Source organism: Bidens hawaiensis, unplaced genomic scaffold (genome assembly GCF_021521415.1).
Source record: "Bidens hawaiensis isolate Kalapana, Puna unplaced genomic scaffold, B.hawaiensis_p1.1 tig00025169_1, whole genome shotgun sequence".
NCBI classification, from domain to species: domain Eukaryota; kingdom Viridiplantae; phylum Streptophyta; class Magnoliopsida; order Asterales; family Asteraceae; genus Bidens; species Bidens hawaiensis.
Genome location: NW_027493997.1, coordinates 216121 through 288209, shown reverse-complemented (window position 1 = coordinate 288209; position 72089 = coordinate 216121). Strand labels below are relative to the sequence as shown.

The 72089-nt window shown below is 38.4% G+C and overlaps 2 protein-coding genes, 1 long non-coding RNA gene and 2 pseudogenes across 4 annotated transcripts; 2 read left to right on the top strand and 3 right to left on the bottom strand.

The window, feature by feature from the left end:
• Positions 1-32083: 32083 nt before the first annotated feature.
• LOC143570875 (serine/threonine-protein kinase BSK7-like) lies at positions 32084-35623 on the top strand (annotated as a pseudogene). The gene is made up of 9 exons (XR_013142008.1): positions 32084-32394; positions 33204-33421; positions 33785-33920; positions 34023-34156; positions 34232-34337; positions 34510-34595; positions 34719-34872; positions 34936-35244; positions 35331-35623. The product of XR_013142008.1 is annotated as a serine/threonine-protein kinase BSK7-like (transcript).
• A 1816-nt stretch (positions 35624-37439) lies between these two features.
• On the top strand, positions 37440-44598 carry LOC143570889 (anamorsin homolog). Its single transcript, XM_077056414.1, has 6 exons — positions 37440-37582; positions 37658-37779; positions 38432-38591; positions 38659-38798; positions 38941-39015; positions 44533-44598. The coding sequence occupies exons 1-6, from the start codon at positions 37447-37449 to the stop codon at positions 44569-44571; spliced, it is 672 nt and encodes a 223-aa protein (XP_076912529.1). The 5' UTR covers positions 37440-37446; the 3' UTR covers positions 44572-44598.
• Positions 40247-41687, bottom strand: LOC143570874 (uncharacterized). Its single transcript, XR_013142007.1, has 3 exons — positions 41576-41687; positions 40948-41016; positions 40247-40429 (listed from the first exon to the last, which is right to left on the bottom strand). It is a non-coding gene; the product is annotated as an uncharacterized LOC143570874 (long non-coding RNA).
• Positions 44599-44760: 162 nt separating the features above from the next.
• On the bottom strand, positions 44761-58936 carry LOC143570888 (ASI1-immunoprecipitated protein 3 pseudogene; annotated as a pseudogene).
• Positions 58937-65121: 6185 nt separating this feature from the next.
• LOC143570873 (uncharacterized) lies at positions 65122-66609 on the bottom strand. The gene is made up of 2 exons (XM_077056407.1): positions 66274-66609; positions 65122-65674 (listed from the first exon to the last, which is right to left on the bottom strand). Exons 1-2 carry the CDS (start codon positions 66531-66533, stop codon positions 65164-65166), a joined length of 771 nt encoding a protein of 256 aa, XP_076912522.1. The 5' UTR covers positions 66534-66609; the 3' UTR covers positions 65122-65163.
• Positions 66610-72089: the final 5480 nt, after the last annotated feature.

Below are 72089 nucleotides of genomic sequence, written 5' to 3'. Positions count from 1 at the left end.
CTGGATGGGTGCCTGCGCGATGCGCGCAGTGAACTTTGAGTGTTTCACCAAGATGGCTGGTCTGTAGGGTGTGGTTACGTCCACTTGCCCTCTGACTGGTGGGCTGTACGGCATGTGCAGATCCAGATCGGCTCTGGCTCCAGGCGCCATGTTCACAGGCGCGCGGAGTTGTGAGCCTCCTGCATGAGTATCCCGCGTCTTCCTCATGCTATGCACTTCTTCATCACTGAACTCAGTGTGTGCAGTGTGAATAGAATGTCCTTCTTCCGGCGCGCGCGGCCTTTTTGTAGTCTGTTTATCAAACGCTTGCCTTTGTGTTTGGTCGGCTAGCTTCTTCTGTTTGACCATTTCCTCGTACTTTTCCATCAGACGCCGCTGCTCGTTTATGAGCCATTCATTCGGATCATTTGTTTCTTCTTCTGGACCCATTGGTCCTTTCAGTTTCGCGCCGGCCATATTTTGTAACGTGAGATCGTCTGGAGGAGTTTCAGTCTGGCCGTGAGGGGTTGTGACGAAGGGACGGTTGCTGGTGGTACGCGTAGAATCACGCGGAACCCTCAGAACTTGCTGTCCGTCGTTAACACCCTCACGTTCAATATCCTCCAGAGCTTGATCAACGTTACGAACGCCAGAAACCATGGTGATTGATTTTTTTTATGTAGATCTGATGAGATCTGATTGCCGATGTAACAGTGGATGGCGCCAATGAAGAAACGTGGATCTACTCACTGGTAGCAGATCTACTTTCCTCGGGTGTGATTATACTATTTCACCGATGGTTCTTCTGGATCTGTGTTCTTCCACCTACAAAATGAACAGCGCCGTTACTTACCCCTCAGAAAGGGACAGAGGGGTCCTCTTTGGGGTAACCCTCCGGCGTGAGAATCAGTATATTGTGGAGAAGATGATAACGTGGTCGTGGGTTCGAGTCCCACGGATGGCGCCAATGAAGAAACGTGGATCTACTCACTGGTAGCAGATCTACTTTCCTCGGGTGTGATTATACTATTTCACCGATGGTTCTTCTGGATCTGTGTTCTTCCACCTACAAAATGAACAGCGCCGTTACTTACCCCTCAGAAAGGGACAGAGGGGTCCTCTTTGGGGTAACCCTCCGGCGTGAGAATCAGTATATTGTGGAGAAGATGATAATGTGTGTAAGGGAATCTCAAGAGTATTGCTTAATAGCTGAATACTCTTGATTGTGTGATTGTGTGTTTGTATGTAACTGACTGTGAGTGAATGTAATTCAATATGATTGAATGTGATATCACTGCCTGTAACTGTCAATGATTGAGTATGAATCCCCCATCAAAGTGGAGTTGATGCTGTATTTATAGTGCTAGGGTTTCCACTGGTTGGGCTCAACCTCGTTGGCCTCCTCCAATCGCACTGCGCCACGTGTCCTCTGGGACACCTGGCGCTTTCTCGTTGGTTGTAATCACGTGGTAGCACATGTGTCATGCTGAGTTGTCGACCTTTCATTTGGCAGCTGTCAATATCAGCATATTCTTACTCCTTAAAAAGATGCCTTCTGGAAGGTTGTCTGACGTGCACAATCAAGGTTACCCTAATCCTGATTTGGATAAGGACGAGGTTGATTATGTGCACGTGTGATATGCGCCCATCCTGAGGATGCGCGAGGTCTTCTCTTTATTCTCACGCGCAGATATTTCATGCGCAGGTGTGATATGCACGAGCATGTGATATGCGCCGCGCGCTGGTGCGCCGCGCGCATATGTGACGCGCGAGCATATGTGTGCCTGGGCAGATGTGATATGCAAGAGCATGTGATATGCGCCGCGCGTTGATGCGCCACGCGCATATGTGATGCGCGAGCATATGATGCCTGAGCATGTTTTGTATGCGCCATGCGCATAGGTTTTGGCTTTGTGCCTTCATAATGTCTTTATCTTGTGGGTTGACCCGCCTTGCTCGGTGTTGAGGCGGGTACATACCTCTTCACGACCCAAACCAAATCTTTATCAAGAAACACCTTAAGCAAAAGTATGTATCACATAATACTCACCCAACTAACAATCACTGCAGCCTTCAATTATTCGACACAATAACCTGACCAAAGTTACCTTTCAGCAAATACTCACCTACATCTAAGTATAAAGCTTAACGGTTTGAATTAGAACTTCAAATCAACAACAGAAACAAATCATTGTAGTAGGTGAGTTGTATTCGAACAGTAAGCCTTCAAATCCCTCGACAGCCTAAAAAATGTAGCTCAAAACACATGAATGCGAGGCTGGAAAGTCAGGATTAAATATTTAGTGGACTCGTAGAAAGATATGGTCATGTGGACGGATAATAAGATTAATTAAAGCTTCCTAATTATTTATTGTTAAAATTTTCTATGCTTGCCTTTTTGAAAAGCTTTTGTATATATTTATGCATTTAATTGGCTAGCAAATTCTAGATGTTCCAAGAGACTACCTATTCAAAGCAGGTTAATTACGATTGTTATTGGTTGCTTTCGACCAAATCTCTTTCTTGTTTGTATTTTTCAGAATTCAATTTCAAAATTTTCCTTTTTAATTGCTATGCTTAATCACAGGGTTAATATATATATATACTTAGTTTTAAAGCCCGTGTTATACACAGGATAATTCAAATTATAAGTAAAACAAATAATTACATGGAGTATATGAAAAAAAATGTATTACATCTATACTTGTATCTATAAAATGTGTACATAAATTGATTTTATTTGTATCACAAAATGGTTTTTTTAAAATGAACTTAATAAAAAAATGTCCGTGCAAAATCGTATCCGAGAATGCTTCTTTCTATTGAAAAATTCATTCTCGATGTCATATATGTATAATTGAAAGATGAAAGAATTTTGGTTATGAACCAATTTCGAAAATAAGACTTCTCATACGATACTAGTTCTAACCACTCAGCCTAAATACAAAAGAGGCGTTACCTTTATTGATATATTTATCAATTTACCACCCATCAAAAGAAAGTAGGATATTAAATTGTAACGATGAATGTTCTTCAAGAACTAAGTTTTTCTGAGCTACACCATAAAAATGATTTTGATAAGTTTCAGAGGACTTCTCGACTTTGTCATAATAACAACATAAAAACAACATGTTAACCCATTCAATTTTGTGAATATTTTGTTTAATTTGAGCATAGTTTTGCATGACATGCTTCCCATACAACGTTCTGATCACAATTGAAGGAAAAATTAATGTTGACATAAATATTTGAAATTTGATAAAAGTTAGAAGCATTGATAGGCATGAGGGTGGCATCTCGAAAGTGTTCGCAATCTTTTCTTAAGTTTTAATAGTTGAGGGAAAAATAGTCAATTTACCAAATCCCGAACCTTTTGATTATTTCAAAAAATGCCCTTAAAAATAAACTTGAAACCCGAATAATGTTTAAAATTCTAACTTTCATACTTTTGACATTTTAAAGTCAACACTTTGAACTCATAACAAATTTGACGATAAATCTATTTTGAATTCTCAAACTTTTAAAAATACTCAAAATTTTCATTTTTGACCTGTAACAAAATTTGACCTAAATGTAGTTAACTTGTACCAAACAATCTATTTACCAACTTTTGACCCATAAAAAATCAAATTTAACATCCACAAAAAACCCAAAATAATTTTCATTTGAGAAACATGATTTGTTGTTGATTTTTGAAATTCACCAATTATTTTGAAATATATAGTAAAATAATATGTTAATATTTATATTTATAAAAATATATAGATATTATATAAATATAGTGTAAAAGAAAAATGAATAACTATTGATTTATTACATATATTAGGTTATATTAGTTTTGAAGAGAAAAAAATTGTGAGAATTAACCAAAACATGATAAGTGTCTCCATTTATTTTACTTTATTAGAATAGGTAGATATATATATATATATATATATATATATATATATATATATATATATATATATATATATAGAAAATGGTTTAAATAAAAATAAGTTGTTTCCTAATAATAGTAACAACCATTAGTAAATTGACATGTGGAATTGCTTTTAATTTTCATTAAAGGGTAGTTACGTAATTTTATATTTTCACTTAATTGAATTAAAAAAACCATAAAACAGTTAAGTTCCTATAATTATGGGAGTTGAACATGACTTTCATTTTCTAAAAACAATATGTAAATCAAATCAGAAAAGGCATCTTCAACGTAACCATTTTTTGTTATTAACATGATTTTTATAAACTCCCATATAGTGTTTCAAATTTTCTTGTTTGTTAACAATATTTCATTCATTAATATTTTGTGTTTAATTTCATGTTATAGTTTCTCAGTTTGTTGCATTTGCTTCATAATACCACTATAGTTTTTTTTATTATTTGAATATAGTTTGATTTAATTTAATTATTTGCAGATGGTTTTGAAGATATTCAACGAACTTTTGAATTAGGAAACAATGTTTTCAAATAAATGAAAAAGCCTAAAAAATAGGCATAATGATCTCTTATGAAATTGACGGTTGCATGATATAATAAACAAAATGGACAAAATTGCCCCTAAAACACTACCATAGAAGACAAAAATAAGACACTATGTGGTTTGTTTTATAACTTTTAATGTCAACCTTTGGATGACTTAATCTAATGGTCTATAATTCTTCTTAGCATTCCTACAAAATTATGTATTTTTATAATAACCCATCCCTATATATATATATATATATATATATATATATATAATTCTCTATGTTGATAAACTTCATGCTAGTATAAAAATATGTCAAATTTAGTTTACTCACATAATTAACTGTTAAACTACGTACAATGATGGTTAGTAACATACAATGGCGGATTAAGAAATTTTTTTCAGGTGGTGCACTACTTTTAGATGCTTCAATTTCATGGAATTTGATACAATATTTCGGGTTGGTTTGATAGTTCGGGTAAATAAAAATATGATAAGATAATAAAAAAGACACCATCATTCAAAATTAAAAAACACATAATATAAATACAATGGTGTTTACGAAATAAAAAAATGCTTATAGTTGTTCCATACGAGTCTTTCATCTTTTGCAATCGTTACATAATATAAATACAATCGTTCGGCCGGATGCCCGGACTACCAGAGGGAGGTGTGGCGCCTGAGTAATCATGGTTGTGACATCCACAAAATTTTGGTACAAATTTGACAAGTTTATAAAGTTAAAGGACTAAAATATGCATGAGATAAGTAATGGGAAATGTATGGTAAAGAAAAGAAAGCATTTTTATGGTAAGGAAATAAGTAAGGAAAACTCCATCCCACATGGAAAGTGGGAAAGAAATGAAATCACTTTATAAGGAAGGAGTTTTCCATGATAATGTTCTTGTATGGCTAACCACTTTCACTAGTCATAGCGAAGGGTACGAAGCACCCGACAAGCACGGGCACGGGCACGGGTGAAGGGCGATGGGCGCAATGTGGCGCTTTGATGGCGCAGTTCGCACGCTCGCATCGCCGCGAGCCGCATAAGGGCTGCTTTAGTATTTTTGAACTATGATCAACATATGACAAGCTACCAAAGACCAGGGACTAAAAATGAAAGATTTAGAATTTTGCATCTTCGCATATCGCGAAGAATCTGGTCTTGCATCTTCGCGTATCGCGAAGTTGCAAGTCATCGACATCGACACGTGGTGACATGTGGCAGCCGAGGCGACACGTGGCAAGCCTACATGGTGACTCAGCGAGCCTAGTGCATCTCCACGTATCGCGAAGATGCTTCGCGTATCGCGAAGTTGCAGAAAATTTCCTATAAATAGATCGGCCATGGGGTGTTCCTCATCCACCCTCACACCTCAACTCACACACACTTAATCTCGATTTTCGTGCCAAAATCCCGTCATTTTCGATACGCTCGTTGTCTAGAAGTAGGTGCAAGTAGGAGTGCTGCCCACGTGAAGTTTAAGCAATTCGTAGATAAGCCATACAAGGTAGGGGTTCTGCCCGATAATTTTATTATATATGGCTAAGACCCTAGTCAAGGGTATAGTCTATACCTTGATCAGATAATAAGTGAAATGTAGCTTTCATAAGATAGGTTACAAATAAAATATTATTCTTTATTATAAAAGATATATCTTATGGATGAAGAAATAGAATATATATATATATATATATATATACGTTTCTTCGTGATAAAGAAACGTAGTATATAAATGTTTTATAAAATGAAATGATTATCAAGGTGAAGGCTATGCAAATAGACTTAAGGTCTATAGCTAGGTTATAGATCTAGTTATTTATAGAATGTTATTCTCATACTATAGGTCCGAGATAAAGATCAGACATCTGTTGATAAGAAATCTTGAAATCAACAAAAGGTGAATACGTCCAAACCTTTTTATAGTGTGAAATGTTTTATGACGTGAATATGTCTATGTACTGTATATTTTGAAAAGATATTTACTCTTTAAAACTATGGACTGTTATCCATATGTAAAAGAGTTATGGAAATGCTTGCATGAGGGTTGGTTCAAATCCTCTAAAACGTTTTGATACAATGTAGTACTAAATACTCAGGCTAAATACACATGTGTCTGGATCCTTACATATATGTACTGTAGTGGGTACACTATAGACATACTGACCATGAGGCAAGTGACTGTCTCTATGGCAAGTGAAGTCCGATTATGTGGTTTGTGTGTATGTTTAGTTCCGATGAGATGGGATTGAGACCCACTGAGTTGTTGAACACTATTGGTGTTGTGTCATTACGAATTGTGAAAGTGTTTTATTGAGTCAGCGTATTCAGCAGCATATAGCTGACGTATTTTGAAACTGTTTTCAGGTAACCAGGAGTAAGGAATAATGATGGATATGCCAGTGGAGATTAAAGAACACTAGGCATAGTTTACAGCTGGTGGCTCAGCTAATTTTGTATTGAGGCATATATATATTAAACTTGTTTTAAAACAAGTAATTTTTGTAAAACAAACAAGGGTATTTTAATTCCCTATGTTATGAAAGTAAATATTTTTAAATTGACATTTTCCGCTGCAAACTTTGATAAATTGACAAAAGTGGTACCAACTGTAAGTCACACGCCTAGGCCCGAAGGCGGGGTGTGACAGGTTGGTGTCAGAGCCATCGGTTTTAGCGAATTAAGTATTTGATAAAAGTACTTAACCATCTAATTCAAATTACTCATTTCTAATTTATAAGGTGGTTCACTCTATTATTTTCTATATACCAATACACTATTATTTCAAAACTCGGGTGGTTCTTAGGAACCACCCATTTTGTAGTCGGATCCGCCCATGGGAGCATACGTGCTGTTTGAATGGTTCTTAGGAAAGATGCTATAACTTTTATGAAACCTTCTTTATGAGATAAGATTGTTAAAAACGAAACAGGAATAGGATGTATAAAATTCTGTGGAAACATGTAGGACTTGTATCGGTAATTATACGGTACCAACCGAGTGTTGATTAACTGGTTGCTTCTCACTTCACATTCTTTTTTATTTTTGATTTATGATTTATGTGGAGGACGAATGTAAGGCCCCGTTACCGGTAGCCCTACTTTCGTGTTGGATTTACTTATAAACACAGTTTTAACTATCAGAGTTAATTAAAACATTTACGCGGAATATAAAACTTTCATAAAACATTACATAATTCATAGCTAGTCTCAAACATTCTTGTCTTTCAACATTAAAGCATCATAAGTCTTCAGATGCCAGACTCTTGTTCAATGCCACGTGTCTCCTCAAGCGAGCTGCCTCATCCTACTCACCTGCGTGCATACTAAAAGTCAGCTACGCTGAGTGAGTTCTAGTTAATCATACACTATACAATACACATAAACTCATATTCTTTCATTCATACTTTCATACTTTCTTACTTTCTTACTTTCATATCTTACGTTATAAAGAGCATTACGCCCTACATTCCTCGAGTATTATTAGGGCTCGGTACCCTCCTTCCTCGAGTATTATTAGGGCTCGGTACCCTCCTTCCTCGAGTATTATTAGGGCTCGGTACCCTCTTTCCACGAGTATTATTAAGGCTCGGTTTCCCTCTTTCCACGAGTATTATTAGGGCTCGGTTTCCCTCTTTCCTCGAATATTAGTAGGGTTCGGTTCCCTTGTTCTCGAATATTAGTAGGGTTCGATTCCCTCTTCGTTACCATACAACCATACATCATACCTCGAGTATTATTAGGGCTCGGTACCCTTTTCGTAACCATACAACCATGCAACCGTCAATTCCTTCTTTTATTAACTTTATCACGTTCATACACATAAGCATACATATCATACTTACCTTACACATAGCGTTACAACCTGACAGTACGTGCAATATCCGAAGATCGTTCACGTACCATCAAGCAATCATTCATACATATCATATCATTCACATAAGGCATACACTTATCTCTTAGGATAAGCGTATTAACAAACATATTGAGTATGCACACAGCCCCGAAAACATAACACATAAATGGGGCTAGAAACTCACCTGAACACGGTTACGTTCACCGTTAATCGTAATCCCTTTCTTCAGTTGTGCACGGCTGACTGTATAACAAGTATACGTATCAATTAACTATCACTTCTCATAATGTATTTCTATCTTTATATGACCCACAACGAACGGGGGTCCGGGGGCAGCGCCCCTGGCAGCGGGGTCTAGGGGCGGCAGCCCCTAGCAGGGTCCAAGGGGCAGAGCCCCTGGCTGGGGTCGAGCTGCCAGGTCAGCTTGGAAAAATTTTATTTCCATTAACTGTCTTAACACATTTTTCATTAGATTTTTAATTTATTTTCTAATCGAACTTGACATTAGGCGAAGTTAACCCTCGGGCGAACTTAGCTCTAGGCGAAGTTAACCTTAGGCGAACTTAGCTTTAGGCGAAGTTACCAGCTAGGCGAACTTAGCTTTACAGCGAAGTTGCCATCAGGCGAACTTGGCTTCAGGCGAAGTTGTCATCAGGCGAACTTGGCCTCAGGCGAAGTTACCAGTTAGGTGAACTTAACTTTACAGCGAAGTTGCCATCAGGCGAACTTAGCTTGCAGGCGAAGTTCATCAGGCGAACTTAGCTTGCAGGCGAAGTTCATCGCTTTGAAGGCGAAGTTGCCCAGTTGCAGGCGAAGTTGTCCAGATCAGCCGCTGTTCGGTTTCTGACCAGCATTTCGAGCGATTTTAACACCCTTGCTATGGTTCAACATCACCCACTACGCTTCCCGACCATTTACGGTCGCTTATACACTAAAAAGCTTGGATCTTTAAACTTCAAAGATCAATAATCATACCTTTTTGAGCTTATTAGGATCTCGTTTAACTTGTTAACACACTAATCGCTCTCTCTCTCTCTTGGATCTGCCCGGTTCTTCCCTTGGTCCGGCTGGCGAAGTGTGGTGTGTGTTTTTCTTTTTGGAGTATTAGAAAATGAAAGGAATGAAAGATATCTTGGGTTTAGGGGATATTTATATCCCTTAGATCCCATTCTCATTTAACCCATCTCAATTAATCTAAGTCCATGATCCGCTCTTTACCCGATATTAATTAATAACGCGAAATCACTAAACATAGCTTTCTTTATTCATCATTAAAATTTTAGGATGTTACAACGAATGCACACATGTGGTAGCACCCGAAATCTGTTTTAAAATTGTAGGACAAGGGTCACAATATTATTTAAAATAATAAAAAATAAATAAAATAAGTATAACGATACTCTCGTTATACAAGAGAAATACCGTATTACAATACCATGTACACAACCAAAAAGGAAATAAACTAAAATGCTCTTTATATTAAAATAAATTGCATTTTAGTTTATTTCCTTTTTTGTTGTGTACATGGTATTGTACTACGGTATTTCTCTTGTATAACGAGAGTATTGTTATATTTATTTTATTTTTTTTATTATTTTAAATAATATTGTGACTCTTGTCCTACAATCTTAAAACATATTTCGTGCTATTGTTGCTACAATCTTAAAAACCTTATTTATAAAGATTTTGGGTTCACGAAAAAATTGATATAAAAGGTATTTTTCATGAAACTTAAATAGTTTTGGGAAATATTATTTGTAGTACAATATCGTTTTTAAATATTTTAAAAGATTATAGTACAATCTTATATCTAAAAAATTTTGTGTAACATAACGAAATATTTGATTCAACCGTTTGGTTTAGAAACAATTTTTGTAATCGTTAGTATTCTAACAATAGTGTTAGAAACGGTTTTTGGATAACCATTGAGGCTTTATGTCTAACAACTGTGTTAGAACTGGTTCTTAGTAAACCGTTCTTTTATAATGATTGTTGTAATCACCTGTTATCTAAAAATCGTGTTAGAAACGGTGATTAAAAAAAGCATTCGTTTAAAACCGATTTTGTAATCGGTTATTTTTCTAACTTGTGGGTTAGACCGGGTGTATTGGTATACAAAATATGATTAAATATCTAACATGCTGATGTGTTGGTGAAATATCGTGTAATAAATGAGTTATACCACTTGTTTTGTGAGTTTATATGCCGAAAACACGTTTACTTTGTGTGTGTTTGCAATTACAGGTGTGCGGAGCTTAAAGGAGCTAAATGGGAGCACATGAGATGGAAAGGAAAGGAATATTTTATTGCATGGAATGATAGAGCAAGTGAAGACGAAGACGTGGCCGAAAACGAGGCATAAATCGGAGTTCGGGCGAAGAAGTTACGCGAAAAGCAAAATTGTGGGTGACAGGCCATCGTAGCCTAAGGTGCCCCACCGTAGCCTACGGTGGGGGCTGCCACCATAAGGCAGTAAGGCTCACCGTAAGCTACGGTCCCCACCGTAGTCTACGGTGGGGAGACCGTAGCCTACGGTCTTCTGGACGAGAGAAAATCGATTTTTCAGGTTTTTTGGAACTATTTAAGGCCGGTTCAACCCTAGGCCACCCATCTTTGATATCACAACACCCTTGGACGTTTTTGGAGCATCTTTCCACCATCTTGACACCTTTCAATCACCCGAATCATCCATGGCATCATCCACTCAAGAATCAAAGAACCTATTCAAGACCACCATGTTAGGCTAAACCACTTGTGACCATCTCGGGATGTAGGGTTGAGTTGTTCATTGGATTACCGATGAGCCAATGAATGTTGTGGTTGTGGTTGAAGAAGATGACATTGAGGGACACAGTTCAGATCTTTTAGGGCATAAAGTTGAAAGTTTATACCATGTTGAAGACATAGAAACCTTTGAAGAACCGATAAAGGAAGTAACCCAGATTTTGTTTGATGATGAGGTAGTAGTAGGAGAGGATCCAGAGATGTTGGAGCATAGAGTTGAATGTCTAGACCCAACTGAAGAGATAGTTTCATATTATCCTGATCATCCTCCATTACCCATTATTCATATTGATAAAGTTGGGTATGTTAGTTTGAACTCGAAGAAGAAGAAGGTAGAGGTGAAGGATAGTGGGCACGGTATTAAGAAACGGGCCTATATTGGTTCGACAGACGTTTCAACCACAAATAAGAATGTGTGGACACAACACCTCAAATACCGAGCTTACACGGGAAACTCGGTCGGAAAATGCTCGGTTCGGCCCCGATCAATATTTAATGCTTCAAAAATAAGAAAGAGTGTGTGGACGCGACGTGTTCGCTACCGAGCACATGTTGGAAATTCTGAAGGTAAATATGCATTCACACCGGCCCGTTTTGGTTTATCGTACATGCTGATCATGAAGGAGACAGTAGAGCATTGGCACCCTAACTACCGAGCAGATGTGGGAAATATGGTAGGTAAATGCTCCGTTAGACCACCATAACCACAAAATGAGGTAACGGTATGGTTGAAGACCTTAACAAAAACTTAGCGCTGATCGGGAGGCAACCCGACCTTTTATTTTGTTTTGTTTTGTTTTCTTTAATTTTGTTTTTCTTTTTGCGTGTTACTTTTTTCTTGTGTTTTGCAGTCATAATAAACCCTAAGTGTGGGGAATTTCATGGCGGTCTAGTCAAGATTCGGTGGAGCATATAGAGTAACATCAAAGTTCAAGGAGTTCGGGTCAAGTTTGTAACAGTACTTATCAGCAGGACCCGCTTAACAAGAGAGAGTCGAATCAGGTGCATGTATCTCTTTCCTTTACTTTGGTTGTTAAAATGTTTAAGTTCTCATGTATTACACTCGAATTTCAAATGAAAAATTACATTGAGGATAATGTAAAGTTTAAGTGTGGGGATGTGGGATTAAAGTTGAGAAGGTGGAAAATGTTAAAAATGTCCCAAATTTAAATTTTTTTGCAAAAACAATGGAAAATGATAGAAAAACTGGAACTGTTTAAAATTTTATATAATAAGTAAAATAAAAATAATAATAATAATATTAAACTAAAATAAAAAATAAATAAATAAACAAAATAATAAATAAATATATAAATAAATAAATAATAATAACATGTGTGTTAGATACGTTTTATTATATATATAAATATATGTGTTTAAAACGTTTTGTGTAAACGTTAATGTTCTAACAGGCGTGTTAGAAAATAGTGTAGTGAGTACATGTGTATTTTGATGAAATAGTGCATAAAAGATTCCACGTGTATCTGTTTATATTCCTCCCATTAAGTTATTATTAATTCACGCATTAAAGTGGTGTTAATTGAGTGACTTTTGGGTTATACACAAGAAAACCAATGGTTTAAAGGTTTTTGTCTTAAGTTTCATGTTTCATGTATAAAAATTTTTCCTACAACGTACGCATTATAATTGTTTAAGTTCTAACATGTTTGTTAGAAATTGTTTATTTTATAAACCATATTGAAAGGAAATGTTTTATGTAAACATTTAATTTTCTAGCGTATGCGTTAGAAACAAGTAGAAATTGTTTCTTTTATAGATTCTATCATTGGAAAACGTTATATGTAAACATTCAGTTTTATAATGTGCGTTATAACATGTTTTTTTTAATATATGTGCTGAAAACCATTTTAGTACAGGGGTCTTAAACCTAAACCATATAAAATTGTTTGACGTTTTAGGTCTTGACTTTGTTTTTTGTAAACCCTTGTTATTTATATAATATATATTGCAAAAGTAAAAAAGTGTTTTAAAATGATTTTAAACAAAGTTTTACATATTTTAGATAATTCAAAAATGGTTTGCCACTCTTGGTAAAAGTAGAATATGTTTATCTAAGATAACGTTCTCAAGGATATATGGTGGAAAACAACTTCGTGTTGTTTGAACATATTGATTGTTCAAGCTTTGCTACTTAAACTTGGTGTTGTTTTGAACATAATTTTTCAAGAGTATAGTTTCAAAATTGAAACGAGGATATGAGGATATTTGTGCATGGAGGTCTATTTGAGGGAGTACCTCAATACAAAGCATAAAATGATATCATTGAAATTATTTCAGTTGGATGATGAAAGTGTTGAAGATAATAATAACACTTTGAGATTTGATGTCTAGACGTCGTCTATTTATCCATTTGAATATTTATTACTAAAAAGTGTTTTACATTTTATGTTGTAGTTTCGGTTGTATTACTATTTTGTGTTCAATATCTTCGGATAACATTTGCAGTTTTACAACCAAATACAACAATATTATTGTGACACAAAATTATTTTACAGATTTTTTTTAACAAAAAATTAATGTTAATAAAAAAGGAATACTTTTAAATGGATAGTGCAAAAGGGATTTTGCATAAGAAATAACTTGTGAGTTATTACATTGACTAAAGGCTAAGACAATACATCAAATGTATAAAAACATCATGAGAGTTTCATGAGAAAATGTTGTGAGTGTATTGAGATAAAATACACAAGAACGAGATATGTCATCTAATGTTGAGAGCATCAACATAGAAATGCACAATTGTGTGTTTTCGATAATTAAAACATATGAAAGAAATATATGTTATTCTTGTAAATGAGTTTATAAATCTTGTGAGATCTATTATATAAGACTTACAATAGCTAGTGATGGACTTGTAGATGTTATATTGCTATAATGTTGTTGGAACTATTTGGATGATTTATCTTCAATTTTGAAAAGGCGTTACATTGAAACAACAATAGAAACGTTTACATCACCTTAGGAAATTAAGAATGCTACGTTGTTGGAAGTCAATCTAATTGACTAAATCTCTAAATGTTAGTGATTTATATTGTTATTATTCATCATGTTTGTGATGAATGTGTTCATCAAAGAGACTTGGATTAAAGACTTACATTGAAGCCTTGGAGGTTAAAGGCAACCGAGTTATGACCTTAACGGATGAATTAAGTATTGTTTAAAGGCATTCCAAAAGACGAGGCTTAGGAATAGTAAAATGAAATGTGATTATTTTGTCTAAACCGATAAATGAATGTTTGGAAGAGATAATGCTTATCTCTTAAAGCTGTGAAGGATCAGAATGATACATCTTCTGTTCATATGCTAGAGTATTGTAGTCTAAAGCATGCTAGACTAGTACTTGTTAATTATGGTGCTTTGCGAAGACTAATTAACTTGAAACATTCAAAACATACACAAGAAAGAATTTGTGTATAGACAAATGTGAAGAAGGTTTTCATCCAATCTAAGGAAATGACATAACTTATGAGGATCTAAGAAGATCTTAACTTTCTAGGTTTGTCCAGGATAGTGGATTTATGATGGTTTGTTAACAAGCTTTTATGACCAATTTAGCTTAAAGGCAAATTAATGGTGTAAGCTTACACTAAGACATGTACTGCTCTATGAGCAAGCATTGATGACCTCGCTGATACAATGACGTGATCTTGTTTAAATCATGAGTGTCAAGTTTGTCCTTAATAAAGTTAAACAAACAAAATCCAAATGCAAGAAATATGGGGGAAGCCATTTAAGAAGAAACCCCTTTAGGTTATGTACAAATGGTAATTAAAGTGACTTCTCAAGCGTGTGAAGAAAGAGAGAATCTGTACTTACCCCATCTGCAAGTTGAATAATGTTTTCTAATAACACTCAAATGTGGGGTGTCTTGCATTTTAACTTGGATGGTTTAGCAATGAGGATTATTGTAAAACAATCTAACATTGCAAACACACGACTAGGTGAAGGACAAAAAGATCGTAATACATAATGAAGATGTGTTTGCTTAATGATAAGTGTATCTTACAAAGACAAATATTATAGCTAGATTCAGGTGGCCACTGAGGTTAGAGTCTTAGAAAGTTGACAATAGGCAAAATTAACTTAAAAAGTGAAGAACACATCATGACAACTGATCTCAACTACGCAATTTATCTGTAGTGACTAGACAAAGTCAATGATAATGTTATGGATCCAACAAACTGAGGGTTTAGTAGAGATCATGTTGTGGAATGAGACTAAAGCCCATGAAAAAGGGTATATAAAGGAAAACCTAACTTAGCTGACTGGAGATCCCAATATCCAAGTTCAATTGGACAACCTAATTATATATCCAAGGGTGGTCACTGTGGGGGCATAACTTATGTATAAGTTGACACATAAGATAATATATATATATCCTCATAAATTATAAAGGGAGTCTAATTACTTCCCAGTCTATTCCTATAACAACAGTGACATGTTGTGAAGCTAAGTATAATATATGGTTAATGATTTGTGTAAATCATTATAACCTTAATGCTTTTAATGATTTATGAATAATCACCTACGTGAAAGAAAAGTGGGGTCGCTTTGAATGAAATTGTGGGGTGCGCAATTCCTAGAGCTTTCACGGAACCAGGCTAGTGTTCCAGGACCATAATGGACACGACAATGAGGAGATGTGCCTGGCTAGGGAGAGTACTGTGTGAAGTGTATTGTCGTCTACACCAATGGGGGTTTGTTCAAGGACATCGCGTCTACTAACCGCTAGGAGACTAAGTATACTACACAAAGGAAGTTCAAAGCTAACACATACCTATCCTGCAATACTCAATTGTCGAGGTTACATTGGATATTTTGTGTGTTTTGATTAATCTCCATTCATATGGGGGATTGTTGGAAAAATATAAATTGGTGAATGGAAATTAATATATTAAATTATTAATATTAAACTCTTCATATGTTGAAACTATTGAGTAGAGTTTCTTTATGACACTTGATGAGTTTTATTAGAGCATTAAGTATCTAATTAAGTGAGACTCATCACTTATCTACAACTCTTGTATGTTTACTAGAGTTGGTGTATTATTTGATAAAAGGGGGAAAAGAAGCATACAAATAGATATATACAAGAGAGGTATTTGGAGCATGGAGTACACTTGAAAACCCATTTGTTGGGACCCCATAAAGAGGATACTTTCTACTCTATTACATCAACATATTATTCTTCACATTCTTTTTCTTTTCAAGAACACCAATATACCTAGTGCAATCTCGGGTGCGAGTGCCATCTCCGACAGTACACACACTGTTCCGGTTGTTGTACCCTAAAACTTAAACAGAAGCTTTGAGACCGTTCAAAAACTTAAACAGAAGCTTTTTTTTTATCTGAAAGTGTCAATTGTGTGTGTGTGTGTGGGCGCGCGCGCGCTTATATATTTGAACAATTTGTAAATTTTGTATTTGTGTCAAATTATTTTAAATAAATGTTATGTTTCTCCTTAACTCACATATAAAAAATGCATTTTAATAATCACAAAATTAATAATTCATTTTAGTGAACATAACACCATCTACAAAAAAAAAACTATATAAAAGGGCTCTTTATTTTGTTTCATTCACTTAAACATTTTCAAATTTTCATAAAATATATCGTTTTTACTTTGAATAATTAATTTGTTATGAAAAATATTCCTATATATTTATTTAATTTTGCGTGATACAACAATATTCATAAATTAGATCGTTTTACTTCGAGTAATTAATTTGCTGTAAAAACTAATCATATATATTTTATTTAATTTAGTGTATCACAACAATATGTGTTAGAAATTCATTTTATGGAATTATAATTTTTTAAACTAATTTCTTTTTAAACCATCATAAATATATTATGCCAAATAAATGTAGCTACTTTATATATTTAATATTAATGTTAGCGTAATTTGGAAGAGATGATGGTTATAGTGGCCCAAACTTTTTTACTAAAAGAAATAGAAGTATTAGATTTTGACTAATTTAAGAAAATGTAAACAAAATATGATATATATTATTAATAGAACTACGTTTTATATTACAATGCTATTTAAAATTACATATTACATGGAAAAATTAATCAACACGTACATTATAAGTAGTAACATACACAAAATTGTCACCTCTACGACAAAGGATGACCAACTTGCAGTCATGTTGCCAAATATTATCGCTGAAGATTTATGTATATCCACAAAATCGTATCGCGTTTAACCAATCAAAAAAGAAAGATGAAACTACAATATTATTATAATGACGTACCGATTCAAAAAATCCCCAAATACATATAGCTCTTTGAAAGGATCAACTTAAAAGAAAATATCAATAGTTCAACTGTAATATATCTTTTCTTGTAATTAAATTCTCAATACTTTTGTGAAACAATCACCTAATCCAAATCATTGGATACAACAACATAGTCAAGCCCATTATTAACTATCTTTGTCACATACGGCGTCTCAAATATGTAATTTCTAATATGAGTTTTACCTTATAAGAATGCCTGAATGTAAACAGCATGTGTTATGACTTCTATTGTAACACCCCGGCTAAAGCGGAAACGCCTGAGTGTGACGTACAGATTGCTCAAACACACGTGACACTATTAGGTGACCATAATAACATTATTTCATTTAAATCTTCATGTAACACAAGTTTATCAAATAATACAAGTTGTAACAAATAAATAAACAAATGATAAGTTATTCTTTGAATATCCTATAGGCATGCTATGTGTCTTCTAACTTTCATCCTCGTATCTTTACACTTGTAACATATGTATAAAATAAAGTCAGCTACGAACATAGCTGGTGAGCTTCCACAGTTTAAATACGTACGTAAAAATCATACAACTCATGGACAAGTGTTAAACGAGCAAGTAAGTCCTTTCTAATTGGTAACAACCAACGTACTCGGGAAATCGCGCAAGTAAGGTCCTTTTCCACTCGATACAAAAGAACCGGAATGCAAAGGGGGGCGTATGATCATACTTAATGAGGCTTCCCAACGGTGCAAGTAATATTCAAGCAAGTAATACAAGTAACACACAAGTCCATATACGAATTGTAGTTTTGTAATAGAAGTAACAATACTTGAATTTCAATATGGATACATATGCTACCCCAAAACAATATAAATATTAAAAAGGGGTGGTGAAAAACTCACCTTGAAATTGAAGATAAACGTTGCAATGAAAACCGAAAGCATGATAACGAAACCGAAGCGGTCGAACATGCGTTAAAGAAATCCGAAACGATTGAACTTCTCGAACTATAATTAAAACAAAAGCAAAGTCTAACTATCGGGATTGAAAAGGTTAAAATTATTTTGTTAACGGAGTTAAGCATTATTTAATGTAACTTTTATTATTTTATGGCATTTTTATATTTTTAATAATATTGTTTAAGCTTTAACGATTTAAATTAATATTTTATTAATAACTTAACGCTAATACGAGAATTATGATATTTGCGAATCACGGATTTTAACTATAGTTTTATCTTAAAAAAAATGATTATGTTTACAATTTATAAAAGGTAACGAGATATAGTCAACGAAACGGAAAAATAAAATAATTTTATCGGGTTTAATGAAGGTGAACGTGTTTTTAGGTGAAAAATGTTAAACTTAGATTTATACATAATTTATTTATGTTAAAATGATTTTATTTGATTTAAAATAATTTTTAATAATCTATTTGGTTTATTTAATAATAAAGACGACTTAAAAGAATTCGGTTTATTTCCGGTCGGACCCGGACTCAACTTTAGGTTGGGTTCGTTTCCGACATGGTAAAAAGTATTATATTTTAGAGAGTGAGATGAAAAGAATTAGTTTTAGATGTTGGATACATAAAATAACTATACCGAACCGAATAAATACATAAGCGAGTCAAGATCGTTTTTTATGAACTACACTATTGTTAAATAAATAATATAACATTAAGTTCTAAACGACACGAACAAGCAGAAACTAAAAACATACCCGGAACAAGAACTTAGATAATAAAAGAAGAAATCTTGAACTTCACGGGTTGACTTCATAAATCAAAGTAGGTGAAAATCACCAAAATGAGAAAATAACAAGAATCTTTTGTAAATTGAGTTGTGAGGAAATGGGAAGGAATGGAGCTCTATTTATAAGTGAAGTGAGCTAGAGTTGTTTCAATTGTATTAAATTGGTCAAAATACTTAATGGGTCATGAATGCCATTTAAAACTTGTAATTGGTCATAAAAATTAAATTGTAACCTACAATTTATATTCAAACACATTTATTATCATCATAAAGAATTTTGACCAAGATTTAAATGTAGTAGGAATGTGTTTTTCTTCATCTTTTAAAACCAACTAAGTAAAAAAAATGTGACATAATTAAATAATAATAAAAAAATGTACTTTGGTTATACGTAAGTAATGTTATCTATGCGACATTTGAATAAAGTGTGTATATATATATATATTAGTAATGGTTAATATATTTAAATAACTTTAGGAAAAGCTATTACATATGAAATATGTAACATATGATTGTATTTATAACTAAATGGATCACTTTGACTAATAAAATGGATTAGTTTTCAAAATATATTTACTCTTTAGTCCTTGAACTTTGAGGTGCAATCTATATGAAATAGAATTTATATAACTTGGATATTTTTATATTTTACCCGCACAGTTTGCAAATTGTTTTATCTTTAAAACATTGACTTTCGTTAATTGCGCAAAATTAATTGAAAGCGACAAATGATAACCGTAAATCCTCAGAATTCAATACGAATAGAAAATGAGGTATGATAAACGACGAACAAGAGTACATTAAAATGAAAAACCGGGTCGATTTAACGAACACAATACTAACTCAAAAATGACGAATGTCACTTGAAGAACTTAAGAATCTTTTAATAATATATATATTTATAAACAAAAACCGAAAATTTGAAATGGGTCGGGTTTTCAGATTTGAAAAATAACGAATGTTACATCTATACCCTTGGTCTATATTATGTAATTGATGCACACCGAAACTGACCCATCATATCATACTCATTAAATAAAGTTAGCTATTTTGACTTATTTTGATTTAATAGTTTTTTTAACAACTCGTTTCGACCCGAACTCATTATGATCATTATTACCCATTTTGAGCCGAATCTAATTTGGCATGTTACTCCATCCAACCCGACCCGCTTGTTTAAAATAACATAAAAATTAAGAATGCATCATTAATAAATTTGCCTTTTAAGTTTATTCTACAATTTAAAACAATTGGTTTTGATTCAAACTCGTTATCTTGGGAATTTCCGTCCATAGAAATTCTTAATTTGCCATTTACTGTATATTCTTTTCCTTTTGATCTCCAAATTTTAAATTTGATTTTGCAACATAGGTGCGCGTGCTTAATGTATGATAATTTACTAACAAAAGAAGCAAGAATAGAACAATGTATGGGAACATAAGTGACTCACCAATGGAAAATAGCAATTTATCATCTTCTACATCTAAAGCTTCAATTGCTAAAAAGGAGTTCAATTTTAATTTAAAATTCATTTGTAAATGCAGCTAATTCAATATGTGCAGATACCAAACAAAAATATTATTAACAGAAAAGGTTAGACTTTAGACAAAATTAATGCAAAAGTATATAGAGAGGAAAGATTATGATTACCTTTAGATAAGAAACAATAACTTCTACGCATATTAGTCCAACCAGTAATTCCAATTTGTTGATTCTAAACTCTTCATAAACACCAAGAACCTGATAGCATTGTAGACACGAAGCATGTTAAATTGAGCGAAAAGAATAAAAATTAGGGTTATGAAACGTATACGGGTCCATAATTGGCTGTTTAGGAGAAAACGCATCCAATTAAATGATTATTATGATTTTAATTTTGAATTATTTTATTAGTAACAAACTTTATGAGGGCTATTATTTTTGAAATATAGTAAAATCAACCAATAGGAATGAGCCAAAAAGAATGTCTTTAATAGTATTTATTATATAGATTAAATGATTATTATGATGTTAATTTTGAATTATTTTATTAGTAACAAATTCTATAAAAGCTTATTATTTTTTGAATATAGTAAAATCAACCAATAAGAATGAGCCAAAATAAACTTTTTTTAATAGTATATATAGATTGTGTAAAGTTATTAGTTTTAAATGCCGTGTGAGTTAGTTGTTTTTTTAAAAGAACGAGCCATGATAACCCTTACTTTTGAGTTTTAATTACCCATTTACCTATTGACTTAAATACTAAAGCATTTTTTTTGAACGTTCTCAAATGGGCTACTGGCTAAATTTACCATATCGGGATACACTCGCCTTCTAAGCCAGAGAAAACCCTCACTTAAGGCCAACGCACATGAACATCGCCCGAAGGCATGACACTATAGTGAGATAAAACCCATTTAATTCAAGGATCCAACTAGTAAACGCCACATACTCGCCTAGTCTCTTATCATCACCTAGTGTCGCTGAAACTAAACGTTGGAAGGCTGAAACCAAAAATGAGTCATATAAAACATGAAAGTTTCTTTCTTACCACTCCACATCCAGCTCATTGACAATTAGTAAATCATATTAACCTGGACTAGCAAAAGAACCATGGTTTTTTTTAACTAAACCATCACCTACTTTATAATAAACAGCACTTACTAATTTTTTAACCTGTCTACAATTTTTGTAGTGCATAGAAATATTCAATGGTTAATTACACTTTTAATCATGTACTTTTTGTCCTTATACTCATATTTAACACATAATCATACTAGTCCTTAGGCTAATGGGGTGGTCAAACAAGACAATTAGGAAAACTAAATAAGTTAAAAAGGTTTTATTGTCGGTGCAAAGTTGAAATCCAGAACAGTAATTGTTTGCACACTTGGAATGCCAAAGGGATCTCATAAAACAACACATATGCTTTCAAGATTTCCCATTCAACCCAATTTCTTCTTTCTTTTCTTGATCTTGATCTCTGATTCAATCATACAAGAGAGAGAAAAGCAAGAATCTTGAAAGACCAAGTTGCCCTTTTTAAGTCTTTGACCCATCTGGGTCCAAGAATCTGCAGCTGTTTTTGAAATCTTTAAACCAAAGGTTTGCATGATTTCTTCATGGGTATTGATTCTTGTGTGTCTGATTTGATTTGGGTGTTTTGGGTTTGGGTTCTTTAGTTTAAAGTTGAAAGCGTTAGCTAATTTGGGTTTTAAGTTTGGTGCCCTAATATGATTCTTGAACTTGTGGTTTCTTGATTTTTGTTCTTTTTTTCAAGATTTTTTGATGGCATGTTGCATCAGTTGCTAATAAGTAAATTTGTAGATCAGTTGGTTGATATATGGCTTTTTAGTAGGAAAAAGGTTTTACCTTTTGAATCTTTATAGTCACTTTTTTGCCTAATTTGTATACTTTTTCTTGAATCTTTCTTGAATTAGGAGGAGTTACTAGGAGTTTCAAACTTTGAAACCCTAATTAGATTCTTGTAACCGCAAGTTACTGATTTTTGCTAATTTAGGGTTGTTTCTTATATGTGCATGCTACATTTATGGATATTAATGAAACTTATGGATGCAAAGTTGAGATCTTGCTTGAAGAAACACTAATCGACCCCGGGCAGATTACGGATAATCTGGGGGTTAAAGAGATGTTTCCCACGAGGGTTAGTTCCGGCAAAGATGGTTGTTCTTCTGATGACCTGCAAAACAGACACCGTGAGCTCGTCACTGAGAAGGGGGGGGGGTACCTCCTTGTGACCACCCTCCGGCGTGAGAATCAGACTAGATTGCTCTTGAATATAAGTGTATATTAAGAGAAATAGCTAGAGAGAAGATATCAGATAATATATGAAGATATAAGATAATGATACCGTTCCAAGGTGTTGGAGTATTTATAGCCGAAGGTAGGTTTCCAAGCAGCTACAGCCGGCTGAATAGTATTCCTTTTCGACCAACTGTGGGCTACGCACATGCCATGCTAGTGGTTGGTGGGTAGGCAGCGGCTGATAGTGACATGGCCGGCTGTGTACTATTCCTTTTCCACCAACTACAGGCTATGCACGTGCCACGACAGGGGTTGGTGAGTAGGCAGCGGCTGATAGTGACATTAAGTACTAGAGCGTGCTGCTCGTCGTACTGTTGTCAGTGAGCTGTCGCAGCTTTGGTTAGATCTTTTGTCCATACCTTGGCAGGTATAGTACAAAAGATCCTCCAGTAGCGTACGGACTGGCTCATTTGGGCGGGAGTTTTCCCGGCTTTGGGCGGGAGTATTCCCGGCTTGCTCATTCTTTCTTCAGGTGACATTACTGAATTATTTGAGAGTTAGTGCCTTGTGCGTGTAGCCTTGCTGTGCGGGTAGCCTTCCCTGATGGCTAGTATCCGTAGCTGCGGGAACAGGCGGAGTACGTCACCATTGGGAGGCTTTTCCTGCGGGAACAGCTTGCGTACTGCGCGTAAGGACGTCGCGTCTCTGAGCGTGGTGGGTCCTGCGGATCCAGTTGGTCTTTGCGCAGACGTCCCTCTTCAAGGTGTCTTGCGAGTTTGGTCTTTGCGCAGACGTCCCTCTTGAAGGTGAGTCTTGCGGGTCCAACTGCGCAGACGTCTCTCTTTGAGGTGAGTCTTACGGGTCCAACTGGGCTCTGCTGGGACCTACCTCTTCAAGTCCCCCCAGTCCAATGTTCTTCTCATGAATTGTTAATAAGTGAGGTGAACTTTTGGACTTAAGCAAAGGGTTTTGAAAAGGGTTTGGTTTTAAGGTCTCCGGGGGGATTCTTCCCGCGGGTTTCCTAATGTCACGTGCAGAATTTCCCACTGTTCTGCTTGATCTTTGGGTATAATGCGGGTAGGTGTGTAACCTCCTCGCAAGTCGGGAGCGTTGAGTTTCACTTGTGTAGATTCTCCACGGGGTTTTGGTAGTTTTAAACATAGTGATCAATTATGTTAAACAACCAATTCCATCTTGGAGCTTCCAATAATCTAGTTCTCAACGTTCCCGCTATGCGGGGATGTTATATCCCTTTCCGCAAGCATGGCCCAGAAGATCCTTCTTGGTTTCAATTCCCTGCGGAGTGCTAAGTATGTGAAGGGTTTCGCCTTGACACTGTACCTGCACTCCTCTTATAGTTACTTTACTTCCAAGGTATTCCTGGCTTCAATTCCCTGCGGGTGCTAAGTATGTGAAGGGTTTTGCCTTGACACTGTACCCCACCCGTCTTATAGTTGGTTGCCGAGGTATTCTTGGCTTCAATTCCCTGCGGGTGCTAGATATGTGAAGGGTTTTGCCTTAACACTGTACCCGCACCTGTCTTACGGTTACTTGGTTACCAAGGTAAGGGGGTATAGTCCCGCTTACTTTTGAATCTTTTTGAATCTTTTTGAAATTCGAAGAGTTGGTGAAAGGATAAGAACAGTCCAAACTGTTGAAGGGACGGTTGCGTCGTCCGACGGTTTCTTCTGACAGTTTCAGGACGTGCAAGAAGTTATGGCGACGTGACAGTATATGGTCATTCCAGACGCTCTTTCAGGCGCGTGGACGCGAGTTTTCGGGCGCGTGGCCGCGAAGTTTACGGCGCACGTCCTGTTGACAGCTGTTGTCAGCTTGCTTTTTCCACGTGTCATAGTTTCATTGCACCTGCGTTTTCCTCTCTCTTCCGCATTAAATTCATCGCATTCATTGCGATGAGTATATAAAGGGAGGAGAGGATGCATCTCAACTCACAGTTTCACTTCTTCTTCTAAGCGATTTCCGGCGAATACTCTTAACTTTTCCGTCGAGCATTCTCCTGAAATCGTTCTTCTTTCCATCCTCCAAAACATGTCTTCTACTCATGATCTTGAAGTTACTACTGAAGAGTCGGACGTGTATTCCGAGAACCCGACGTCCACTTCTGATAAGGACGATAAGAGTACTGCTGGCGAGTGCCAGTGTGCTCTTCCCGTCGACCAGTATCAGTACATCGTCAGGAAGTTCATGCTCGAGCCTTTCGAGCCTGAGTTCCCTGAGCCTCACCAGACGGTGTACGATGCCCCCAAGGGCAAAATAGGGGTGTATGATGCATTCTTCATCTATGAGAATCTCAGGTTCCCATTCACGAAGTTTGTATACCGTGTTCTGGAGAGACACGGTGTGCACCTGACGGAGGTACACCCAATGGCGATCGCCAAGATCCGCCATTTTGAATGGGTGTGCCTCATTCTGGGTGTGGAGCCCCATGTCGACCGCCTAATGACCTTCTACTCCTGGAGGTGCATCCAAGGCTGGTACACCTTGGTTACCCGGATCAAGGGTTTGAAGATCTGTGCTACCGAGCGCAATCTTCGGTCTTGGAAGCGGGAGTTCTTCTATATCTCTGCCCGTGTCGTCCCTATTGCGATGACATTCAAGAACGGGAGAGCACTCCCCAGCCTTCACGCCTCCAACTACCAGGAGGCGGAATGGTTTGCCAAGATCTCTCGGATCCAGACTCCGGTTTACCGCTTTGCGGAGTCTGGGATGGTGATGCTCGGTATGAGCCGGGTGTGGAAGGATGCCGGGGCAGAAGCGCCACAGATTCCCATCGTCCTCGAATACGGTTTGAACTCTATTCCTTACGGTATGCTTCATATCTTTTTGCCGATTTAGGGTTTTTCTTCTAACTGTTTCTGTTTATTTTCAGAGGGGAACAACTTGCAGTCTCTCCTGCAGCCGCGGGAGAGCGGTGGTCCCGCTCGGTTGGGTACTCGTGCTCTTGACGAGAATGAGTTGCCCATCCTTGAGCAAACGGCGGATAGGTTCGTGGAGGTCTACCCGCCAGGCCACGAGATTCTAAGCGCCACGCGGCCAGGTAAGGGATTATTTAACCCTCGCCCACTCAATGCTCAAACCTCTGCTGGAATTCCTCTAATTTTGTCATCTTCTGATGAGGAATCCGCAGATGGTCCTTTCTTCGCGAGGAAGAAGAAGGCTGCTGGCAGGAAAGGCAAGGCGAAGGTTGCCTCCGCCGATCAGGGCAACCGGTTTGACTCGGAGACCGAGAGCGAGGAGGCGGCGGGGAACCCTGGTGGTGGTAAGACCACTGTTCCGGAGGTTGAGACAGTTATCACCTCCGGGCAGCCCAGTGCGACGACGGTGACCGGCGTGAAGAGGCCGGCTCCATCGGGTTCGTCCCCGCTTGTCAGAACCTTCAAGCTCAAGAAAACTCTTAAGTGTAAATTAATCTTACCCGCAATTCTTTCCGCCATTGTTTTTAATATCTTGTCTTCATGCAGGCGTGGATGCTACTGCATTCCAAAGTGATGCGGGGAGGAGCAGTTCTGGACCCATGACGGTAGGTTTGGTCAACCTACCCGAGGCGATGACCCAGGCGGCTACGCCTGTTTGCAGTATTGGTTCAGTTGCTCATCCTGTTGAGGCAATTGTTCCAACTGAAACATCATCCCCGCCGGCTGTCAGTGCGATCTTCACGGAATCCTTCACTGAGCCGGCGGTGATTGTTTCCGCGGGCTCCTCCGCATCGGCGGCCACGGTTGTGAGTTCACCTCCGATGGTCTCTACCGCGGCGGCTTCAACCGTGCCTCCGGCACCGGCGACTACCTCGTCCCCGGCCGGTTCAGCAGGTATGTTCGGGGCTTCTAGCCAATCTCTGCCTCCTTCCCATCTGCCTGACCTCTTGGATGGTTATCCGTTAGGTTCGAGTGATGGGTTTGGCGGCTACCGGCCTGTTGTCGACCCTACAGGTGCGTAGGGTTATTTTGGCCTTTTTATATTTTTATCATCTTTTCCTAACTGCTTTTTGTTTTTGCGGTGTCGGATTCGAATGAGGTGTATGTTCCACGGTGGAACATCCGCCGGGGAACAACCCTTCGGACGGCTGTGGACTGCGTCGAGTGGGCGCGTCACGCGGCCCCAAGTGGCGCGTTGGGGGAAGCCATGTCTAGCTACCAGGAGGGTAGGCTGACAAATGAGATTCGGATTCTCCTTGCCCGGATGCAGCCGCGCGTCGAGTTGCTTTGTCGTGAAAACGACAAGTTAAAGGCTGCGCGTATCCAAGAAGTGGCTCAGGCGCGGGCTATCCTGGAGGAGAACAGGAGACTTTCCGCAATTGCTGCGGAGAAGGAAAAGGCCTTCAAGGCCATCGAGGTTGAAGTGCAGGCCCGGCTCGAGGCCCGTTCCAAGGCTACCCAAGCTGTTAACGAACAGCTTCGGTTGGCTAAGGAAACTGCGCGGAACGCGACCGAGAGGGCCACCAAGGCTGAAGCCGTTGCTGAACCTCTGCGCGCCGAAAATGAGGAGCTTAAAGCCAAACTAGAGAGGCTTCAGCAGGCTCATGATGCTTTGGCTATGGAAGACGCCAAGAAGCTTCAAGAGATCTTGGATCAGAGGGGTATGCTTGACCATACTGAGCGTAAGCTGAAGGGCGTTGAAGAGGCTGCTGCTAAGTGTTGCTTGCCAACCTTAACAAGAATGAAGCCGAACGCGCCCGTGACCTAGCTCAGGCTGCCCTCCAAGAAGCTCTGATTACCAAGGAATGGCTTCTACGAGAAGCGTTGTCGCAGGTATGCGTAGCTTCATAATATCTTTACGCTTTTCTTTTGCTTAGAAAAGGTTTTGATACTTGTATTTTTTCTTGTTTTAGGTTGTGCATCGAGTCTTCACGAATACATCTTATGACGATGCCATGAGCGCAGCCCTCAACGCTTCTCATGAGGATGGGGAAAAGGCTGGCTTCCTGCTTGGTCTAGGGTCTGTTGAGAAGGGCATCCCGCCTTCCAACTTCCCTCTATATGATGTGGATACTGAAGCTACTTATGACCAAGCAGTGAACCAGTATGCTGCCTTCCCACATCCGGTGGTGGAGAAGGTGAACGAGATTGCTGTTGCTGATGATGGGCTAACCATTCTCAAGACTTTCCTTGAACCGCCACAGCCAACTGATGGTGCGGGTACAAGTGGGTTTGGAGGGAGTGGTCCTGAAGTTTGAACCTTGAGATCCCTTCCCACCGTTAGGATAGATTTATATTTCTGTAGGCGGGTAGATACCCGGCCATTCTTGTAATGTTTGAATTTTTTATGAAATATAAATGTTTGTGCGGGTAGGACTGCCACTTTCACTGGATGACTTGCTTTATAAACGTTATATGACTTGCTCATGCATATTATAGGTTAATTTGGCACTTTTGCCGCATAAACAATATATGATTCGCTCGTGCATACTTTAGTTTAACTTAGCAAATTTTCAAGTGTTTTGAATAAGTTAACCGTTCGACGCGCGATAGTCAATAGGTTAGTGTTCAGTTTCCTCTATCATGATTGTGCGGGTAGGACCGTCACTTTCATTTAGTGGGATGACCAATCTTCACCTATAACTGACCTGCGTGAAGGTTTGCCGTTTTGTGTTTATGCGGGTTTTGCCGCCGTCCACACGCAACGACTTCTTTTCACATTTATGCGGTGAAAACCGGCATCAGTGTTTTGAATAAGTTAAACCTTTCGACGCGCGGTTGTCAATAGGTTAATGTTCAGTTTCCTCTATCATGATTGTGCGGGTAGGACCGGCACTTTCATTTAGTGGGATGACCGAACTTCACCTATAACTGACCTGCGTGAAGGTTCTCCTTATCTGTTAGAAATTTTTATCGTTTTTTGTGCTTATGAGGGTTTTGCCGCCGTCCACACGCAACGACTTACTTCCCCACTTATTTATGCGGTGAAAACCGGCATATCAGTGTTTTGAATAAGTTAACCGTTCGACGCGCGGTTGTCAATAGGTTAACGTTCAGTTTCCTCTATCATGATTGTGCGGGTAGGACCGTCACTTTCATTTAGTGGGATGACCAAACTTTACCCATAACTGACCTGCGTGAAGGTGTTTCTCATCTTTTCCTTAGAAATTTTTGCCGTTTTTGTGTTTATGCGGGTTTTGCCGCCGTCCACACGCAACGACCTCCTTCTTACACTTATATACGCGGTGAATACCGGCATATCAGTGTGGAAAGTTCATAAGTATAAATGTAAGACCATCAGCGTCAATGTGATAAGGAGAATCATTTCCATTAGAAGTGGCTCTGGGCCTTTTCTTTACAAGTTTGGAATTGATCTACATGCAACCTGTGTAATTAAGCTCCCTTCCCTGTTCTTGGGATGGGGGTGTCATCGAGCCTTTCGAGCCGACATGCACCTGGTTCGGAATCTCGTAGTTTACGCAGTATGTAGTCTCTAATATTGAAGCTGCAGTTTTATTCGTGTTTTCCCCAACTGGGGTTCTACCCGCATTAGCCTGCTCAGCGTTCATTACGCCACGAGGTGCGTGAGCGTCCCATCTCTGAAAAATGCTTCGACGACGTCCTTCAAGTCTAAGCATTCCTCGGTGGTGTGGCCTCTTGTCCTGTGGAAGTCACAGAATTTGCTTTGATCAGCGTTTGGACGCTGTCGGATAATTGGAGCCTCTGGCCATGGGAGCCTCTCGGTGGCGAATATCTCGGTGACGCTTTTGGTGGGTGGCGTCCATCTGGAGTTCCGGTTCGACGACTGCATGTTATCATTTCCGCCTAACCGAGGGTGCGAGCCGGATGAAGTGTCAAAGTTTATCCTTGACTGCCAAATACCTAGCTTCCTCTTTTTGTTCAGTCGGGTGGTAAGGACGTTGTTTTCTCTTGGATTCTGGGTGTAGGGGTTTGTGCTCTGGGGAAGATCTCTACCCAGTTGCTTTTCCGTTTCCGCGAAGCGTTTAGCTGCTGTCATGATGGCATCCCATGTGGATGGCATGCCGTCTTTACCCGTTAAGGTGCGGATGAGCTCCGAATCTTTCGCGCCCTGGATGAAAGCAGCACGAACAAGATCTTCGCTAATAGTGCCCAGACTCAGCTTCTTTGAGTTGAAGCGAGTGATGAAGTCTAGCAAAGATTCATCTTCCTCTCGGATACAGTTGAGGATCGTCCATTGCTCTTCGGTGTACTTTCTTTGCTGACTGAAGTGTTGGCTGAACTTCTGCTGGAAGTCTGCCCAATCGTAGATGTGGTGGACCGGTAGACGGTCGAACCACGCTCTGGCTGCCCCAACCAGCGTCATTTGGAACATGTAACACCACGTGGGTTCCGTCCAATTGCTGACGGTTGCCCCCGCTATGAATCTGTTCAAATGATCGTCTGGGTCAGATATACCATCATAAGTGCCGATGTTGGACATCTGTTTGGCACTTCTCGGGGCGATTGCTTCCGCAATGTCCCTTGCAAACTTGGACGTTCCCGCATTTGCAGCAGTTGGTCTAAAGGTTTTGGAGAAGTCACGTGGGTTTCCCCCCGCGCTCCTTGGTTTGAAGGTTTCTCCGAAATTCCTTCTCGGTTGGAAGTCCGTTTCCTTACGCTTCCCTTTTGCCCTATGGCGAGGGTTTGCGTCGGTGTCGGATTCCTCCCGATCGTCGTCCGAGTACTCGCACTCACTGCTCATGTTGAGCTATTGAGTGCTTCCGAATTCGTCAGCCTGTCGGAGTGAACGCAAGCGTTCGTCCAACTCAGCTTGGAATTCCTTCTGACGTGCTTCGGCCCACGCTTTAACTTGATCGAGTGTTTGGCGGGGGAGCCTCGCCTGTTGTCTCTCCAACTGGGTATCGGTGAATCCCAGTGAAGGATTGTTTACTGCACTTGCCCCGGCTCGGGTAACCGGGGTAGTGTTCGTAAAATTTACTGCACTTGCCCCGGCTTGAGTAACCGGGGTAATGTTCGTAAAATTTGTGTACTCACCGGTGTTCCTCCCAGTAGCTGGGGTTGTGATTACCGGGGTTTCTTGGTCACTCGCTGGCTTTGGGACCGGAGTAACGTTAACCATCTTTCCAGAAGTTTTGAAAAAACTGAAAAAGAATAAGTTCTAGCTTTTATGCACGGATGGCGCCAATGAAGAAACACTAATCGACCCCGGGCAGATTACGGATAATCTGGGGGTTAAATAGATGTTTCCCACGAGGGTTAGTTCCAGCAAAGATGGTTGTTCTTCTGATGACCTGCAAAACAGACACCGTGAGCTCGTCACTGAGAAGGGGGGGGGGTACCTCCTTGTGACCACCCTCCGGCGTGAGAATCAGACTAGATTGCTCTTGAATATAAGTGTATATTAAGAGAAATAGCTAGAGAGAAGATATCAGATAATATATGAAGATATAAGATAATGATACCGTTCCAAGGTGTTGGAGTATTTATAGCCGAAGGTAGGTTTCCAAGCAGGTACAGCCGGCTGAATAGTATTCCTTTTCGACCAACTGTGGGCTACGCACATGCCATGCTAGTGGTTGGTGGGTAGGCAGCGGCTGATAGTGACATGGCCGGCTGTGTACTAATCCTTTTCCACCAACTACAGGCTATGCACGTGCCACGACAGGGGTTGGTGAGTAGGCAGCGGCTGATAGTGACATTAAGTACTAGAGCGTGCTGCTCGTCGTACTGTTGTCAGTGAGCTGTCGCAGCTTTGGTCAGATCTTTTGTCCATACCTTGGCAGGTATAGTACAAAAGATCCTTCAGTAGCGTACGGACTGGCTCATTTGGGCGGGAGTTTTCCCGGCTTTGGGCGGGAGTATTCCCGGCCTGCTCATTCCTTCTTCAGGTGACATTACTGAATTATTTGAGAGTTATTGCCTTGTGCGTGTAGCCTTCCCTGATGGCTAGTATCCGTAGCTGCGGGAACAGGCGGAGTACGTCACCATTGGGAGGCTTTTCCTGCGGGAACAGCTTGCGTACTGCGCGTAAGGACGTCGCGTCTCTGAGCGTGGTGGGTCCTGCGGATCCAGTTGGTCTTTGCGCAGACGTCCCTCTTCAAGGTGTCTTGCGAGTTTGGTCTTTGCGCAGACGTCCCTCTTGAAGGTGAGTCTTGCGGGTCCAACTGCGCAGACGTCTCTCTTTGAGGTGAGTCTTGCGGGTCCAACTGGGCTCTGCTGGGACCTACCTCTTCATTGCTGATTATGTACGTGAATTTGGAGGGTTTAAGTTAGGAAAAAGCTTTGATTTAAAAAAGATTATGTTTTTAATCTTGTTTTGTAGCATTTTAAGATTTGTGTTCTTTAAACAGTTATCAGGTGAGCCTAATTTGTGTTGCAATGTGAAAAACCAGGTGTTTTGATGTTACTAAAAGCAGAATCTTGATCCCCTGATTATAAATTATATAATATCTTGAATCTCGATTATAAATTATATATATTGAGAAGTCAAAGATTACAAGTAAAGGTCAACTATCTAGGGCTTATTTGAAATCATGGGCTGCGAGTTTTCTAGACTGTGCTCGTGTTGTGATACCGTGCAAGATGGAGTTGTAGCTCAACCTGGTAATGTTGGTAAGTGAAATGACTCATTTTGTTCGTTTACGTTCATTAATTTACTTATTCAAATTTTTAGGCTCTTTTCAATTTAGTATAGTTTTTATAACCTTTTAGGCCCAACGCATCATTGTTCACATTTACTTTAAATTGGCTTTAGTTCCGTTATGTCGGTTCATCTATGTTTACTTATGGTTGTTCGTTTACGTTTGTGGACCGTTCGTTTGAACTGTTAACGAACATACACGGACACGGACAGATTCATTTTCTTAACAAATGAACACGGACAAGAAAACTTTGTTCGTTTAATTGTAAGTGTTTGATTGTTTGTTCGGGTAAGTTAAACTAGCGAACACGAGCATGCTCTGTTCTTATTCATTCGAATTGCTTACAAGTCTGGACGTGGGCTATGCTTTATGTTTTATGGGTCAATTGGTTAAGCTAAAAGATATGACTAAAAAGGAAACAGGCCAATTGGGTCATGAAAGTCATCCGAATGTAGTTCGATTGCATAAAATCTTACATTTTACGAAAAGAATCATGTTATTATTGAAAAATTCGTGTTTTTTAATCGGAAGCTAAGAAACAATACAAAGCTTATGCGGGTCAGCCTGTTGGGTCAAGCCGACCCACATAAGCGTTGTATTGTTTCTTAGCCTCTGATTAAAAAACACGAATTTAAGTTGGGTCGGCCTGGATCCATTATGATCCGACACCCGAGACGCCTGCCCAACTTTTGCTTATTTTTCCACTCCACACATTATCATCTCAGAAATTGGCTTATGTTTAGTGGATTTGATGTTTTTATTTATTTATTTTTTGGACAGAAAATGAGTTGGGTGAGGCAAGTGATCTGCCTGCATTTCGTGAATTTTCTATCGAACAGTTAAGGACAGCTATTTCTGGATTTTCTGTTGAAAACATTGTTTCTGAACATGGGGAAAAAGCCCCTAATGTGGTTTACAAAGGGAAGTTAGCAAATCAAAGGAGAATCGCTGTCAAACGGTATAATAGATCCGCTTGGCCTGATCCGAGGCAGTTTCTGGTAATACATCATTTCTAATTTTTTTTTTTCTATGCATGGTTTGTAATAGTGTAATTGTGTTGGCAAAAGTGATTTTTGGGATTTTAAGAATTATAATAAGATAATATTAAGGTTTGGATGATTATGTAATTTTGCATTTATCTCGTTAAGGCAGTCTGATTGTTTGATCAGAATTGGTTTATTATTTACATATATTATCTACTAGAATTTGTCCAAAGTTGCATATTTTTAGAGATTGCAATACTTGAAGTATTTTTTTTTCTTGATTAATTATGTAATATGCATGCTTTCTTGTGCTTTAATTATTTTTCTTGATTAATATTTGTTTTAAATAAGTTCAACTTGATTTGTTTATTGTAACAGGAAGAAGCAAGAGCGGTTGGGCAGCTTCGAAACCCTAGATTAGCCAACCTGCTCGGCTGTTGTTGTGAAGGCGATGAAAGATTACTTGTTGCTGAATTTATGCCACATGAGACCCTTGCAAAACACTTATTTCACTGTAAGTTAGTAAAAAAGATATATTTTTTCTTTCTTTCAACAAAGTAAGTTAAAAACAACATTTTGAAGTTAAAGCTGTTATCTTTTTTGAATCTTGAAATAGGGGAAACGCAACCTATGCAATGGGCAATGCGGTTACGGGTGGCTTTGTATCTTGCGGAAGCTTTAGAGTATTGTACTTTCAGGGGACGTGCTCTTTATCATGATCTTAATGCTTATAGAATCGTCTTCGATGATGTATGCTTTTAACTTTATTTATTTAACCATTATTATTTTGTTCAGCTTATAATATCTTTTTAAAAAATATTGTAGGATGCAAATCCAAGACTTTCTTGTTTTGGGTTGATGAAGAACAGTAGGGACGGAAAAAGTTACAGTACAAACTTAGCTTTTACCCCTCCTGAATATTTAAGGACCGGTATTTACCCTTTATTAATTTGAACACATAATCACATATATAAATATTATTTTTACCATGTGGGCAAAAAAAGTTTGTATTTCTTATCATTTTGTTTTCATTTTCGTTTTAGCAAATTATGATTTCTTGATTTTTTGATAATTGTTTTCTATTTTTTTCCTTGAAATTCTAGGGCGGGTCACACCCAAAAGTGTAATGTATAGTTTTGGCACCCTTTTGCTCGATCTTCTAAGTGGAAAACATATTCCACCTAGCCATGTAAGTGCATATTCCAAAATTACTTTTTTGTCTATTATTATCAAGTTTCATGCTTTGTAATTAAGAAAGGGCATTTTAGTCATTAGCCTAACTGCTTATCTAGTAGTCTAAATATATTTTCAGGCACTTGATCTTATACGAGACAGGAATCTTCAAATGCTTACCGATTCATGCTTAGAAGGTCAATTCTCTAACGATGATGGAACCGAGTTGGTACGGTGTTTGCAATCCAAGATCCTTAGTTTCTGCTTTAATCCCCCTGCAAAAGGAAACCGAGGTAATTTATATTTTTCTTATCATTGAATCACAAAAAAAAAAACAATTTATAATGTATATGCAGGTGCCATCTCATGTATTAATGGGAATGCCGTTAACTGCACTCGGAGAAGCATGTTTAAGAAGGGATTTAACGTATATTCATGGAGTGATGGAGAAATTGGGTTATAAAGGGTGCTGCAACCGAGGTCTGATTATTTACTTTTTTTTAGCATTATGACTTTTTAAATACGGATATGTTTGACTTTGACTGTTGCAGCTGTCATTTGGGATGTGGACTAATCAAATACACGACACGTTAAACTCCAAGAAAAAAGGTGACTCCGCTTTTCGTCATAAGGAGTTTAAAGCTGCAATAGACTTTTATACACAGGTTTGTATTTGTCATCTTAAAAAAGTAATATCCAAAAAAGCATCAAGCAAACACCGGTTTTATAATGTTTGATGTGTTTTTTGCAGTTTATTGATGTTGGAATGATGGTCTCGCCAACGGTGTTCGCGAGACGAAGTTTGTCACATTTAATGAGTGATAATCCACAAGAAGCGCTTAATGACGCGGTACAAGCACAAGTAATATCGCCTATTTGGCATATCGCGTCTTACTTACAAGCAGCTGCTTTATTTGCACTCGGGAGGGAAAACGAGGCACATATTGCACTCAGAGAAGGCACGGTTCTTGAAGAGAAACATGAAGCTGTTTGAGAACTATCTGAGAAAAGGGTTTAATTTGTTTGTTTATGTTGGATTATTTTCGGTACTCAGCTTGATAAAATTGTTTTTTTTTGGTTATTTGTTGCGTTTTTTTATGAAAGATTAGGGGGTGGTGTAATGAAACGTTTTTTTACTTGTTTCTTGAAGGAAAGCATTGACCTTTTCTTTCTTCATGTTAATACAAAATCTTTGGTGGGTTGGAACGGATTTTTATTAATTTTGTTGGTTAAGGTCTTTGTGTTTTTGTTTGTTTTTTTCTTTTTTGAATGACCAACGAATAAAATTAGGTCGTTTAAACTTAAAAGTTGTTTCAAGTCCCTACGTTTACGCAAGCTCAAAACATTTTTATAGTTTTTGACGGTAGTTTTTATTTGCAATAAGCTTGTTCAATATTCTCTAAGCTGTATTATACTCCTTAAAACTGTATATTTTTTAAAAATGTTTATTTTTGTCCTCTTAGTTGTCATTAATGAACATTTTAAAGGAAAAAGAAATCTTAGTATGATGCTTTGAAGAATGAATAGTTCGTATAATCTGGTTTTTGTATAGTATACAAATACAACTGTAAAGTTAATCTAAACACATTTAGAATATATAAGTTAAAATCTAGAAAAGTCAGTTATACATCTTCAAACATGTTGAGCCATATAAAAAGTAACAGATTAGTTAAAAGCAAAAAAAACGAAGGGCCAACCAGGTTCGAACCGGTGACCTCTTGATCTGCCGTCAAATGCTCTACCACTGAGATATGGACTCTTGCTTGTCGTTTTCTAAAGTATCAAGTCTTTTAGATGATTAATAAATTTGATTCTAACAAAAGTCAAACTAAGCATGTATCATAAGTGAAATCATAACAAAAACATATTCATATCAGTTTTGTGGTTTAATGGTTTAGCCTTGATTAAAACTAGAGGGGTGTTCGGGATTTTATATTTTACATTACAACTTTGAATTTAAGTTATCCTTTACTTTTATAAAATCAAGAATCATCTTTATTATCATTTTAATAATACAAAGTAAACTAATGATTTTAATGGTGTTAAACCAAAGTGTCCACCCCGTTATATTTGTTGTTTTTTAAAACCGTAGTTAGCACTGTGGTCTCGAGTTAATTTATTAATAGAAAAGAAATGGAATGAGAAGAAAGAAAATAATTATTGTGTTTTAGATGTTTTCTTTAAGGAAGGAAAAAAGGAGATAGAAAGAAAAATAAAAGAAAATTTTTTCTTATTTTTCTTTTCTCTTATTTAATTGAATTCAGCATAAGAGCATGTTTGTGATTCAGTTTAAAAAATGCTTATTATTTTTTAAAAAGTCAGGATTTGGATTTTTGAAAAACTGTTTTTCAATCCTTTTAAAAAGCTAAAAAGTCAGGTCAAGCACGAGCTGTGCTTTGGCTTGTTTAAGGTTTTTTTCAAAATATATACATAATTAAAATGCGTATAAATTAATTAATAAACAATAAATTAGTTGAGCCTGAGCCGAGATCGAGCTTCAAAAAATGACTCACGAGCCGAGCTCAAAACGAACCGATCTCGAGCTTTCATAAGGCAAAGCGTGCCGATTTCGAGCTCGAGCCTGGCTCGTTTGCACCCATAGTTATGAAGCAATGCTACCAGCCTAAACATGCTGCATTCATGTTTCCTTCAAAAAATTTATACTAGAAGTAACTAAACCCTATCATGACCACCGAAAAGTTATTAGAAAATCATAATCATGGAAAAAAATCGCTTGCTTTCAGCATATCGTTCCAATGATCAAATATGGCAGCTGATTTAGGTTTACATGCGTTTAGTTTATACGCTTATCATACACAAAGTTGCGCGCTTCAACTACTTTCTCAAATTTGTAGGACAAACAAGGGATGGAGGTTCGGGTAGCAGCGTTAACAGAGAATGTTGTTATGCCGCTTCATGAAGTACTAAATGCATTAAGAATGGTTAAAAATGAAGCAGTTGAAGATATTAATCCACTTATCATCACTCAAGCTTCATTACTAAGTACCTCTCATTTTACGTGTATCTACATGATTTGAAACTCTGTAAACTGTCATAATTTGTTATTATGAGTAACAGGTTCCTTGCCAATGGACCCATCGTCAGTGGATTTTATCATATCCATAGGTCGATCACAAGATTTCCCGGGTGACAAGCCCGGTGGAGAGTTGCTGGTTCATCAAGATGCTGCTAAAGAAAATGTAAAGCATTTCACTTATTAAAAGTCAAACCATAGTTATTAAATGCGCTAGACGCAAAAAAGGAGGGCCTGAGGCAAAAAAAGCTCACTCAAATAAAAAATTAAAAATATATTACGCATATGAAAAATAATACTATTCTTCAAATAAAATAAACAAAAGCACTTATATAACATTTAATATCATCTAATTAGTACCAAAAGTTCTAAAATGGTCAAGATTTAAATGTAATTCAAAAACTTGAACAACAAAATGTATCAATATAATGCTTTTGACTTCTCCTAGATATAAGTTTCAATAGCACTCTTTGCGTCTTTTGCTTGGCTTTTATCTTCTCATGTTCTTGCATAGACAATGCCAAAGCGCTCGCCTGGGAACTATAAGCACATTGATTGAGCCTCGCCTGAAAAATGGGCCCAGGCGCAAGAAGCAAGCGCTTTTAATAAAGTCAAACTATAATCGGGTTTGAAACTTTGAATATTGTGTATTAATTTCTCTTTGACCATTTTTGCAGACAAGTTATTAGTCACAGGCTTTTCAGATATTGAGGCGGTTGAGATGGGTGTACAGCCTTTTGGAGTAAGCAAATCAAATGGCTTTTATTTCATCTTAAGATGATGAAAGTGTTAATCGAGTTTGGTTTTCTTGACAACAGGTTAAGGGAAAGAAGCCATCTTGGAAAATCGGTTCATCGTTTTCTCTGAAGAAGCCCCTGAAAAACCTACCAAAAATCCAAGTAGTTGATGAAACGGATCTTATTGACGAAGATAGTCTTTTATCCGAAGAGGATTTGAAGAAGCCCGTGATCCCACCTGGTAATACCATAGGTTTTGACCTTTATGATAATATGTTGTTTCTTTATTTTTATAATATGGTTTGCAGTTGGAGATTGCGAAGTTGGAAGCACAAGGAAAGCATGCAAGAACTGTGTTTGTGGACGGGCCGAAGAAGAAGAAGAGAAAGTACAAAAGTTGGGAGTTACCATGGAACAGCTTGAAAACCCGCAGTCGGCCTGTGGCAGTGTATGTTCTCTTTGTTAAACAGTCGGGTCAAAACGGGTCGGGTCGGTTTTTTATATAATTAATTATATATCAAATGTGTTTAGAAAACTGTATAATCATAGTAATAATTCTATATCTGAGACATTTTTGTGTGCAAATGCAGTGTGGATTAGGTGATGCATTTCGTTGCAATACATGCCCTTACAAGGGTCTTCCTCCTTTCCAGCTGGGCCAGAAGGTATGTTAGGGTGTAAACGAGCCAAGCCGCTTGTGAGATGCTCGAGATCGGCTGGCTAAAAGCTCGAATCGAGTCAGGCTTAAACGGGCTCAAGCCTAAAAGTAAGCTTGTTTAATAAATGAGCCCGTGCTTCACTTATTGATCTCAAGCTAGCTTCTAAGCCTAAACGAGTCTATTATTTGTATAATTTTTATTTGATATATTTTATAGTAATTATTATTATATGTAAAATTATGAAAACATAACTAAAAAATAATATATATTATGTTAAATATAAAAATCAATTATAAATGTCTATATCTATAAATTATTTAATAAATAGCAAACGAGCTGAGCCCGAGCTTAAACACTACTCACGAGCTCTTGTAGGTTAAACAATCCGAGACGAGCTCAAGCTCGGCTAGTTTACACTTTACACAATGTACCCAAAAGTCCAAAACTCTTTTTAAGATTAAGAAACCATCAAATATTATTACTTTTGATTTTTGACCCATAATAATAATACAGTTTTGATTGTAAAAATCCCGAACTAGGCGCCAATTGATTACCGATTATTTCCGATTAATCCTCGATTAATCGCTAGTCCTCACCCACCAGCCGACTATCGATTTCTACAACACTGCCTATAATCAGCCAATTAAGCCATTGGGTTTTTCTTATTGTATTTTTTGAACAGCTACACACACACACACATCTATCCCATGCCATGTTTTGGACCCTGGTATTACTCCCAAACGCAAGAGCCTTTACCACCCAGCCTTGGCTGAAATGGCTCGATTTTTCTTGTTGTAAACTATGGTAAGAAATTGAATATTTGCAGGTGACATTATCTGAAAATTTTCTTGCTGCTGACCTTTAAAGACCAGAAGAAAGAAGAAAAATACTCAAATCACATATAAGTGTTATTGACGGTTTTGATCGAAACTTCGTGTGGAATATTTATGGAAGCAAATAAAGTAATTCATTACGCGTTGTTCATAATGTGTATACATTTAACAAAAGGTGAATAAGCCATGATATTGAGCAACTTCCGTAAAACTAACATATAAGTTATAACTCTTTTGGGGCGTTGGCGATTGTTTTCTCAAGAAGCAAGTTGATCATGTTGTTTAGAATCATCATAACATGTGTCTACCAACTCGGTGAGTTTCTTATATTTGGAATCATATATCTTTCGAACTATGAAGCCCGGCTGGTCTTTAGCACACGGAATCTCCTTGTTTGGTGGGATAAAGTGAACGCGACACTTGTGCATAACTAAGTTAGCCAGGAACTCGGTCTTATCAAAGCTATAGAAAAGTTCTCTTGACTCGCTCGATTCCCACTTTTCACCATTTTTGTTTACTGCTACTTCGAGTCTATAAAACCTTTGTCCAGTCACCGTAATCCTGCCATCTTGAGTTGCACTAATATCCTGTTTACATAAATGAACATGAAAATATGTTCAATATTGAATGAACGTAAAAAATAAAATGAACCACCAAATATTAGAAAAGTATATCACATGTTGTAATTTGTATACCACCATATAATAAACAAAAATAGAAAAACAACAGGAAGCCATACAAATAAATTTTCCAAAAATACATCAAAAGGTCACTTTATCAGATTTTGACATATTAAAGTCCAAAACTTGTCTCATGTACTTGTTATGGAAACTAAAAAAATGGTTTGCTACTCCATATAGTAATAAAAGAGTAAACTGTCAAAATCGTCTATGAGAGTTTGGTCATTTTTACGACTTTTGTTTAAACGCAATGATGTTTTTAGATGTTTCTTTATCTTTTTTCACTATCTTACATAGAAAGCAGCGACATAAAGGCTCCAATATGGATGCTAACATATGTAAACAAGAAAATATATCATTTTAAAAAGATAACTCCTTACAAATTAAAATAAAATTTTAGCATAATTTTATAACAAAATTAATACCTTGATGATAGCCACAGAGGGCTTCATGTTCTCGTAAGGGTCATCAGGAGCTACAAGAATAGTATCCTCCTGCAATCAAAACACGTGTTAATCTTGAAATCAAAGCTAACAAATTATTACATTCAGTAAAAGTTGTGCAAACGAGCCGAGCTGCTTGCGAGCTACTTGAGCTCTCTAGCCTGAGCCTCAAACAAAACACGTTTAGTTATCGAGCCTGAGTTTCAGCCTTGTTTATTTTTTTGTTTTGTCTCTATTGGACTTTTATGCATTAATTTCACACCTGAGCTTTAGCTCGTTAAGTTACTACACGAGCTCAAGCCGATCCTTGACTCGTTTTAAGGCTTTTATCAAAAGGAATAAATGCATGTCTTTCAAACCAACATGTTTTATTCCTTTTGATTTTAACACTTTTGGTTTCCTCAAGCTTTGGAGTTACTTTGATGAGTTCAACAAGTCATGCACAGTAATGTTATAACGATCATCTGACTTTTATACAACTTGTATAGAAGCTATATGAATCATATAGATAGGAACTCATATAGGGGTTGGTTTCCCTGGTGTCCGAATAATCTATCTTGAAAAAACAACTCACAAACCAAGCTCGAGCTCCAGAGAAATGATGACTTACGAGGTGGTAACAAACGCCATGGGCTTCGAAGGCGTTGAAATGATGTATTATTATCGATTCTCCTGGATTGCAAGAAACCCTAACTGCATCTCCGATTGGCTTTATGTCTTCTTCGTATTCGTCCATTGCAAGAAACAAACCCTAACATGCAAGTAGTTGGTTTCGGTGGTGGGATAGATTGATATACCTGTCCTTGTTTTTACTATTTTACCCTCCTCTCTTCAAATTTTTCTTTAGCCCTGTGCACTTTTTTAATTGGAGAGTATGTTATAACGCTCTGATCAGATTATGCTGTCTTGACCAATGTTTTAAAAACCGGTATTTTATTCGTACCGGATTGAACTAAAAAATGGTACAACCGATTAAACCGGGTTGTACCAGGAGGTTCAATCAGGATATATAGTTTACCTTATAATTTCATATAAATGCAACTTTAACTAAAAGAAAACAAAAAATACATAGTTTCATAATAAAATATCATTCAAAAATTAGTCCATATTCAAAAAAACAATACAAATTTGTTTGATTTTCAAACAAAGTTCTTTTAAAATAAAGGTTCGCAATAGATTTATATCATCGGAGTGTTGTGTGCGACGAGTTCACGATCGCTTAAAAGATGAAATTCACTCTCATCGCCATCCTCATCAACAAGAGTATAAGTACTTCATTTCTTACAATAATAAATAAGAAGTTTTAGTTACATATAATCATAATATACAAAAATTACATGAAATAAGTAATATATACAAAAAAAATGGGCCTGAAACATAAAAAATCTTGTGGGCTTTTAAAACCGGTTTACCGGTATAAACCGATTTTCTATGAAAACAGGCCGGTTTAATGTTCCATAAGACCACTCAAATATACTGGGTACAAAATACCGAGCTGCTCACCGAAATCTGGTTAAACCGGTCGGTTTTTAAAACACTGGTCTTAACCGAGTCTACGATGGCTTCAGAGTTTGGCTTGGACTTCTACAGGGAAACCATACCGTCGGCTGCCTTTGGGTTCGGGATTCAAACTGACAATCTCTCAAGGGTTAGCTCAAATCCTTCATTACCATAATACACCAAAAATGACACAAATGAGATCGAACTTGGGCCTTCATTGAAAAATCTAATTTTTCCTTTCACCAGGCCACAATAAATTATATTTTATTATTATTATAATACAAATTAGCTATTATCTATTATTTATTTATTTATTTAATATATATAATATGATTAAAATAGAGGTTTCATGCCACAAGACCTCTTATTGGACCAAGTGACGGTCAACGATTGAGCCACGTCAACCTTGTGGATTTTTTTTAAGTTCTGGTGAAACCGAATGACCGACAAGGCTCAAGTTTACCAACGCTCGAGTTTTATCGACCTGTTTTGTTTTAGTTCCACTAATGTGCATACGAGTGTCGCCACTGTTACCTGTGTTGATAAAATAGTTTTTTCTATATGCTATCAGTGTCTTAACGAACTTAACCTATGTTAGTTTCTGGTTTAAGATTATTTTATGTTATTTTTTAGGGTTTTCATGTTAATTTTCTTGATGAATCCAATTCGTGTTGGTTCGTCGCCAGTCGTCACAACACACAATTTTTTTTAAATATATTAATTTCTTGTATATGGGTGCTGACTAAAATTTTATATTTCTTTTTGTTTTGATGGCATAACTTGATATCAACTGAATCCGCATCATAATCCCCTTAATATGACAGCTGATTTAGGTCTACATGCATCTAGTTTATGTGTATTATACATAAACTTAGGTGTTTTAACAACTTTCTCAAATTTGTAGGACAAACAAGGGATGGAAGTTAGTGTAGTAGCATTGACAGAGAATGTTGTGATGGCTCTTCATACCAAATGCTGTAAGAATGCTGAAAAATGAAGCAATTGAACAAATATTAATTGAGGTTCACCACGCACATGGGATAATGAAATTGTTAATTGAGAAAATGAAAATATTAATTGAGTTCGGTTTTCTTGACAATAGGTTAAGGGAAAGAAGCCTTCTTGGAAAATCGGTTCATCTTTCTCTTAAGAAACCCGTGAAAAACCTACCAAAAATCCAAGTTGTTGATGAAGACAGTCTTTTATCCGAAGATGATTTGAAGAAGTCCGTGGTCTGACTTGGTAACTCCATAGCTTTTGGTTTTCAAGATATATTTTTTGTTTCTTATATTTATAGTTTTTATTTTTATTATGGTTGTAAAGATCCCGACTAGACGCCAATTAATCCCAGTTTATCTAGATTAATCACTAGTCTCCACCCACCACTCGACTAACGACTAGGCAACATTGGTTATTATAATATGGTTTTGCAGTTGGAGATTTTGAAGTTGGAAGCACAAGGAAAGCATGGAAGAACCGTGTTTGTGGACGGGCCGAAGAAGAAGAGAAAGTACAAAAGTTGGGAGTTACCATGGACCAACTTGAAAACCCGCAGTCATCCTGTGGTAGTGTACGTTCTCTTTGTAAAATTATCTGGTTGAAATGCGCCGGGTTGGGTTTTTATATGTAACTAATTATATATCAAATGCGATTAGAAAGTAGTGGTAGTGGTCGTGGTCCTATACCTGAGACATTTTTGTGTGCAAATGCACTGTGAATTAGATGATGCATTTAGTGCATGCCCTTACAAGGGTCTTCCTCCTATATATATAAATTAATTATAAATTATTTAATAAATAATAAACGAGCTGAGCTCAAGCTTAAAAACTACAAATGAGCCGAGCTCGAAGTCTTGTAAGTTAACAAGTTGAGATCAGGCCCGGCTTGTTTACACAATGTACCCAACACTCCAAACCTCTTTTAAGATTCAAAAACCATCACTAATATTACTTTTGAATTTTAACCCGTAATAGACCGCGGCCGACTCATACATTTTTGACCAATAAGTCAATCGCGCCCTTTTATTTTTCTTATTGTAAATTTTGGTAAGAAATTTAATGTTTGCAGGTGACATTATCTGGAAATTTTCTTGCTGCTGACATTTGAAGACCAAAAGAAAGAAGACAATACTCAGATCACGAGTTTTACAGACGATTTTGATCAAAGCTTTGTGTGGAATACATGCAGAAGCAAATAAATTAATTTGTTACGCAAAGTTCTTCGATATATACATTTTACATTTAGCAACAGGTGAATAAGTAATGTAGAGCTACTTCTATACAACTAATATATAACTTACAACTTCAATGACTCTTTTGCAGCGTTGGCGATTGTTTTCTCAAGAAGCAAGTTGAGTTCATGTTGTTTCGAATCATCATAGTATGTATCCACTAACTCGGTGAGTTCCTTGTATTTGGAATCATATACCTTTCGAACTATGAAACCAGGTTGGTGTTTAGCATGCGGGATCTCCTTGTTTGGTTGAATAAAGTGAACACGACACTTATGCATAACCGAGTTAGCCGGGAACTCACTCTTATCAAAACTATAGAAAAGTTCTCTCGAGTCACTCGATTCCCACTTTTCACCATTTTCGTTTACCGCTACCTCGAGTCGGTAAAACCTTTGTCCGGTCACTGTAATCCTCCCATCTTGTGTCGCACTAATATCCTGTTTACATAAGCGAACATGAAAATGTTACGGCCCAAAGACTGGTTCGGTGAGCAAAAGAGTTCCTTATCTTTTCTCTCTCCTCCAACCACAACCACTTTTAGATTATTAAAAAATTATACGGGGTGAACATTGTAAAACCGAATTTAACTTTCACATATAGCATTTTCTTTATCCTCTACTCACAACCATACCATATAATTTACAAAATTCACATATTTATAGGGAACGGGTTGAGAATGCTCTAAACCCACATATGTTGCACATACAACCGACGTGAAACAAGTTTCATACCTCACATTCTTACAATGGTTTCAGTCCGTATCATAAAATGAGTCCAACATAATAATTGTAAAAATAAAATGAACTACTGAAGAAACACTAACCGGACCCCGGACAGATTACTGGTAACCTGGGGGTTGGATAGCTGTTTCCCACGAGGGGTTAGACCCTTGGAAGATGGTTCTTCTGATAACCTGCAAAACAGATACCGTGAGCTCGTCACTGAGAAGGGGGGGGGGGGGTTCCTCCTTGTGACCACCCTCCGGCGTGAGAATCAGACTAGATTGCTCTTTAAATATAAAAGTATATTAAGAGATTGCTAGAGCAGATATCAGGTATCTTATGATGATAATAGATAAGGTAATGTTCTGTTTAGATGATCATACCATTTGGGGTATTTATAGCCGAATGTAGGTTTCCAAGGAGGTATGGCCGGCTGCTACAGTGTTCCTGTTTATCAACAGTAGCCTACACACGTGCCCTGCTGGTAGTTGGTGGGTAGGCAGCGGCTGATAGTGACCAGGCCTGCTGTATACTGTTCTCTTTCCACCAACTGCCGGCTACGCACGTGGTATGACAGTAGTTGGTGAGTAGGCAGCGGCTAATAGTGATACAGTACAGGAGCATGCTGCTCGTCATACTGTATCAGTGAGCTGTCGTATCTCTGATCAGATCTTTCGCCCATACCTCGTCAGGTATAGTAAAAGACCCTTCAGTATACGGACTGGCTTGGCGGGAGTATTCCCCCTCCCGCCTCTGTGCGGGATTGCTCCCGGCTTGGCTCATTCCTTCAGGTGACACTGAAGGATCGAGAGCTAAGTGCCTTGTGCGTGTAGCCATGTTGCGCGGGTGGCCTTCCCTAATGGCTTGTATCCGAGGCTGCGGGGACAGGCGGAGTCCTTCACCATTGGGAGGCATTTCCTGCGGGACCAGCTTGCGTACTGCGCGTAAGGACGTTACGTCTCTGAGCATGGTTGGTCCTGCGGATGCAGTTGGTCTCTACGCAGACGTCCCTGTTTAAGGTGAGTCTTGCGGGTCCAACTGGGCTCTGCTGGGACCTACCTCTTCAAGTCCCCCCAGTCCAATGTTCTTCTCATGCGTGTTTAATAAAGTGAGGTGAACTTTTGGACTTAAGCAAAGGGTTTTGAAAAGGGGTTTTGTAAGGTTTTCCATGGGAATTCTTTCCGCGGAAGTCCTTGTCACTTGCAGAAATGCCCGAGTTTCCTGCTTGATCTTTGGGTATGATGCGGGTAAGTCTGTAACCTCCTCGCAAGTCAGGAGCATTGAGTCCCAGTTGTATGGATTTTCCATGAGGTTTTGGTAGTTTTGAACATAGTGATCAATTATGTTAAGACCGCCAATTCTATCCTGGAGCTTCAAACAACGTAGTTCTCGACGTTCCCGCTATGCGGGGATATTATTTCCGTTTCCGCAAGCATTGCCCAAAAGATCCTTCTTGGTTTCAATTCCCAGCGGAGCGCTAGGTATGTGAAGGGTTTTGCCTTAACACTGTACCTGCGCTCGTCTTACGGTTACTTTACTTCCAAGGTATTCCTGGCGTCAATTCCCTGCGGGTGCTAGGTATGTGAAGGGTTTTGCCTTTACACTGTATCCGCACCCGTCTTATAGTTACTTGGTTGCCAAGGAATACTTGGCTTCAATTCCCTGCGGGTGCTAGGTATGTGAAGGGTTTTGCCTTAACACTGTACCCGCGGCCGTCTTACGGTTACTTGTCCGCCAAGGTTTTCTTGGCTTCAATTCCCTGCGGGTGCTAGGTATGTGAAGGGTTTTGCCTTTACACTGTACCCGCATCCGTCTTACGGTTACTTGTTTACCAAGGTTTACTTGGCTTCAATTCCCTGCGGGTGCTAGGTATGTGAAGGGTTTTGCCTTTACACTGTACCCGCATCCGTCTTATGGTTACTTGTTTGCCAAGGTACTTGGCTTCAATTCCCTGCGGGTGCTAGGTATGTGAAGGGTTTTGCCTTTACACTGTACCCGCATCCGTCTTACGGTTACTTGTTTGCCAAGGGGTAAGGGGTATTTTCCCGCTTATTTTTTAATATTTTCGAATTTTGAATTTTGAAATTCGAAGAGTTGGTGAAAAGATAAGAACAGTCCAAACCTCTGAAATGTCGTGCGACGGTTTCTTCTGACTGTGTCAGGACGTGCAGGAAGTTATGGTGACGTGACAGAACATGGTCATTCCAGTCGCTTTTTCAGGCGCGTGGGCGTGATTTTTCGGGCGCGTGGCCGCGAAATCACTGGCACACGTCCTTTCTACAGCTGTTGTCAGCTTGCTTTTTGCCACGTGTCATAGTTTCATTGCATCGTCGATTTCTCTCTCCTCCGCATTAAATTCACCGCATTAATTGCGATTACTATATAAAAGGGAAGAGGGTTATTTGCAATTCACACTTTAACCTCTCTTCTTCTTCTTAGTGATTTCCGGCAAATACTCCCCTTTTTCAGGCAAGCATTTTCCCGAAATCACTCTTCTTTCTGCAAAAATGTCTTCTTATGATGCTGAAGCTGTAGCCGACGATAGGAGTACTGCTGGCGAGTGCCAGTGTGCTCTACCTGTCGATCAGTACCAGTACATCGTCAGGAAGTTCATGCTCGAGTCTCTCGAGCCTGAGTTTCCTGAATCCCACCAGACTGTGTACGATGCCCCCAGTGGCAAGATCGGGGTATATGCTGCATTCTTTGTTTATGGGAACCTTAGGTTCCCATTGACAGTTTGTGTACCGTGTCCTGGAGAGGCACGGGGTGCACCTGACCGAGGTGCATCCGATGGCGATTGCCAAGGTCCGGCACTTCGAGTGGGTGTGCCGGATTATGGGTATTGAGCCCTACGTGGACCGCCTGATGACCTTCTATACTTGGAGGTGCGTCCAGGGGTGGTACACCCTGACAACCCGTATTAAGGGTTTGAAGATCTGCGTGACCGAGCGCAGTCTCCGATCGTGGAAGCGGGAGTTCTTCTACATCTCTGCCCGCGCCATCCCCATTGCTATGAAGTTCAAGAAGGGTCAAGCGCTTCCGAGCCTTCACGCTTCCAGCTACCAGGAGGCGGAATGGTTCGCGAAGATATCCCGGGTCCAATCTCCGGTTTACCGGTTTGCGGAGTCCGGGATGGTGCTGCTGGGGATGAGCCGGGTATGGAAGGATGCGTCTCGGTTTCCTATCCTTCTCGAATACGGTTTGAACTCTATTCCTTATGGTATGTCTTGTCTTTCTTGCTGATATTAGTTTATTTTCTAACTGTTTCTTTTCTTTCAGAGGGGAATAATTTGGAGTCGCTCCTGTTCCCGCGGGAAGCTGACAGTCCCGTGCGGGTGGGCACTCGTGCTCTGGACGACAATGAGTTGCCCATCCTGGAGCAAACGGCGGATAGGTTTGTGGAGGTCTATCCGCCGGGCCAAGAGATCCTGAGCCACCGGCGGCCAGGTAAGGAGATATTCTATCCTGAACCCCTCAATGCTGTACCCGCTGTCGGAAATCCTTACATCCTGTCTTCTTCTGAGGAATCCGCAGATGGTCCTCCCCTTGTGCGGAAGAAGAAGGCTGCTGCCGGCGTGAAGGGGAAGGAGAAGGCCTCCACAGCTGATCCAGTGGTTCTATCTGACTCGGAGTCAGATAGTGAAGAGGTGGCGGGGAAGCCCGGTGGTGAGAAGACCACTGCTCCGGAGGCTACGACCGTTACCTCCGGAGAACCAACGAAGACGACGGTGACCGGTACCAAGAGGCCGGCTCCATCGGGTTCCTCCCCGCCCGTCCGTACGTTCAGGGTCAAGAAAACCCGTAAGTATAATCATAATGCCTTTGTAGATTTGTCACTTCATAATTTTATCTAACACTTTCTTCTTTGTGCAGGCGTGGATGTTGACGCATTCCGGGGTGAAACGCAGGGGAGTATCTCCCCGCCAATGACGGTAGGCTCGGTCAGCCTTCCTGAGGCGTCGACCCAGGCGCCTGCGCCTGCATCCGCTGGTCCAGTTGCTCGTTCCTTCGAGCCAACTGTTCCGGCCGAGATGACGTCACCGCCGGCCGTGAGTGCGATTTTTACAGCATCCTTTACGGAGCCGGCGGTTACTGCTGCTGCTGAGGAGGCGGCGACCGCGGCGGCGACCACAACGGCGACCACGGCGGCTGCCACCATGCCCGCGCCACCGGCACCGACAGCCGGACCATCAGGTACGCGCAGGGCTTCCCGCCGATCTTTGCCACCTTCCCAACTGCCTGACCTGTTGGATGGATTTCCTTTAGGTTCAGGTGATGGGTTTGGCGGATATCGGCCTGTCATTGACCCTACAGGTGCGTAGGGTTCCTTTCTTTTTCCCTTGTTTTTATCATCTTTTCCTTACTGTCTTTGTTTCTTTTGCAGTGTCGGATTCCAATGAAGTGTATGTTCCACGATGGAACATACGCCGAGGAACAACCCTTCGTACCCCTGTGGAGTGCGTGGACTGGGCTCGCCACGCTGCTCCTCATGGTGCGTTGGGGGAAGCCATGGCTAGCTACCAGGAGGGTAGGCTAACCAATGAGCTTCGGGTTCTCCAGGCCCGGATGCAGCCGCGCGTCGAGCTGCTTTGTCGTGAAAACGACAAGTTGAAAGCAGCTCGCGCCAAAGACGTATCTGAGGCGCGTGCTCTCCGGGAGGAGAACCAACAGCTGGCGGCAGCTGCCGCCGCCAAGGATAAGGCCTTCAAGGCCCTCGAGGTTGAAGTTCAGGCGCGACTCGAGGCCCGTTCCAAGGCTGCCCAAGCTGTGAATGAACAGCTTCGGCTGGCCAGGGAAACTGCGCGAAACGCAACCGAGAGGGCTGCCCAGGCTGAAGCCGTTGCTGAGCCTTTGCGTTTGGAGAATGAGGAGCTGAAAGGCAAATTAGAGGCTCTCCAACGCGCTCATGATGCCTTGGCAATGGAAGATGCCAAGAAACTCCAGGAAATCCTGGACCAGAGGGGGGTGCTTGACCAGACCGAGCGGAAGCTTAAGGGCGTCGAAGAGGCTGCCGCTAAGGAAGTTTTACTTGCCAACCTTAACAAGAGCGAAGCCGAACGCGCCCATACCGAAGCTCAAGCTGCCCTCCAATGGCTTCTTCGAGAAGCGTTGCCTCAGGTATGTTTAGCTTTATCTTCACGCATTTCTTTTGTAAGAAAAGGTTCTAATACTTGTATTTTTTTCTTTGTAGGTTGTGCGTCGGGTCTTTTCAGAGACCTCTTACGATGATGCTATGACCGCAGCCCTCAACGCTTCTCATGAGGATGGGGAAAAGGCCGGCTTCATGCTTGGTCTAGGGTTTGTTGAGAAAGGCGTCCCGCCTTCCAACTTCCCTTTGTTCGATGTGGATACCGAAGCCATTTATGACCAAGCATTGAGCCAATACGCCGCCTTCCCGCATCCAGTGGTGGAGAAGGTGGACGAAGTAGCTGCTGCTGATGATGGGTTAGCTGTCCTCAAAGCGTTCCTCGAACCACCCCGTTCTTCTGACGGAGCGGGTCCAAGTGGAAGCGGCCCTGAAGCTTGATCCTGAAGATCCCTTCCCATTGCTAAGATAGCTAAGATAGACTTGTATAGTTTTATTCTTTTAGGCGGGTAGTTACCCGGCCATTCTTGTAATATATTCTTGAAATATTAATCTTTTTGCTAAGATTGTTATTTCCTTCCTTGGGTTCCTTGCTTTATAAACTTATGACTTGCATACTTAGTTTAAATTAGCAATTTTCCAAGTGTTTAGAATAAGTTAACCTTTGAACGCGGTTGATAATGGGTTAAAGTTCCGCTTCCTCCTTCGTGATTGTGCGGGTAAAACCGTCACTTGCACTTGGTAGGATGGCTAAACTTTAACCTTCATCTGACCTGCGTGTAGGTTTTCCTTTTCGAAATTTCTAAGGCATTAAGATAAGCTAACCTTTGAACGTGGTTGATAATGGATTAAAGTTTCGCTTCCTCTTTCGTGATTGTGCGGGTAGAACCGTCACTTGCACTTAGTAGGATGGCAAAACTTTACCCATATCTGACCTGCGTGTAGGTTTTCCTCATCCTTTGAGGATAAGTTAACCTTTGAACGTGGTTGATAATAGGTGTGAAGTTTTGCTTCCTCTTTCGTGATTGTGCGGGTAGAACCGTCACTTGCACTTAGTAGGATGGCAAAACTTTACCCTTATCTGACCTGCGTGTAGGTTTTCCTCATCCTTTTAAGAATTTTGTTTTGGACCATTCGACGCGCGGTTGTCGATAGGTTAGTGCAGTTTCCTTTCATGATTCATGCGGATAGACCGGCACTTTCATTTAATGGGATAATTGAACTCTTCCCCTTCAACTGACCTGCATGAAGGTTTGCCACGTTATTGGGTTCGTGCGGGTAGGACCGCCTTCCCACGCAACGACTTCACGTAATGTGATTGCCGTCGCCAGTGTTGCATAGTTTAACCGTTAGACGCGCGGTTGTTGATAGGTTATTATTCAGTTTCCTTTAATGATTCATGCGGATAGACCGGCACTTTCATTTTTGGGTGCTGAACTTTTTCCCCTTCAACTGACCTGCGTGAAGGTTTGTCACGTTGCTGGGTTCGTGAGGGTAGGACCGCCTTCCCATGCAATGACTTGACGTAATTATGCGGTGAACACCGGCATATTAGTTCAGAAAAGTATAAATGTAAAATCATCAGCTTCGATGTTTAAAGAGAATCATTTCCATTAGAAGTGGCTCTTGGCCTTTTCTTTACAGATTGGAATTGATTTACATGCAAACTGTGTAAATGAGCTCCCTTCCATGTTGTTGGGATGGGAGTGCCATCGAGCCGATACGCACCTGGTTCGGGATCTCGTTCTTTACGCAACATGTAGTCTCGGTTTTGAAGCTGGAATTGATTCGTGTTTTCCCCAACTGGGGTTCTATACGCACCTGCCTGCTCAGCCTTTATTGCGCCACGAGGTGCGCGAGCGTCCCATCTCTGACAAATGCTTCGACCATGTCCTTTACGTCTATGCATTCTTCAGTGTTGTGGCCTTTTGTCTTGTGGAAGTCACAGTATTTGCTCCGATCAGCATCGTGACGATGTCGGATTATTGGAGGCTTTGGCCATGGGAGCTCTTCAGTGGCGAATATCTCTGTGACGCTTTTAGTGAGTGGCGTCCATCTGGAGTTCCGGTGCGACTGTACATTATCCCTTCCGCCCAACCGATGTTGCAAGCCGGATGAGGTGTCAAAGTTTACCCTTGACTGCCAAATGCCTAGCCTTCGTTTTTTATTTAGTCGGGCGGTGAGGACGTTGTCTTCTCTCGTCCTCTGGGTGTAGAGGTTTGTGCTCTGTGGTAGATCTTTACCCAGTTGCTTCTCCGTTTCAGCATAGCGTTTTGCTGCTGTCATGATGCCATCCCATGTGGATGGCATGCCATCTTTACCCGTTAGGATGCGGATGAGCTCTGGGTCGTGTGCGCCCTGGATGAAGGCAGCGCGAACAAGATCTTCACTGATATTGCCCAAACTTAGCTTCTTTGAGTTGAAGCGAGTGATGAAGTTTGGCAGAGATTCATCTTCCTCTCGTATACATTTGAGGATTGTCCATTGTTCCTCGGTATACTTCCGTTGCTGGCTGAAGTGTTGGCTAAACTTCTGCTGGAAGTCTGCCCAGTCGTAGATGTGGTTGACCGGTAGGCGATCAAACCAAGCTCTAGCAGCCCCCACCAGCGTCATTTGGAACATGTAACACCACGTGGGTTCCGTCCAATTGCTGACGGTTGCCCCCGCTATGAACCTGTTCAAATGATCGTCTGGATCAGATAAACCGTCATATGTGCCTATGTTAGGCATTTGTTTGGCACTCTTCGGGGCAATTGCTTCAGCAATGTCCCTTGCAAATTTGGACGTTCCTGCATTTGCAACGTTTGGTCTGAACGTTTTGGAGAAGTCTCGTGGACTTCCACCAGTGCTTTTTGGTTTGAAGGCTTGTCCAAAATGCCTTTTCGGTTGGGATTCCGTTTCCTTACGCTTCCCTTTTGCCTTATGGCGAGGGTTCGCGTCGGAGTCGGATTCCTCCGAGTCATCCTCCCAGTATTCGAATTCGTCGGCCTGTTGCACGGAACGCAAGCGTTCGTCCAACTCAGCCTGGAATTCCTTTTGTCGTGCCTCCGCCCATGCCTTGACTTCATCGAGAGTCTGGCGGGGGAGTCTTTGTTTCTCAAACTGGGTATCGGTGGATCCTAGTAGGCGATCATTTACTGCACTTGCCCCAGCTTTGGTAAGTGGGGTAGTGTTCGTAAAATTTACTTCACTTGCTCCGGCTTCGGTAGCCGGGGTAGTGTTTGTAAAAACTGTGTTGCCGGTATTCCTCCCAATAGCTGGGGTTGTGGTTACCGGAATTTCTCTAACCATCTTTGTAGAAGTTTGAAAAAACTGGAGAAAATTGTAGTTCTAGCTTTATGCACGGATGGCGCCACTGAAGAAACACTAACCGGACCCCGGACAGATTACTGGTAACCTGGGGGTTGGATAGCTGTTTCCCACGAGGGGTTAGACCCTTGGAAGATGGTTCTTCTGATAACCTGCAAAACAGATACCGTGAGCTCGTCACTGAGAAGGGGGGGGGTTCCTCCTTGTGACCACCCTCCGGCGTGAGAATCAGACTAGATTGCTCTTTAAATATAAAAGTATATTAAGAGATTGCTAGAGCAGATATCAGGTATCTTATGATGATAATAGATAAGGTAATGTTCTGTTTAGATGATCATACCATTTGGGGTATTTATAGCCGAAGGTAGGTTTCCAAGGAGGTATGGCCGGCTGCTACAGTGTTCCTGTTTATCAACAGTAGCCTACACACGTGCCCTGCTGGTAGTTGGTGGGTAGGCAGCGGCTGATAGTGACCAGGCCTGCTGTATACTATTCTCTTTCCACCAACTGCCGGCTACGCACGTGGTATGACAGTAGTTGGTGAGTAGGCAGCGGCTAATAGTGATACAGTACAGGAGCATGCTGCTCGTCATACTGTATCAGTGAGCTGTCGTATCTCTGATCAGATCTTTCGCCCATACCTCGTCAGGTATAGTAAAAGACCCTTCAGTATACGGACTGGCTTGGCGGGAGTATTCCCCCTCCCGCCTCTGTGCGGGATTGCTCCCGGCTTGGCTCATTCCTTCAGGTGACACTGAAGGATCGAGAGCTAAGTGCCTTGTGCGTGTAGCCATGCTGCGCGGGTGGCCTTCCCTAATGGCTTGTATCCGAGGCTGCGGGGACAGGCGGAGTCCTTCACCATTGGGAGGCATTTCCTGCGGGACCAGCTTGCGTACTGCGCGTAAGGACGTTACGTCTCTGAGCATGGTTGGTCCTGCGGATGCAGTTGGTCTCTGCGCAGACGTCCCTGTTTAAGGTGAGTCTTGCGGGTCCAACTGGGCTCTGCTGGGACCTACCTCTTCAACTACCAACTTTTCTAATGAAAGGAAAAATATCACAAATTGTAAACCACCATGTAACTTTAAAAGAGAACAAGGAAACAAATATAGAAAAACTACAACAAACCAAAAACCATACTAGAATGGTAATCTTGTACTGTTTTAACTTTTATGTATTGGTTAATTTAGTTACTAATTACACACAAGTGATGTGATAGGTTTTATTATTTTCTTTATATTATCGAATGTATAATTTTATTTACTTAGTAACTTTGAACATATTGGGGTTGTTTGGCAATCTTCTGATAAGCCATTAAGAGGCTTTGACTAATTAAAAGACAACTTTTGAAGCATCCAACATGTTTTTAAAACTTAACTATTAAAAGGTATCTTTCAATTTTTAAATGAATCAAACAACTCAGCCTCTGAATGATTCAGAAATAGTCTCTTAATAAAATGATTTAAAACCTAACAAACAGCCATAAATTATCAATATATATATATATGTGTGTGTATGTGTGTATATATGTATATATATATAAAGAAACAAAAATTCCCTATATCAAGTGTTAATATATCCGGAAAATATCTGGTATTAACGAAAAATGGATGTCGACTTGAGGAAGAGATAGTTGTCAAGTGGAAAGATAAGGTCCATCCGGTTTGGGTAACTGAAGAAACGAAGACTTGGGTTCCTAATTTCTGTGGCACGACAACCTCTTTGAATTCCGGTGGCTCGGAAGGTGATTTCCTTGCAGAAAATCCCTCGTCTAAGATGGAAGAGGGGGAGTTTGTGCCTAACTCTCTATCTAGTAATTCCTGAAGGTAGAGTGACACCGAAAGAACAACCGACGTATTACGATCAAAACGAAGATGGGAATTCGGCAGGTATTTCGAGTGCTTTGCATGGGGAGATCATAAGAATTTTGGGCTCAATTTAATGCAGGGGCCAACATGATTTTTTGTCAGATGAGGTGAAGGGATCGGGTAATCGATGTCAGAAGAATGAGGGGTTATTGGGCAGCCTGTGGGACAGACTTTTACTCCCGCTTCTAGAAAAAGGCCTAGAAGAATTAGAAGCCCAATGGATATGGATATCCCTGGTGGTACTGGTGGTGCGCTTGGAAATAAGGGCCTAAAATGTCTTCTTTTTCCAAATTTGATTACTTCAGTATCTGAGTCTCTCGGTGACTCACATAACACGTCCCTTCTGGATTTTGACGATTTGGCTCCATTGATAGCAAGGGTTCCGACTTCCGGGGATAGTCGTCAGGTGCGGGCAATGTCAATCCTGATTGCCCGGGTTCGTTATTGGATGAGGAAATGCAAGAGACGATCCGTGTTGGGGCAGTCCTAGGAGTCAACTTGGAAAATCATAGAGAACTGGTGAGATTGGTTGTTGCGGGTGAGGGTGATCAAGTTAGTTCCTTGGTCTTGGGTGGCTCGGTGTAGTTTTTCGGGTGTAACTGGGTGGGCGGTTTGGTTTAGTGACTTCGGTCTTGAATGTATATTGATGGTTGTATTGGTCTAGCTTCTTGCAAGCGTGTTTTATTAGAGTTTTGTTTGTTGTTAAAAAAAGTGTTAATATATAAAAGCCTAAACATGCTCACGTGCTTGTAAAAAAAAACAAGTAAAGAATGGCCGACTACTGGTAAAGTAACCAATAATTGTTAAAAGTAGTCAATAATGTCAAAGCATTCATATTGAAATCATTATATGATATTGGAATCATCTACAACCTTATCATTTAACAAAAAGTTTAATATTTTCATTAATTCTAGTTTTTAATCAAATATGATGTAAATATGGATTGAAAAGTAATTCTATGTATGAATTACTATTCACTTCATATGCTTATATAAATTAATCAGCATAAATATGTGAAATACCTTGATGATAGCCACTGAGGGCTTCAAGTTCGCGTAAGGATCATCTGGTACTACAAGAATAGTATCCTCCTGCACGTCCAACAATCAAACAAGGTGTTAAGTGTTTATATTGGAGCCTCCATCTGCATCTTTATAATTTAATTAAAAAACACATTTTTCTTAAAATTTTTTGTTTACTTTTCACAAACCCCTAACAACCAACTTGTCGTATTTATCTATATCATACTCACAACCATTTATTTTATTATTTTTCTTATTTTTTATGCATTTGCAATAAATTATAAAGAATGGATTATGAGCCTTTAAAATCTAAATATAGATGTATACCTTTTCTTTATTAGTCTATATTACAATATTTCAATGTAGTGATATTATAGTTGTTTCATCATATAGAATTTATGGTTATAAAGGCTTCAATTTTGTTTTCTGAATGACACTATCCCCCATTGCTATCTGAGTGAGTCTTTTCTAATATAGGATGCTCTTCATACATTTTGACGTTTCAGGCGTGACTCATTCAGAAACACCATCAAAGAAGAAACCCACTACTGAGTAGTGGAAAGAACCCCCATTCAATCAGGTTTCAAACCTGAGACTATAAGGATCCCAAGCCTCAACCACATCCATGCCATTAGACTAGAAGATCAACTAGAGCATTCCCAGCCTATTCCCTACCATATATCCATATATATCATATAATTATACTAAAAATCAGTGTATTTTCTCTCTTCTGTTCAATTAAATAATACTTTTTATATTTTTATCATTATCTTTTCTCTCTCATTCACTCACAATCACTTTCAGAAAATATTAAAAAAATAAAACGGTTCGAACAGTAAAACCTCAAAATTAACTTTTCCATATAATATTTTCTCTCTCTTCTGCTCACAACCACTCGTAACCATACCATATAATTTACAAAACTCACTCATAAAAATATAGGAAATAGGCTGAGAATGCTCTTCACTGTGTTGCCGAGCTCACTTAACAAAGGAAAGGAAATGAAAACATTTCCATTCATTTCCTTTCTTTTCATTTCATTCATTTTCCTTTCCTTTCCATACATTCAATTCCTTCCAAAATGGAAGAAAATAATTTACACTATAAAACCCTCAATTTTCCTTTCCTTTCCTTTCCTTTGCTTTCTTTCCTTTAATGAAACTCGGGAACACACTTATTGTTCTTTCCTTTCTTTAATGAAACTCAGGAACACAACATTTTCTTTCCATCCCTTCATTTCCTTTCCTTTCTCTTGTTAAATGAAACTCGGGAACAGAGCGTTACATAAAGGCGTGAATGCACCTTTTTAACAGCATTTGAAACTGCCCTCAATACCTGAGTGAACCTTTCTGAGACAGGATGTCAGCCGTCTATACTAATTTTGACGTTCCAGGCTTGACTCACCCAGAAACACCGTCAAAAAGGAAACCCACCACAGTAAGAAACACCATTGAATCAGATTTCGAACCTAAAACCCTCTCAAACTGTAACCATCATCCCAATGCATATATTTTAGGAAGTGTTCTACGATTGTAAATCAGCATTGGTGGGTTTGGACGGTGGTGCATGAGTCGAATTAATAATTTTTTGAAAGGTAAATTTCTTTATAGTCTATGAACCCAAAACTTTTAAGTGTTTGGAGGTGTTTGGGATTGTTTATTTTTACTAACTTATATATTAATTTTTTGAAAAAAATAAGATGTTTGAAATTGTTTTTTTTATGTATGAAAAAAAAATTTAATAAATTACACTTTTCTAATTTATTAATTTATTAAAAAGTTAAAGGTAAGATATGGAATCCCAGACATCTCCTAAAAGACTTTGTTTCAGTAACTAGGCTGACAACTCTGAACATATCACATGGTCAGTGGTTTTACTGTTTCTTATTTAATTAAATTATTTTTAAATAACCTTTTGTTGCTATTTTTATTTGTCTTACAAACTCGTTGTAAAGTGCGGGCTCTATTGCTATTGCTAGTTTAAAAAAAAAATGTAGAACGACTTACGAGGTTGTAACAAACGCCACGCGCTTCGAAACCATTGAAATGATATCTTTTTGATCCTCCAATGCATGAAACTTTAACTGCATTTCCGGCCGGCTTTACGTCGTTTCCAACATCATCTTCTTCTTCATCGTCTTCGTATACGATCAACCCGGCCCGCAATGGTGGTGGATGGCCGGAATAGTGGCCGGAGGAAATAGACGGAGTGTGACCGTCGGTAATCTCCGCCATGGTCAGGGTGGCAGAGTGTGGCAGTGGGCAGAGGGGTGTGATTGTGCCTGTAACCTGCAAAATGTGGAGTGTGGTAGCCTAGATATACTAGTTCTTGTTTTTACTATTTTACCCTCCCTTCTACCAATATTTATTTACTTATTTATTTACTTAAGTAAAAACTGGGTTTGTTTTACAGTGATTATGTATTATTATTTTTTTAGAGCGACGATTTTCTTTTTGTGTTTGAGCTTTCTTATTTTTTTAATTTGGAGAGTTTTGTTATCTAGCTCTGGTTAGACTATGTTATCTGTCTCGGCTCACACGGGCTTTAGAGTTTGGGTTCGACGTTCCCCGAGAAACTATGCCGTTGACTGCCACTTGACAGTCGTTGTGCCATCACAGGAGCATAACTTTCTGACGTAACACACCGTGGGAGTCGAAAGCACGGGTGGGCTCCGGATTCAAACTGACAATTTGGCAAATTCTAGTTCAAATCTTTCATCATCAATATCTACCCAAACTAACACAAGTAGGGATCGGACTTGTATCTTCACTGAAAAACCTACACATTTCTACAAAACTCGCATCCCCCACTTTTGTATGCTTGTATTTTCTAAAGTTAATAATTGTGTTTATTTAATTGAATTTGTTAAATGGATATTTTTTAATACGTTAGCTAAGACTACATTTTTTAAGTTATTATTTTTTTGCTTAAATAATTTTTTTTATATGGAAATAAGTCTAAAAAGTTATTCTTTGATCGGAAAGTGACATGGTAAATGTAAAATTAGAGGGTAAATTAAACAAAAGTGAGTTGATTACAATGGTGTTAATTTAATTGATTTGAGTTAAGAGCATGTGTTTTAGGGGCACTAAACCCGGTCACTTGGACAACTAGGGCATGAAACACCGTCAAGAGGCTCGACGGGGTGGAAGATAGAGCTGATTGTGGCGGTGGGGCGTATTGTTTGATTTTTTTAATTATTAGTTAATGTATAAACCAATATTTAACACCACATCATCATTTGTTTTTTCAGTTTTTATTATTCACCTTATTACAATTCATATTATTATACGCATCTAGATGAAAGGTAAAACCGTACTAACACACGTGCCACCTTTTTTTAATAACGAATTTATATCAATTCTTGTCGTGTGTATTGGCCGATTTAAAGGGGGTCGGGAGGGTCCCTTGACCCCTCGGGCGGCCAAATTAACGATAAACCGGACTACCAGAATGCTTAATCGGAAAAGAAAAACTATAGCTTGACCCTCTCCGATTATGTCAAATAGTGTAGTTAAAAGTTAAATAGAAAGATGAAGCTACTGTATCTGAAGATTTTCAGGTTGTTGACGGTGCTCCGATAGTCTAGCGAAAGTTTTCGATGACTATAAGATGGTTGAAGAACAATGAAGAATAAAGAAGTTTGCTTTATTATTTTTTTTTACCCATGCTAATTAATTGATTAACAATCATCGTATAAAATTCTAGTATTTTATTATTATTACTGTATTATTTTTGTTCTTTTCATGTCTACTAGTGCTTGTGTTTTTTATTAACATATGAAATTCTTTTCTTTTGAGATTTTACATAGTTGGAATATCTATTATTTATAAATATGCTCTAATTTAGTATATATTGTTTTGGTTGTCATATAATTGGAATACTTATATCTATAAGCATTTCTTCTAAACGATAATTTTGTAAAACAAACCAAACATTTAAACTTTATTAAATTCGTTAATTGCAAATAAAGATGACAATGATAAAAGCCAAAGTTATTTACAAAGATGAAACAGTTGGTGACCTATCCTTTTATAAACAAATTACTGATTATCTTGAGAGGAAAACAAGAATGCAAAAGACCCTTGAAGGTTATGGTTACCATATTCTAGTAATAATAACGTTACGAGTGCACATTGACGGATTACAGTTCCAAAACGAGACAATCACGACCCCCCTACTAAAAGTTTTTGATTCCGTCACTGACTGTCTGCTAGACTTGAGACCAATATCTTCTTTTTTTTAAACCCAGATGTTTAAAGGTTATCTTCTTTTCTTTAAACCCAGATATTTAAAGGTTTTGACTTTGCCCAAAAAACATAACACCTACTTGACAACTTTTTTTTTACCCAAAAAAACCCACCTCGTTACATATGTTAAATACAAATATGAGAAATTGAAATGAAACTTTAAACCCTTGTGAAACATGTTACTCCTCCGTCAATTGATTCATAACTTTTTTTAACCAAAAAAATTTGAAGTTCTTTTTAATCTATTTTGAAAAAAATGTTTTCTTTAACTTCTGTTTATTCATTTTTTTTCTTTTTCAAATTTGGTTGTTATGTATCAAAACATTTTTTAAAATATTTTATATTAAATGATTTGATGTAACACAACATTATAGAAGTTATTTGATATGACATAAGATTCTTTGAAATTATTTAATATGTATATAAATTGTTTTATACAACACAAGCTTATGCAAAATTGAATTTGATCTTACAATAAATTCTATAAAAAATTGGCATGACACTAGATCTTATAAAAATAATATTCAATATGACACAATATTTTACCCAAACTATTCTATATTTCTTTTATATGACATACTATATGCATTCTAGTGACATACTAGCTACACACCACTTACAAATCATGCGTGCCATATGGTTGTATTTGTCATATGAGAGTATTTATATCCAGTTATTTATAATTTTTCATCTTTAAAATACATGAAAAACATTAATTCTTTATATTTTTCTTTATTCATAAATTATATGCTTATTGATTTCTTATATTTAACAACTCACTATTCATTGCATATAATTTTTATTTTGGTGAAGAAAAAATAATTATAAAAATGATTAAAAGTATATTATTTAATTGAATAGAGACAATGATAAGGAATGAGATGTGGAGATTTTCTAGAAGATGAACTAAATTTAAGGTTTAAGTTGATTTTTAGTTAAATTATATAAATAAAGAATAGAATGTGAATGCTCTAAAGAGTTTATGTGTGGTCATATGAGTATAATATAACCAATGGGTTGGTGTTCTTACAAATCAATGAATCATACCAATCATGTTCGGAAACATCTGACGTGACAACAAATTGCACTAACAAAGGGCGTATGACCCCTATGACCTATCAATATTTATATGATTGGTAATTTGGTATGAGGATTATTAGTGTAGTAGCATCCTAATCCTTTGATCTTCTCTCTGTCTCTTCTTTGAATTTTAATACAAAGATATGCTTACATTGACAATAAGCAAAAAAGAAAGTATACATGAATACATTTTTCATGGACCAAGTACAGTATTTGCCCTAGATATGTGACCCAACTGTGTTTGTATATGAGTCAAAATCTTTCAAGATCAATATCCTGTATTCAAACAAAAGTACAAGACCATCATTAGTCTGGTGGGCAAACTAAGCTAGAAAACAAATTTGTAAAATAAAAAAGTATCTTGGAATTTATTACTTGCTTCAAGATTTAAAGTATATTTCATTACAGGTTAAATCGCGCCTATTAGACACATCTTGATAACATGTGTTGAGTATTGCGTTTCTGGTGATGGTAGGCGTTAGGTGATTGATTGGTCTTCATCCGACAGCGGCCCAACTGCTCTTCTCGACCTTTGTTTCAACAGTTGCTCGGTTCGGCCTTTTAACTTTGTTTAGGGCTTCTCATTTTCTTTAGTTTTTTTTTTCACTGAAGGATATATAAACTTTTTAAGAATGGTTATCTAATTGGTTAGAGAAAGATTACTGAGAATTTAATTTTTAGCTTTGAGAATTAAACAAATAAATACTGAAAATCAATCCATCTCCTTATTGATTGCACAATAAATAGTACATTTGTATCCATTATTGTTATTGGTGCACCTATGTGATTGATAAACAAAAAAAGTAAAAGAGTTCAAAAGTGGTGATAGAGAATGGAAGTTGCCGCTGCGTAAGAGCATTAAAGAAGAGGGGTACGTAGACATAGTTTGAACTTTTAAAAAGTAAAATATCTGTAGTTTGCGGACCACGTCTGTAGAGAAAAGGTGTGTCAAACTTCTGCAGTCTGCAAGAATAATATTGTTTGTTTTTTAACGTCTGTAGATTGCTAAAATAAACTGATAGTGGTATACAAATTGTAGTAGCGAGTGGTGGTTGTGCTGGATAGTGGTAGTGGTAGTGATGGGTGGCGGACGATGGGTGGCGGCGGCGGCGGCGGCGGTGGTGAACGACGGGTGGCTGACGGTGGTGGTGGCGGGCGGTGGTGGTGGTGGTGGACAGTGAGTGTTGTAAGGTGTGGGTATATATGATACTTTAATTATTTGGCAAGGGCATATATGATATTTTAAATATTTTGTAAGAGCACATATGATATTTTAAGTTTTGCTTGGGTATATGTGATATTTATAATGTTTGTAATGGTATATATGAAATTAATCCTAATAATAGTCATAAACATAATCATCCCTTAATCGGTGGTTTTATTCGGATGATGTCAACTAAGCACAAGTTAAATTGGTTGTTAGTTAAAACAAGACTTTATAAAACAGACCATTAACGAAATAAACTGAACATAAACAATAAAATTATACAATTTAAATGTTGGTTGGCTATTACTTATTACAAATAAAATATTATAAAAACATAAAACAAACCGTTTACTAACAAACATAAACAAACGAACGTAAACAAACATAAATGAACACTTTATCTAACGCTCACGAACACAAATGAGTGAGTGCAACCTTTGTTCATATTCGTTCATTTAAATAAACGAACAAAATTTTGTATTTGTGTTCGTTCATTATTAAACGAACGAGCGTAAACAAACTTCCCGCCAAACGGTTCACGAACTATTCCCTGAACGTTAGGTTCGTTTACAACCTTAGTAAATAGAAAGAAAAATGTGCATTCATATGGTATTTGTAATAGAAGAGATATGATCTCGGATTCTGGTTGGATTCGGGTCAAAACCATCATAACCAAGAAAGGGCCCAAATAATTGGAAGGAAAACGTCAAAACGTAAAATATATAGGCGCCACATGGATAAAGGAACACGCGGAGACCACCATTAGTATCAAAGCTGTACAAGGGAGAAAAACCCCGACGAGGTAGCGTCACCTATACAAAAGTTAGGCGCGGGGACCACCACGATAGCTGTATAAGGGAGACAGCCCTACTGCATAGTTGGTACTGTGCAACACGGCCTCCACGATCTCCACCATGTAGGCCACAAAGGGGCCAAACCGGAAATCCCAATTGACACTTGGCCTAATAACAATCCAGACCTTCAGCTATAAATAAGAGACATCTCCAAAAGGCAAAAGGATCTTGCTCTCTCAAATCTCATTCGATATTATTCATGACTTAACGTACTGTTTCTCACGTTATAGTGTAGTTACATGAGTTCCCCCTTCTTGTAACAAGGTTAACGACGTTGTTAGTTTTGCATATTTAGATCATTCACTCGGATTCAAGGTTTTCGGTATCGACTCATATTGTGGAAATGCTCTTCTGGACTCCGCTTTAGATCAGTGTTTCTTCAATAACTATATCTACACGTCATTTGGTATTTATACCTAAATCTTTGGGAAGAAGGTGTACTCCTAATTCTTATCTAAACTATAAAACATTAACCAATTAAGTGGTGTCACGTCATTTTTATTCATAAGTACCTAGTACTACCCAAAGGGAGCGGGCATCATTTTTGTTACCCAAAACATCTTTCACCCTCCATAACATTCAAATGTTAGGCATGGCCATCGGGTTCACGAACATGAATTACCACACGATTAGCAAACACAAATGGCTTGCGATGGCGTTCCCGAACGAAGTCGAGCCACTGCCTGAGGACGCCCCTTCCACCCTACAATGTGTTGATACCAAAAGGACAAATCAAGAAACTTAAAACAATATAGTTGCATCATGGTGTGCATTGCATTTGTTCTTTCCAGGTGGATGAAAGTTCCATCCTCATAAGTTTATCTAGTAGTTAAATTTTTTTTATGCATGGTGCATATTAAATATGCACAAGATACATGTAACTGAACCAGTTTGATGTTTTGTGATGATCTATCCAACAATAAAAAAGAAGTTGATTGAGAACTCAAAAGTCACAATTTTAGACAAAAATGAACATATAAGATAATCTAGCTAATCAACTAGGCATCAAAATTCTTCACTGCTTACAGTTAAAACTCGTTAACTTCCTTCTCTTATCACTTTCAGTTTCATCAAATCTCACTCAAACTAGTCCAAGATTTTCTTCTCCTTCTATTAGACGATTTCTCGACAACTGGAGTACTTTCGGGAACCACTTTTTTCTTAGCCCCCGACCGCTTCCTCTTCTTCATCAATGATTCCAGCAAAGTCATTGTTGGCTTGGTCAACGGAGTAGTTGGACCAGATGCACCAGTACCGCTTCTATCAGGTGAGTTTATCTCCACAGTTCCCGTTTTGCCCCTGTGAGGACCATCTGTTGCGGGTGCTGGTGAAGCTGCTATAGTGTTTGCAACAGTGCTAGAGGTTCTTTGATTGTTTGACTTTGGATGTGGTTTGACCTTTGGTTGACTTGTGTTTCTTGGAGTGCCTCTTTTTATATTTCTATGTGAACAAAAATGGCAAGTGTATACAATGTTGTTTTGAGGTTGATGCGCTGCTTTCTTGCCTTTCTGTCGAGCACGCTTATTGTTTTTCTCGATTCGGATGGTGCAGTTGGAGCCGGGATGAAGTATTGATTCACATCTGCACAAACAGCATAGGTCATGAGTAGGCCTGTAACCGAACCGAATGTTCAGTGAACTGTTCGTGAACCATTCGGCAGGAAGTTCGTTTATGTTTGTTCATTAAATAAATGAATGAGCATGAACAAAAAGGTAGTGTTCATTTAACTAAACGAACGGACATCAACATATGTTTCATTCGTTCATTTTCGTTCGTTAACGTTCTTTCATTTATGTTCGTTTATTTATGTTCACCCTTGGATGAATCATCTACTTAATGTTTTTTATTTGTTCGTTTGCGTTCATTTTTGTTTGTCTATGTCTGTTTACGTTTGTTCATATGTTCATTTATGCCCGTTTATCTTTATTTGATTATGTCCGTGAACTGTTCATTTAGAGTTTATATGAACAAACATAAACAAACACGAACATGTTCATTTTGTAAACGAACAAACATGAACACAAATATTTGTCCGATTAAGTGTTCGTGCTCACTTAAACTTAAATGAACGAACACGAACATGCCCTTGTTCATGTTCGTTCGGTACACTTACATGCCTAGTCATGAGTTAACCAACATATAGTATTATAATATGAGGGAGTTTGTGTGTATGTATGCACCTTTGACAAGTAAATAAAGACGGGTCAACTGGTGCTCCAATGGACTCGGAAGAGGCGGCTAAATGGTGACCGAAAAAGGCACCTAATGAAGGTATAACAGCATCCTGACTAGCCCACATTGCAAGGTTTTTGATATGTTGCAACTTTAAAGATGACTTCGTGTTGGTGTGTTTCTTCCCGGTTGAAGCTTCTCTCAACGTAACCGAGATTTGAGACCCGGAAGTTGCAGTGGGCCCCTTGTTAAATCCTTTCTTCCCCATGATTCAAGTGTTCGCTTCAAAAGATGTCTGCAGACAACTGCAGAACGATTTCGTTATAAAAAAGTTGATTTTTTTAAAATAATTTTGAAGTCTTGTTTTATCCATTTTAAGCTAACCATTCAACAAAAATGTTTTCGGCTTGGGGTGAATTAACAAGAAAAACTACACGGTAAATCTGTTTTCGATTATATATTTGAACGTAAAACTGCAGGAATGAAATCTTAATCTGTTTTTAGGCCTTCAACGAAATAATCAAGATCTTTTTCAACTCGACTGGTATCATAAATAGTCCATTTTTGACCGTTTAAATGACCCGCCTGAACCACCCGTTTTGCCACCTCTTGAGAAAAGAGGCAACTGAAGTTTGGAAAGCATTTGATCAGTGTCGTAAAAATCGGATCTTGAAGCCGATTAATCAACAACCAGTCGTTAAACTCACAAAATCAGTAATTCGCCAAAACTAATCAAATTTCGGTCAAAATCTTTGAAGAATTACACTTATTAATCCAATCCGATTAATAATAAGCTTTTGAAATTTTGTGTGTAAATTATTTATAAGTTTTTGAAAAACTAAATATAAAATTCCAACCCATTACAAACAACCCCACCGCCCGCCTAGCGAGTTGTACAATACTTAGTTAAGAAAATAACAGATTGGGGGTATTCAATTCTCCAAACAAATCCCTAATTGATGAACAAACTGCTGTGGTGGAGTGGATAGACCAACAAATATCAAATCAAAGATTAGTGAATTAGACAAACAATACCTTTAACTAATTTCAAACCGGAACCGTGAGTGAGCCTCGATTCAAGTTTCTAACCTAATATTCACTCACCCCACTTACTTTTAGCGTTCAGCTCAACGGCCGAACAGAGCGAGAGCTTGCTCGTTTACAAACCAAACTCGTTGCTTGGCTCGTTACAAACCAATTGCAGAGTTTTGATTGTTTGCATATCAAAGATGTAAATATTGTTATTTACTAAACAAATCCCTAAAGGCCCAAATGTTGCTTAAGCAGCAGCCCAAACTAAACACACAGTTAAAGTTAAACCAACGTCAATAACAGGGACGTCCAAACCGATCGACGCTCGAACTCGCTCGCCGTTCGCTTGGAAAACGCTCGCTCGTTTTTTCGCTCGATTGTAAACGAGCCACTCTGCTCGGTTTGGTTTGTAAACGACCCAAGCAACGAGCAAAGGTCTATTTGGTTCGGCTCGGCTCGGGTTGAATATTTTTAATTTATTTTATATATAATTATAAATGAACAAATATATAAATATATAGACAACACACATAAAATATAAGTATACAATTTTTTAAACCCTTTTAATTTTTTCTTATTCCGTCAATTTTGTAGTTTTATTAGTTCGATTCAAGTTTTCAGAATCCTAAAATTTTGTTTGCATATTCATTATATCTCACTTCAAACTTTTTTCTCCTAAAAATATACAACCTATTATACGCTTGTCTAAAAACTACTAATTTGTTTATAAAATATATTATTTACAGCCTTCAAATTGTTTCTTATTGAAAATTTTAAAGTGAAAAGGAAATAAAAACCGCTCGAAATCGCTTGATATTCAATTGAAAAATGCTCGGTTCGATTTTGGCTCGTTTCGCTTTCGCTCGGTTCATATTTCAGCCGTTCTGTTTGGTTCGGTTGTAAACGAGCCAAGCAACGAGCAAGCCTTCGCTTGGTTCGGCTCAGCACTTGAACAACCCTAGTTAGTAATCAATTATTAATTAATTGAAAAATTGAGAGTCCAAAAATATCATGCAATTCATTTTCAAACTTTCTTTCTAAAATGTATATTTATTTTTCTTTTTTAAATATTGTTATTTTATGTTATCTAACAGTGGTATATTATAAGTTGGCTATGAACGGTAAAATAAAAAAAAATAAAAAAAAACCTTTATGTTGTAAAAAGTGAGATTTGAACCTACAATCGACTGCGGAACTCAAATATTAACATGTATCAGATTTGGGATTAGAAGGAGCCCAACCAAATATTTTAAATCTAATGGGCTAAACACCCCCCCTCCCCCAACACCCCACCCAAATAATAAAAAATAAAGGCCCAAGGCCCCTTCTATGGAGCTTTACCCTTCCCACACCGGAAAAAAAAAGCATTCGTAAAATTGTTACAATTATATAATCTTCAAATAGTTAGAAGATTAAATAACAATATAAATACAATTAATATATACTAGCATTGTTATCCGCGCGTTGCGGCGGTGCTATTTTTATATGGTTAGGGATATCGTTTTTATTTTGTGCTACTTGGTTTTATTGTAGATTGTTTAAAAGTTTCAAATATTGTTTTGGCACATTTAGAAATCGTTAAACGATATATAATAAAATCAACATTTGAGTAGAAAAGCTAAAGTTAAAAGTGTAGATGTACATTTTCCGGTTCATTCATCTTCCTTTTCCTTGATTTGCAAAAATGTGTCAGTTTTCAATAATTTAGTTCTTGGTAATTTTAAAAAATCAACTACTTGGTTTGCATCAAAATAACTATATAAACATAATAATCATTCTGGTATGTAAAGGGCATGAAAATGGAATGACATGGGTACAACAAAACTATTGTAGTCATTCCCCTATTATCTTATTTAGCATAGAATGAAAAAAGAAATTAAACCTAATTAATTTACTCAACGCCTAGGCCAAATGTGTTTAGCACAAATGTTGATGGCATGATATAATGGTTCTCATCATCTAGAATTCTGGATTGGTGAATCGTTGATGAAAAAAGTCAACCAAAAGACATATCAGAACATTTTTTTTAGAACACATTCTAAAAAAATAGATATTTTCTAAGTTTCAAATAAAAATGATCTTTTACCACTCACTTATAATAAAATTATTTTAAAGTCAGTCGAACAGTATTTATGTGTTTCTCCGGTAAGCATATATATTATCGGCCGCTGCCACCATCATCGGACTATGGATAAAAAACAACAAATTATTAACAAACTTTCCTTTGCATGTTTACTATTTACCAACCACGTTTTAATGTGATCAAACGAAAAGACGGTAAAGTCATATATGCCCATATTAGTAAAACATGTCGTCCGACCGGAGGGCCACCGGATCATCCGTCCCTTCCCTGGTTTCACTAAACATGTCTTCGGCCGGAGGGCCACCGGGCACTCCCTTGGTCCCACTGATTTTTAGAATTATCTGTCACCTTCCGGCGCGGGTCCAGGTTAAGATTCATCGACCCGAAGCGCTAGCGCCAGCGTTCTTGCCTTCCAATACTCGTCATCATCGTAAGGAGAATGAATGAATATGGCGGTGTATTTATAGGTTTGGGAGTGGCGGTGGTTATCGTAAGTTACAGTTATAAGGTGGTTATTGAGGAATAGACACGACGGTATATAGCCATCGTCAATCACCATAAAATTGGATGGTCGAAGGCTGGAGGATTGAGGGTTGTTAATCAAATCAGATGCTTTAAACGAAATCAGGGGTTGTACATTTATACTATAGGGTACTAAACACCTCTTCAAATCAACACAACCATGAATCGTCTTGATTATGAATCATCATCTCTGTTCAAACATCAGTGGGGGAATAAACGAAACTGAAAACTTAACCGGTTGAATAGTCCGATCGGAACAGAGAGTATTATTATTGCTGTGTGAGATTTGATCGTCATTTGAATTTGCAATGATCGATTGATGTATTAATAGCCTTGCTGGTACCCTATCGGTTATAGATGATTAGAATAAGGTGCTGTTTGTTTTTCCTCAAAAGCAATTCTCCATCTCTTTTGTCTGCACTGAGAAGAGGGCGCGCAGACGTTGGGCTCTGCAGTGTGTTTGTTTTTCCGAAGACGTTTCATTAAAAAACGTCTGCGCGCCCTCTTCTCCCAGAAGTGTTGGTATTGTTACTTCTCACATCTTCTAACCAATTTCTTTCCATCTTTCTTATTCCATCAGACACTCTCAAACCCTAATCCCCTCATCCTCTCCACTGCCACCCAACTCACCCACCATCAACCTGTCGCTCCACTGCCGCCCAACTCTCCCACCGCTGCAACCCCATCTCTCCACTGCTCCAGCGCCGCCGCCCCACCGCCACAACCTGCCGCTGCCGCTCTACTGCTCCAGTGCCGCCCCACCGCTGCAACCCCGCCGTCCTCTATTCCCCCATATCAGGTTTAATTTCATACCTTTTGTTACTATTGATGTTTGGTGTGTAGGTTCTGTTATTATTGAGTTTGGTGATTTTAGGGTTTATTGAACCAGATTATGCTATCTCGTAGTGGTTAATACATGTTTTGATTGATTTTGGTGATTGTTAGGGCTTATTGAACCAGAGTGTGTGTTTGTTTGTCTCGTGGTAATGAATACGTGTTTTGATTGTTATTTTTATGCTATAAACATTTTCATGATTTTACTTGATAATTGTTGCTATGTTAGGCGTTAGTTTGTGGAAAAGATAATTGTTTTGAAGTTACTTGAACTGTGAATGCTAGCTAATATATCAAACATTAACTTGTTATATGTCTTATGAGATTAGATTAGATTAGATTTAGAATAGTTTTGGTAGTCTGCAGTTATTAAAAAACAAACAGTTTTCTTGTTGCAGACTGCAGAGTTTTGGTCCACCTCTTCTGCTACAGATGTTGGCAGATGTGGTTTCGCAGTCTTCTGACATTTTACCTCTGAAAAACAAACAGCACCTAAGTTAATTTTTTCTTGAACTATAATTAGAATAAGTTAATGATATAAAATAAAAATGGTAAGTTTTAATAAAAGATTATAAAATATTCGTAAAAAAAATACAAAAGATAAGTTTTTTAAATAAGGATATATTTTAGTTAAAAGGTTAGGAAAATGTTGTGCAATGAATTCAAGTACAAATGAAATTAATCTACTAAATGTATAAATAAGTAGATTAATTATCATTATTCCAATTTAAAAATTATAGAGTAATAATAATTATTTTTATATTAACATAACTATTCTAACTATTAATACCTTTTTCAATGTTATGTAACATCCAATTTTTGTTAAATAAATAACAGAAAATTTTGTTAATAGTTGTGTGTCGTTAAAGTAGTCATGTGTTAAGTGTTGGGAAGTAGGAATTGGGAATGGGATGTGGGACCCATGAAACCTCCTCTATATAAACCCAACCACTTATTCCTTTCTTTTCTTTTCTCATCCAAACACACTCAAGAAACACACACAAACTCTCTCTCTAGCACTCGGATTTAAATCCGAGCCAAAGAAGGGTGGAATCTCGTGTTTAACATCATCAAATAATAAGAATCACGTCCAGATCCGAACCCGAGACCAACAAAAGGTGAGTTTTGGTTTAAAGGTTAAGTTTTGGGTCGGATTCGACATGCAAACCGATAGAAGGATAGATCGGGGTATATGATGGAAGAAAAACATGAACTTGATAAATTATAACCCCACGAGAATGTTATATGGTAAAAATGTGATGTTCGGGCCTTATAAAACACAAGTATACAAAGTTGGGACAACCCAAAACCCCTAAAAAGGGTAAAATCGGGTCCTAAGGAAGAATCACGAAG

What these genes read in the sequence shown, in the direction of transcription:
- LOC143570889 (XM_077056414.1), top strand. Translation starts at nt 37,447, where the DNA reads ATGGAGGTTCGGGTAGCAGCGTTAACAGAGAATGTTGTTATGCCGCTT. An exon ending in CGCAGTCGGCCTGTGGCAGT is followed by an intron (nt 38,799 to 38,940) that starts GTATGTTCTCTT and finishes GTGCAAATGCAG; the next exon opens with TGTGGATTAGGTGATGCATT. An exon ending in CTTTCCAGCTGGGCCAGAAG is followed by an intron (nt 39,016 to 44,532) that starts GTATGTTAGGGT and finishes TAATGTTTGCAG; the next exon opens with GTGACATTATCTGGAAATTT.
- LOC143570873 (XM_077056407.1), bottom strand. Translation starts at nt 66,533, where the DNA reads ATGGGGAAGAAAGGATTTAACAAGGGGCCCACTGCAACTTCCGGGTCT. An exon ending in TCTTTATTTACTTGTCAAAG is followed by an intron (nt 65,675 to 66,273) that starts GTGCATACATAC and finishes CTGTTTGTGCAG; the next exon opens with ATGTGAATCAATACTTCATC.